This window comes from Cricetulus griseus, chromosome 5, assembly GCF_003668045.3.
Source record: "Cricetulus griseus strain 17A/GY chromosome 5, alternate assembly CriGri-PICRH-1.0, whole genome shotgun sequence".
NCBI lineage: Eukaryota > Metazoa > Chordata > Mammalia > Rodentia > Cricetidae > Cricetulus > Cricetulus griseus.
This window is the reverse complement of record NC_048598.1, coordinates 95,739,043-95,792,211: the sequence shown is the minus strand read 5'-3', so window position 1 is coordinate 95,792,211 and position 53,169 is coordinate 95,739,043. Positions and strand designations below refer to the sequence as shown.

General features: G+C 39.5%; 1 protein-coding gene across 1 annotated transcript; it reads right to left on the bottom strand.

The window, feature by feature from the left end:
* Positions 1–11,427: 11,427 nt before the first annotated feature.
* LOC100765579 (adhesion G protein-coupled receptor E4) lies at positions 11,428–45,533 on the bottom strand. Its single transcript, XM_035445843.1, has 15 exons — positions 45,485–45,533; positions 42,128–42,178; positions 41,273–41,395; positions 37,918–38,070; positions 31,736–31,776; positions 31,100–31,235; positions 30,017–30,118; positions 29,318–29,499; positions 25,097–25,264; positions 22,797–23,000; positions 18,408–18,643; positions 17,876–17,942; positions 16,742–16,833; positions 14,595–14,775; positions 11,428–11,562 (listed from the first exon to the last, which is right to left on the bottom strand). The coding sequence occupies exons 1-15, from the start codon at positions 45,531–45,533 to the stop codon at positions 11,428–11,430; spliced, it is 1,920 nt and encodes a 639-aa protein (XP_035301734.1).
* Between the last annotated feature and the right edge of the window lie 7,636 nt (positions 45,534–53,169).

Genomic DNA, 53,169 nt, shown 5'->3' with positions numbered 1-53,169 from the left:
AACTTAACAAAGAAACAAAGGATCTATAGACTATTCCATCCAAATACAAAAGAATATACCTTCTTCTCAGCACCACATGGAACCTTCTCTAAAATCGACCCCATACTGGGCAATAAAGCAAACCTCAACAGATTAAAAAAATTGGAATAACCCCCTGTATCTTATCATACCACCATGGCTTAAAATTAGAATTCAACAACAACATAAATTGCAGAAAACCCACAAACTCATGGAAATTGAACAATGCTCAATTGCATCAATCCTGGTTAAAGGAAGATATAAGGAAAGAAATCAAAGACTTCCTAGAATTCAATGAAAATTAAGGCACAACACAACCAAACCTATGTGACACTCTGAAAGCAGTTCTAAGAGGAAAGTTTATAGCCCTAAGCACTAGCCACACTAGAGAATTAACAGAACACCTGAAGGCTCTAGGGCAAAAAGAAATAAATTCACCCAGGAGGAGTAGACATCAGGAACTAATCAAATTCAGAGCTGAAATCAATAATGTAGAAACAACAAAAACAATACAAACAATCAAGGAAACAAAGAGTTGGTTCCTTGAGAAAATCAACAAGGTAGACAAACCTTTATCTAACCTAACCAAAAGACAGAGAGAAAACATGCAAATTAACAAAGTCTGAAATGAAAGGGGGGACATAACAACACATACTGGGAAAATCCAGAGAATCATCAGGTCATACTTTGAAAACCTGTACTCCACAAAATTGGAAAACTTAAAGGAAATGGATGATTTTCCAGATAGATATCACTTACCAAAATTAAATCAAGAAAAGATAAACAATTTAAATAGGCCTGTAACCCCTAACAAAATAGAAACATCCAAAAAAGTCTTCCAATCAAAAAAGGTCCAGGTCCAGATGGTTTCAGCATATAATTCTACCAGAAATTCAAACAAGATCCAATACCAATATTCTTAAATTATTTCACACAATAGAAGCAGAAGGATCACTGCCAAACTCTTTTTACTAGGTTACAATTACCTTGGTGCCCAAACTATACAAAGACACAACTAAGATACAGAACTACACACCAACCTCCCTCATGAACACTGATACAAAAATACTGGCAAATTGAACCCAAGAACACATCAGAAAAATTATACACCATGATCACATAGGCTTCATACCAGGGATGCAAGGATGGTTCAACAAAAGAAAATCCATCATTGTAATCCACCATATAAACAAACTGAAAAAGAAAAACCACATGATCATCTCACTAGATGCTGAAAAAGCCTTTGACAAAATTCAACACCCCTTCATGAGAGACTGGGGATAACAGGAACATACCTACATATAAAAGGCAATATATAGCAAACTGAGAGCCAACATCAAACTAAATGGAGAGGAAACTCAAGGCGATTCCCCCCAAATCAGGAAAAAGACAAGGTTGTCCACTTTCTCCATACCTCTTCAATATTGTACTTGAAGTTCTAGCTAGAGCAATAAGACAACAAAAGGAGATAAAGGGGATACAAAATGGAAAGTAGGGTGTCAAACTTTCACTATTTGCAGATGATAAGTTAATCCACATAAGTGACCCAAAAACTCTACCAGGGAACTCCTACAGCTGATAAACACCTTCAGCAAAGTGGCAGGATACAAGATTAACTCAAAAAAACTCAGTAGCTTTATTATATATAGAAAATAAATGTGCTGAAAAAGAAATCAGAAAACATCACCATTTACAATAGACAAAACAATATAAAATATCTTGGGGGTAACTCTAACCAAACAGGTGAAAGACCTGTATGACAAGAACTTTGAGTCATTTTTAAAAAGAAATTAAAGAAGATACCAGAAAATGGAAAGATCTTCCATGTCTTGGATAGGTAGGATCAACATAGTAAAAATGACAATCTTACCAATAGCAATCTACAGATTCAATGCAATCCCTATCAAAATTCCAGCACAATTCATCACAGACCTTGAAAGGACAATTCTCAACTTTATATGGAAAAGCTAAAGACCCAGGATAGACAAAACATCCCTGTACAATAAAGGAACTTCGGGAGGCCTTACTGTCTCTGACTTCAAGCTACACTATAGAGCTGTAGTAATGAAAACATCTTACTATTGGCACAAAAATAGACACATAGACAATGGAATGGAATTGAAGACTCTGATATTAACCCACACACCTATGAATACCTGATCTTTAACATAGTAGCTAAAGTTATACAATGGTAAAAAAGGAAGTATCTTCAACAAATGGTGCTGGCATAACTGGATGCTGGCATGTAGAAGACTGAAGATAGATCCATGCCTATCACCATGCACAAAACTTAAGTCCAAATGGATCAAAGACCTCAACATAAATCTTAGAAGAGAAAGTATGAAATATCCTTGAACGAATTGGTACAGGAGACTGCTTCCTGAACATAACACCAGTAGCAGAGACACTGATATCCACAAGGCAATTTATAAATGGGACCCCCTGAAAATGAGAAGCTTCTGTAAGGCAAAGGACAAAGTCTAGAAGACAAAACAGCTGCCCACATAATGGGAAAAGATATTCACCAACCCCACATCTGACAGAGGGCTGATCTCCAAAATATACAAAGAACTCAAGAAGTTAGTCTCCAAAACACCAAATACTTCAATTAAAACATGGGGTGCAGAACTAAATAGATAATTCTCAATAGAGGAATCTAAAATGGCTGAAAGACACATAAGAAATTGCTCAACATCCTTAACCATCAGGGAAATGCAAATCAAAACATCTCTGACATACCATCTTACTCCTATCAGAATGGCTAAAGTCAAAAACACCAATGACAGTTTATGCTGGAGAGGATGTGGAGAAAGGGGAACACTCCTTCACTGCTGGCAGGAGTGCCAACTTATACAGCCACTTTGGAAATCAGTATGGAGATTCCTCAGGAAAATGGGAATCAGTCTACCTTAAGATCCTGCAATTCCACTCTTAGGCATATACCCAAATGATATACACTCATACAATAAGGACATCTGTTCAGCCTTGTTCATAGCAGCATTATTTTTAATAGCTAGAACCTGGACGCAATCTAGATGCCCCTCAACTGAAGAGTGGATAGAGAAAATGTGGTACATTTACACAATTGAGTACTACTTGGGGGGGCAATGGAAGCTTGAAATTTGCAGGCAAATTGATGGCAAAAGAAGGGACCATCCTGAGTGAAGTAACCCACTCACAAAAAGACAAACATGGTATGTTGACATGGAACAGGATTTCCAGCCTACAATCCTATCACCAGAGAGTTGGGGAATCAGAGAGGACCCTTAGAGAGACATTCATGCTACCCCAGAGAAGGGGAATAGGACAGGATCTCCTGAGCAAACTGGGAGCATGGGGGCAGGGAGAGGGAGCTGGGAGAAAGAGAGGAGGGAGAAGAAGAAGGGAGAGGTGGACAAGGGGGAGCAGGAAGATGTAGTCAGGGGAAGAATACAGGAAAGCAGGATAAGAGATATCATAATAGAGGGAGCCATTACAGTTTTGAAGAGAAATCTGACACTAGGGAGATTTCCAGAGATCTACAAGGATGACACCAACTGGAGATCTAAGCAATGGTGGAGAGGATACCTTAAATGCCCTTCCCTGACAATTTGATTGATGACTATCTTATATGCCATCTTAGAGCCTTCATCCAGTGGCTGATGGAAGCAGAGGCAGACATCCACAGCTAAACACTTGAGCTGAACTCCTGGAACCCAGTTGCATAGAGAGAGAGGAGTGATGAGCAAAGTGGTCAAACCAGGCTGGTGAAACCCACAGAAACAGCTGACCTGAACAAGGTGGAATTCATGGACCCCAGACTGATGGCTGAGAGGCCATAATGGGACTTATCCAGACCGCTTGAATGTGGGTGCCAGTGTGGAGGCCTTCGACACTCTATGGGACCCCTGGTAGTAGATCAGTATTTATCCCTGGAGCACGAATGGACTTTGGTAGCCCATCCCACATGGAGGGATGCTCTCTCAGCCTGGATACATGGGGGACAGCCTAGACACTGCCTGGGATGATATGTCAAAATTTGGGTATCTCCCATGGAGGTCCTCAACCTCCCTGGGGAGTGGAGGGGGATAGGGTGTGGGTTTGGGGGCTTGGCTGTGGAGGAGGGGAGGGAGAGGGAGCTGGGATTGATGTGTGAAGCAAGCTTGCTACTAATTTAATTAAAATAAAAAAGGCAGCACTCCATACTTTGTTCTGCATCTCCTGCAGCTATCATGCAGCAGAATAAGTCATGTTACTCAAAACAACCCAAATCAGTGTTGTGTTTTCTTCTCGGACCCATAGTGGCTCCCTCTGATATGGTCCAAGTTGAAAACTCTTAACATAGAGGTAAGCTGATTAAGGCACAGGATGTTCTAAAGGAGGTGAAACCTTCCATTCCACAGGAAATACCTTAAGTTTTGGAAGTAAAGTACTCAAAGGCTACAGGAAATTTCTGAGACTGACTATCTTATATACACTAGAACTCTCCATCTCCCATCTCCAAGTGAATACAAGCAGGGAGGACAACTGAGAGACACTCTAAGACAAGAGAAGCTGCTTTTAAGAAGAAAAGATAAACCAAGATTCCTCTGACATGTAACCTGTGAGGTCTCCTGCAAGTTGCGTTCTAAGTTGCCAGGTTTTGTCAATCACACCCATATTTATTTTTATTTTATTCTTTTATTAGTTCAAATTAGGAACAAGCTTGCTTCACATGTCAATCCCTTCTCCCTTTCCCTCCCCTCCCCCCAACATCTCACCTGCACCTAGCCATCCCCCCTCCACTCCTTAGGCAGGGTAAGGCCCTCAAAGGGGCTCCCAAAGTCTACCACATCATCCTGTGCCAGGCCATGTGATCCCCATGGAATCACACCCATATTTGACACAGGCTTGTTTCTGAGTCACGTCTTAGTCACATCTTTTAGTGCTGTGGCAAATGACCGTTTCCAAAGGAAGTGGTAAAATAATGAGTTGAAATTTGAGTGAATGGTTCCAGAGGGCAGTAGAGTCAATGAACTTCATGATAGGGAGTTCATGCATTATTTCAGCTGGCACAGTGCTGGAGCCATTGCTGAGACCTGCCTTCTGACCCCAAAGCATGAGGGAGACAGACAGATACAGAGAGACAGAGAGATAAGTGTGAATGGTGTAGTCTTTTGAAATGCAAAGACCACACCTACTAACACACCTCCTCTACCAGTGTACCACCTTCTAAATTCAAATAATTTCATCAGCTGCAGAAGGAGCATTCGGATATATGAGCCTATGGAGGGTATTCTCATTCAAACCACCATAAGTCCCATACTCTCCTATAAGTAATCATTCCTGTGAGTGACCTCAGTAAAACTCATTGGTTTAACATCTTAGATTTTGGTGGTTTTATTTTGGTCTGCTGTTAGTTCCCTATCTGGAGTGAGTAGGCATTTGTTACTGTCCATCTAGGATCAGTGTCACATAATACCTGTCTTTGAACACATGGAGATAAAATAATGACTGAACTGGGAAGATATGCTCACTGGTGTCCAAATGCTATAGGTATATCAAACCACTTTCTTATTGCATTTAAAACCCACTCTCCAAGAGATAAATTATGCCTAGTATCATTAAATATCCCCAAAACATGTAGCTGGCTAGGTTCTAGGTACTAGGGGAGAATACAATAACATCACTTTGTTACATGGACATAACAATAATGTTCTTGTTAAGTTGTTATCTTTATACCCAAAGATTAGTATAGTTCTTAACCATCATTAGAGATGACCCAGTAAGAACTGCTAACACAAAATGCTGGCAAAGATAGGGAGGGAATTCACAATCAGCACTGTTAGCAGGGATCTGTATTCATATAGTTATTGAGAGTCTCCACAAGCTGAAAGTGCAGTTATCTTGTCACAGAACAAGTGATTTCCTTCTCTTGGGAGACAGAACGGTCTACTTCCCTCCTCACAAGGTAGCAATACCAAAGCAAATTAAGAATTCATCCAAGTTTACCATGGGAACCAGTGAGTTTATTGGGTGAATGTTGTTTACAAATACGTAGGTGACCTCAGAACAACAGCATTGGAGAGACTTCACACAGGATGGATGGTTGCTTCCCCATACTTGCATCAATGAAGCTCATGCAGACTATATACTATGGCACCTCTAGAGACACCAATGTCAGAGTATTAGGGCAGAACTGCAAATAGATGCTTGGAAATTATGACTTGTTTCTCATGTGAGTGTCCAGTGACATGCCCCAACCCTCCTCTCTGAGAATCAACAAGCCTGTAAACAGTGGTGGCTGATCTTATGAATATGACAGCTGTTTCCCCCAGAGGATTGTGTCCTACAATAGCAAAGTCATATTTATTGAGGTGCTATTCACTTCAGCCAAATTGTGGAGTCTGCCCCAGTGTCCTCCAAAGAATAAAGAAAATGTAGTTTATATAACCCCTGGCCTATTTTTCTATTTTGAAATAGCATAAAAACCTATTATTTGCAGGAACCTAGATGGAATTCAAAGAAAATAATGTTGCAGTAATTAAGTGAGATGCATCAAGAGAAATATTAGAATTTTCTATTGCGTTGAAAATTAAAAGGAAGAGGAATTATTATGTACAGGAAAAGTGATTAAGTACAGTGGGTCCGGTGAGGCTAAGGGAAGGGAGTTGTATGTGGTCAAAGCTGCATGCATGTGTGGTATGTATACATGCATGAAAATTTCCCAGTGAAATGCATTCACATGGAGAGTTGCATTATCAATCACAGAAGAATTATTTTCAAAAGGTAAATTCACATGGAAGAATGGTGACATGAACCTAGTCCACGTGTGGCCACATGGGGGTGACAATGGTCCTTGGTTACGGAGCAGGAACTCAAGTTGTGAGCGCTCTCAGTGAGTCAGTTCTGCCGATTTCCAACTTCCTCCTATAATAAATCGATATTTAGAAATTAACAGAAATTTACACCTCAGAAACTAAAATTCTAGATGATGTCGGGTGACAAGCTAAGACTCCTGGTAAGATCTAAAGCTTAGAAAACACACCCAGTGGCTGACTGTAGACTCCCGCATCACTTCCACATCTGTGATATTTATCTTACTTTATCTTTGCACATGACAGGAGGTTTACTGCGGTCCCTCACACCTTCCTAGGTATTATCAGACATGTCATTATTTAATCTTTGTGATGGGATTGATATTATCTTTGTTTTACAGACAGGGCTCTGAAGTAAAGAGACATTAAATGCCTTGCCCAGACCACATATTCTAGAAGTGGGTATTTGAACTTATGTGTTTTGACTCCACTTAAATATAACAATGGCAGGCCATTTAGATGTCACAGAAAACCTACTAGCATTATAAGGGTTTATATGGACTTTTTATGCTGAAACATGACATCTAAATATGGATTTCTGACTAGTGTTTAGATCATTTTTATGTAGTTAGTTTGAAAATTGATATTAAAATATGTAGCAGTGACAGTAGATTACAATAGAGCCCAATGTTCTCGTGGATATCATTCTGATTATTATTCAATTACATTTTTATGATGAATTGATCAAAGTTCTGACAGACTAAGGAGTGTGATAGTCTGAATGAGTATGGCCCCCGTGTGTTCATATAGTTGAGTTCTTGGGCCCAAGCTGGCAGAAGTATTTGGGAAGGCTTAGGAAGTGTGAACTCATTAAAGGAGGCACTTCCCTGGAGGAAGGACTATGAGGTTTCAAAAGCCCATGGCAGTCTCAGTGTCTCACTTTCCCTACCTTGTGCTTGTGGATCAGAATGTAATTTCTCAGATTCTTCTCCAGTGCTATGCCTGCCTGCCTGCTTGCCTGTGGCCACGCTCAACTCCATGATGAGAATGGACTTCCCTTCTGAAACTGCAAGCTTTTAATAAACGCTTTCTTCTATAAGTTACCTTGGTCATAATGTCTTATCACAACAATAGAAAATTAACTAGGACACCTAGTAACCATAGGATCACAAATGTTATCTCAGCGTATTCACCATTAAACATCACAGAGACACCTGTCTGAGCATGCTCAGTGTTCCATATTCACTATAACTGAGATACAGAATCTACAGAAATACTTACTGTCAGATAAATAATAAAAATATGGCTTACACACACATGGAGTATTATAGAGCCACAAAAATTCTCCCATATTTTTTTAAAAAAAGGGAGAGGCTGGAGAGATGGTTCAGCAGTTAAGCAAAAGATGCTCTCCAGAGAACTCGTTTTATTTCTTATATATACCACATGGTGTTTCATAACTGCCTGTAACTCCAGTTCCAATGCATCTGATGCCCTCTTCTGACCTTTGTGGATACCAGATACGTAGACAAAACCACCAATTTACATAAAATAAATTAATGATTTTTTTTTCTTTTTTGAGTCAGGGTTTCCCTAAGTCCTGGATGTTCTATAACTCGCTCTGCAGAATAGACTGGCCTTGAACTCATAGAGATCCACCTGCCTCTGCCTCCCAACTCCTGGGATTAAAGGAACGCACCACCACTGCCTGGTGATTTGTTTAGTAAAATAAAACATGGGTGAGATGGAAGACATTAATTTCAGTGAAATGTACTATATATGCAGAGATTAACACAAGATAAAGAAAAATGTGTATTTGAATGTGGGATGCCAGTTAACAATTAATATAGAATAGGAACAGCTGGAGCAAGAGACACATTATTAAATAAATGTAGTATTTGACTTAAAAATGTTACCTGAATGACCACAGTGAACATTACCTTTATTAACAATTGATCTGCTTATTAGGAAGAAAACAAAGTGAAAGTTGGGGAAGTAACTGAGGAGTAACTAGAGAGAGGAAGAGTTTGTTTTGGTTCATGGTTCAGAGCATAGTGCATTACAGGATGAAAGGGATGGCGGAGGACCAGTTCCATGTACGGCAGTGGGAAGTGATTCTCACATCTGGGAAGGTCAGGAACCAGGAAAAGGGGATTGTTCACTCACAGATACTTCTCTTTTTCTATTTTAACTCAAGCTAATACCCCATCCCAAAAGAAGCTGTCACCTATGTGCAGTGCTACCCAATTATATTTCTTTAGATACCCTCATGCACAGAATAACCAGATAGAAATCATTTGGGTGATCTTAAGTCCAGGTAAGTTGACAATGATTATTAACCAGAAAATGAGAAAGGAAATAAAGGCATGGAGAGGTGAGAAGAGAAGGAAGGGTAAGGAAGGCAAGAAAAAGGAGGGTAGGGAAAGGAAGGGCAGAGGAGAGGAGGGCAGGGAAAGTACAGTCTCCTTGCAGAACAGTGCATGTTTCTCTGACCTGTCTGTCCTTATGGATCTCACTAGCCTTTTGAATCAATTTTGGCACCTTTTACAGACTTTCTTTAATAGAGGAATGAAACACACCCATTGTTTTTATTTTTATTTTTGAATGCTGCATATTTTCCTTCCCCTTCAAGGGAACCATTATATTTACTTGTCTTTTGTGCATGCTGAATTGATTGTGCGTGCGTGCGTGCGTGCGTGCGTGCGTGCGTGCGTGTGTGTGTGTGTGTGTGTGTGTTTGTGTGGTCATGTGTGTGAGCACAACTGACCACATCTCTGTCTTCCACATGGAGGTCAGTGAACAGCCTCAGGTGTCACTTGTGGCCTCCTACCTTGTTTGAAACAGATTCTCTTGTTTGCTGCTGTGTCTATCAAATAGTGCCCCTGCATGTCTGGACATACTCTTGTCTCTATCTCCCATCTTGATACATTAGCACTGGGACTAAAGATTGAGTTACAACATCAGCTTTACATGGACTCTTGAGATGTGAGTACAATCTCCAGTTTGTGCATAACAAGTGCTTCGTTTACTCACTAAGCCATCTTCCCAGCCCTCTCCCCTCAAATAGATCATCATCCATATTAACAGATCCATGGGCACAGCATCCAACCATGGCCACAATGATGACAGGTGAGGTCAGCAACATGATTCTCAGCACTCAAGAGTCTGTGGCTTCTCAATAAACTCCTCAGTCTAATAAGGTTCTCTGAATATACAAAATGGCAATGGATAATTTTATCATGCACCACCTTGATGTCATATATATATATATATATATATATATATATATATGTGTGTGTGTGTGTGTGTGTGTGTGTGTGTGTGTGTGTGTGTGTGTACATATGTATATATACATGGAGATTCATTGTGTTACTTTGAAATATGGGAAAAACTTTATGGGAAATATATGGTACAAGCATAAGGCAAGCAAGAGAAGGTGGTAAAAACTGATAAATAACTACACAGCAAGAGGCAGAGTGATTAAATTTCAAGTGTGTGCATTTAAACACTCAAGTGTTTGTGTAGGTACATGTGGACATGGATATACACACAAATGGAGGCCACAGGACATCTTCAACAGTCATTTTTTTAGATTCCATTTATTTTTGACAGGATCTGTAACTGTCAAGGGCTCACCTATTCATCTAGATCAGATGCTCAGAAAGCTCAAGGGATCCTTTGTTTCTATCTGCTCAGTGCTGAGAATACAGACATGCACATCAGGCCTTGCTTTTTTCCTGTAGGTGCCAGAGATAGAAACTTGTCCTCATGTTTTCAGGGAAAACACTACACTGAATGTACTGCCTCCCAAACCTCCAATTGCACAGTTCTTAGTGACTTTGAGTACGGTAGAGAGGTGGGTCTGAGTGTGACTCTTCCTGCACAGCAAGTTAGCACAAAATAAGAACTCAATTCTACGGCTCATAAGAGAACCAATGATCCAGAAACAAGAACCATCTTTAGAAGTGTCCCATTTTTATAGGCTAGATTTCTCAGAGGATCATAGTACTTGGGAAAATCTTGATTCACAGAGTCTGTAGACAAACTCACACATCACAGGGACTGAGATGGTCATATAAGAAACCAACATATAGGGAGTCATGTGAATTCATTTCTCATTTGGAGTGAAGGGCATAGCAGAAGGTGGTCTGGACCTCAGAAAGGAGAAGGGAGATGAGTTTTATGTGTCTTTTCTCAAGGTTGGAAAGTGCAAAGGCAAAGGGTAACAAATCTCTCAATTCTCAACTGCACTACGAAACTCAATGGTATCACTGATCTTACCAGAGACTGCGGCATCCTGTGCTGTTTACAGATTTTTCATTAGTAATGCCTAATGAGCACAAACTTGTGTCTTATGTGAATATTCATGATAGTGAACAGAAAAAATGATAGAAGAGAATGAGAGAGGGATGATGAATAGAGGAAGGAATATTGAAGTTTAAAGAGATGTGAGTGGGGTAGAGAGAGAAGACAAGCTCAAGAAAAGAATTAATGAAGGAGGAAGGCTAGAAGAAATTAGAGAATGAAGGAAAGAATTTGGGTGCCAAATTTAGAAACTGTGACTGTATACTGTAGGCCATATTTTAAATTTCTGTCTTCGAGGAACAGAGAGGAAATTTGTTCGCATGAGAAATCATATCAGGCCATATCGACTCTTGGGAGTTGAGCTTACCATTTTGGTGTGGGTGGTGGAATAAGACATCTCAGTGCTTTCAATTTCAGCACTTTTCTGCATCTTATGAAACCACTTTTTATATTCCATTCGCACCTGAAAGTTCAAAAGAATAATTAGAAGTATGGTTCGTACCCAGAACTTGGTTCAAGAAAATGGAATCTATCTAATATGGGATACAAAAGACACAAATAGCAAATCATGTTCTCATTCTCTATCACTCTTTATATATATATATATATATATATATATATATATATATATATATGCATATATATATATTTGACTATATCTGAGCTTATGAATTTTGTTTAAATTCAGTTTCTTCCATTATAAAAAAAGTAATCTATGTTAAATACCAAAAGGACTTGATGATGTTGCTAGTGGTGATAGTGATGCTGATGATTATAATGAAAATGGTGGTGATTAGTGTAATTGTGTAATTGTGATACTACTGAATGTGATGGTAGTGATGGTGATAATGAAGATAAGGATAGTCGTGATGCTGATAATGATAACCATGATAATGCTGATGATAAGAAAGATAATGCTAATGATCAGAATAGTCCCATTAGGATTGATAAAGATTAATATGATGATTATGTGATACAGTCACAGTGACCAAAGTGGTAGTGATGATGATGATGATGATGATGATATTAGTGATACTGATGATGGTAGTATATATGATGGTGATCATCATAATAACTATGGTGGTGTTAATGATGACTGGTGACAATGGTGGTGAGAATGGCGTGATACATACGATGATTATGATAACTATGGTGGTGGTAATAAGTATGACAAAGGACGTATTAATGACAGTAGTGACAAGAGTCTCAATGTTGATGGTAGCGATAATGGCGGTGGTGATGGTGGTGAGAATGATAACAATAATGAAGAAGAAGGTTATGATAATATAGTGATGATAAGATGACTGTGATGATGAATGTGACAGTGATGATACTGAGAAGGACAGTGATAGGATGATGATGGTGGTGGTGGTGAAGATGAAAAGGCAGAGGAAGACGAGAGTGATGATGGTGGCCAAAATTTACCGAACGATAGATGTAAGTGAGTCGCTTAATAAGCAACATTAACTTTCACATGAACTCAATAGAAAAATATCCATTTTTAATCTCTAATTCGGGTGATACAATCTAAATCCTACGACAGTAATATTTAGCAGTATACGTGAAAGGGCACCATACAATTCCATAATCTGCCTTTAAAAAATCATTGTCGTATTAAAAATATAACTTGAGAACCTGCATAAGACCAAACTAGACTCCCTTAATATAGGTGACAATGGTGCGACTGGGACAATATATGAGGCCACTAGCAGTGGCTCCAAGATCTAACACTGATGCACAAACTGACTTACTGGAACCTATTCTATATGGAGAAATACCTTGTTCAGCCTAGTCACAGGGGTGTGTGTGTGGGGGGGTGGAGAGGTGCCTTGGTCCTGCCTCAATGAGATGATGGGACAGATTAATAGACTTCCTAGGAGAGACCTTACAGTCTCTGTGGAGCAGATGGGAGGTAGAGGGGGGAATGGGGGAGAGGAGGGAGGGGGAACTTGGATTGGAATGTAAAAATAAATTAATAAAAAATTAAAATAAAAAACATAGTGAGTCCTTTATAATTAGCAAGCCTGCCAAGAGCAGACTAGCCCTTCAGAAAAAAAATCTCTTGGAAGAGAATCAGGGCAAGGTAAGGATTTTCAAAGTTAAAAGGCTGTAATCATATCACACCAGTTGCAGGCCAAGGGGCTGTTTTACAACAGAAAAGAAAGAAGAGCCCCTTGATCTGTAAAACATCACACAACATTGTATCTCCAAGGAAAACTTTTATTTACCCATGATCCTCTCCCAGCAGGGAAGAAGGAACCATTTGATCTGTAAAATACTTTATAAGAATCTTTTGGGGGCTGGAGAGATGGCTCAGAGGTTAAGAGCACCGACTGCTCTTCCAGAGGTCCCGAGTTCAATTCCAGCAACCACATGGTGGCTCACAACCATCCGTTATGATATCTGGTGCCCTCTGCTGGTGTGCAGATATACATGGAAGCAGAATGTTGTATATATAATAAATAGATAAAATCTTTTTAAAAAAGACCTTTTTTCAGAAGGGAGAAACTTTTAAGAACAAGACTCCAGAGGGGAGGAGATCATGGTCAAAGTAACTTAACCTTTCCTAAGCCATTTCACTGTGAGGGAGGAGTACCAAACACAGAGGAGGCACAAAGTGATGGGAGAAGAACTAATGAACTACTATAATGATAGTCCATTTGTATTAGCACTTTAACTGTTGGTATTTATATCCAACAGCAAAGAAACGAACAACAAAAAGTTCACCAAGGATTGTTGTAAATAGAAATTAAAGTATAATTATAGTGACATTCACAATAAACAACTTGTGCTACTGGATTATATTGTACTGAATTACAGAATCCTAACCCTTCAAAGTAAGACTTTGTAACACTTCCAGATGATAAAGTAGACTCAGAGAGAACAGGAATCCTCCTGAGGTCACAAAACAAACTACTAAATGGAAGAACCGAGGGTGAGGTGGATTGTGCCAAATGTCCTAGTGTCATTCTATATAATACTAATCACAACCCATCACCTCCCTGGTGAATTCAAATTTGATCATGAAGTTTGCTTTGTGTAATCCAAAGAGTGCAGAAATGATGACACCTGTAACAACTATGTATAAGCTTTAAGATCTAAAGTGTGGTTTACATATAATCTCCTCATTTTATACAAGACAAATAATATCCCACACTATGTCCATAATGCTAGGCTAAATCACTGTCAAGTGAAGACTTTTACATTTCACCAAGACTAATTCAACCAAGGGACAATTATATACCATGTACAAGAAAGAAATCTTAAGTTTTTAAGCCACTGAGTTTGAAAACTTGGTAAGAAAGTGCTATTTTTTTTAAATGCAGAATAGTCGATCTCGTCTTGACATTCCTTTAAGACACATGCTTAAATGCCAACTAAATACAAGATACAACGTGTGAAATATCTAGGCAAAAATTAAAACTATTTTAAATAATGAGCAACTGGTCTAATAGAATTTTGCTGCTAGGTTGGTAAGAAATGAGACAGCCTTACCTGGCGATTAAGCAGACAGTGTACCACAAATATCAAAACCCCCTGCAGGACATTGATGATGGTAAATAGATAGGCAATGATCAATCTAACTGTCTTCCCGAATTCAAAGACCATAAATAAGCCAATGCCCCAAGAACATCCCAATACAAATAGCTGAACAATGGCTTTAAATGTCATGACCCTAGAAGAAAACAATGACAAGAAAGTTAAATACTGCTCATCAGGCTTTCACTACATGTTAAGTTGGCATTGGTGGAAACCATATTTTTATGTGTTATGTTAGTATTTTGGAAATATTTTTGCTTATTAAAAAATGTATCTCTCCTGTCTGCAAGATGCACTGGAGTAATGGTGGTGCAGAACTTGTGGGAGTGACCAACAAATGACTAGTCCAACTTGAGGGCCATACCACAAGAGTGAGCCCACACTTGACATTCCATGGATGGCCAGGAATCAGAGGCAGGATAGCCCAGAGACCCCTGATAGAAACAAATATGAGTGGCAAAAACAATAGTAAATGAAGTGATTCCTAATGGTATTCTGCTATTCTCATAAATTGCTGCCTAGCCCAATTGTCATCATTGGGGCATTATGCAGCAACTGATGAGAGCAGATACAGAGGCCCACAGCCAAACACTAAGTGGAGCCAGGAAAACCCTGCACAAATGGGGGAGGGAGAACTGTAGGAGCCAGAAGCATAGAAGATACCATGAGAACATGGCCCACAGAATCAACTGTGCGGAGCTCATAGGGGCTCTTAGAGATTCAAGCAACAAACACAGACCCTGTATGGGTCTGAGCTAGGTTCTCTGTATATGCCTTACGGTTGTATAGCTTGGTGTTCTTTCAGGAGTCCCCAAAGTGGGAGTGAATTGTCTCTAACCCTTTCACTTGCTCTTGGGACCCTTTCCCTCCTAATGGGCTGTCTTATCCAGCTTTGATATGAGGGTTTGTGCCTAGTCTTATTGTAGCTTGTTAAGCCATGTTCAGTGTAAGACACTGGAAGGCCTGCTCTTTTATTTTGGAAGAGAAATGGATCTGGGGAGAAGGGATGTGGGGAGGGACTGGAAGGAGTGGCAGGAGGGGAAACTTCAGTCAGGACGTAATGTATGAAAAAATAAAAGAAAAAAATCTATAGTAGCTCACACTTGAGGAATTTGGTGCTATTTAAGATGTTGAAACTGTTAGTGTCTATGGGGGCTTTTGATTTAGACTGCATTGATTTTTCATTATGAGATGGCTGTGAGCCTGAGGACAAGGAGTAGAATGTAATGGTTTAAAAGTGAAGTGTTTGGGTTTCAATTTAATTAGGGGTGCAGTGTGATACATCAATTGTCTAGTGAGTAGGGAATAAAATCACCTAAATGGCCTGCTTCTGTACACACCAGTGAAGGACTATTTCAATTAAGGTTGACCTCTAGGAATATCTTGATTACAGAAATTGAGGAAGGAATTCGTGCCCAGTGTGGGCAGTAGCATTTGACTGCACTGGGATGGTGCTCTGTCCAGAAAGGGATCTGTATATGTGAATGCATTCAGTACCATCTTCTTTCGATTTGAGGATGAAGTAGTGCCAGGTACTTCAAGATCTACTTGCCTTGACCTTCCTATGACCGTGAGGTAAAATAGATACTGTCTACCTTAATATGAATTGGCCAAAATTTAAACAATAAAAATGTCTTAGAATACAATTGAAGGAGTACACTAGTTTGTCTGAAATGTAGAATTTTCTTATTCTTCTATTCATTGTCCATGATTATGACCAGGGGGTGGGCATGTAGAATTTTTCTACATTTTTCTACATTGAAAAATGTTTTGGTGTTTTGTTTTTTGGTTTTTTTGAGACAGGGTTTCTCTGTGTAGCTTTGGAGCCTATCCTGGCACTCGCTCTGGAGACCAGGCTGGCCTCGAACTCACAGAGATCAGCCTGCCTCTGCCTCCCTAGTGCTGGGATTAAAGGCATGCGCCACCAACACACGGCTGTTCTGGTGTTTTGCAGGTTGGTCTGGGTATGGAAGCCAGGGCTTCATACATACTAACCAAGAATTCTATCTAGGAACCAGAGCCAGACCCATTACCATATATTCCATCAAGGTTTCTCTCCTAGAAAATGTTGCATTGGGAAGAATGGATTCTGTAATTCATACTTGGTATCCTGAAGAGTAGAAACTTCTTTATTGAGGGAAGAAAGCTTGCTTCTCAAAATCCACATAGTCTGAAAGTAGAACACCAGGTTTATCTGTGGGAATGGCATGAGAAAATGCATTAGAGTTTTCCTTTAGGATCTTTTCTTCCTATAATACAACTTTGGTTGGATCTGAGATTCATTCTCCAAACAATTCAGGCTCCATAAGGATTCCATGGACATTCTCTGACTTATTGTGCACAGCAAATAATATATGTCTAGTTGCCCTAATTTCTTGTTTAGTTTCCTGTATAATTTTTGTTCAAATTAGGACATTTTGAAAGTAGAAAAGCTACTATTACTGACCTAGGCAAAAAGTATTAATACGTTTCTCGAAAATAGAAAAACATCTTGTACAGAGCAGATGGATATTCCCTCAATATGTTCTGAATGCACAAAACAACTAATGAATCTAGAACTTTAAAAACAATCCATGGTGGGCTGCTATGTTATATATTTTAAATTGTAATAGAGTAACCTGAAATAATGTAAGAGATGATGGATGGGGAGAGGTACTGGGGAATGCTGTTTTCTCTGTATGACGCGCTTAGTGTACTCATGAACTCACAGCCATTGTGGTTATGCACACAAGACCCACACAAGATCAAGAGAGTAAAAATTCCAGCACGGGAGAAGAAGGAACTCTTGAGGTTCACCCCAACTAAGGAATTAGTGATCTTGATAGCTATAATAGGAAAAAGGGACTCAATATTCCTTTTTGTATGTAGCCATTGACATGCTAGGCTCCACACCCATGCACATACAGGCTATATTAGTTTGACTTAGTTGCATATGTTAGAAAAAAGAGGAGGATGTACAGTTGGAAGGAGAATTGGAGTGAAGAAATAGGGGGTAAATTGAACCATAGTTCCTTGCATACTTCAGTAAAATTCTCAACAACATACTTGAAAAATCAGCTAAAGGAAGATGAGCAAACGAGGGGCAGCTGAATGATGACAATATATTCAGGAACAAGTACCTTTCAGACTGAGCTCTGGTTCCACATCTTCACCTTAGTTCCACTTTAACAGAAAACAAGTGCATTCTATTTTTGGCCAACTGAGTGTAGACACATCCACCAATAATAGTCACCTACCAGGATAATGGCTGCCACTGGCCCCAAGAAGCTCCAGATGAATGCTCTATGAAGGCTGAGCCAGCAGCTGTGGATAGGAGATAAGAATTAGCTGTGTCTCTCACAATAGGAGTTGAACACAAGCCCCCAGTGTATGATCTAAGACTGTGCAGAACCATTATTTCCAAGCTGGATTTCAGCTTCTTATCTGACACAAGATAGGTGCACAGAGCATCAGCTTTCCCAAGCCTAAAGTAGGAAGTGATCAAATATTGGGAAAGATTAAATGACTGGAGAAGCAATGGGGAATTTAAAACTCAGTAGCTATGGATGAACAACTTTTCATATTATAACTAAAATAAATGTTAACTCAGCCAAAAACAGCAAAACAAGAAACTGAGAACCAACACTGTTGGGATTTGCCAAAGACAGTAATATGCAGTCAGGTTGGTTTGAAGACCAATATAAAAAACAGAAGGTTAGTTGTCCAATGAAAAATTTGATGTTGAAGTTACATTTATACATTTCCACCTTGCACATACACTATGCTTACTGGGTATGTGTTCCATAATTTTCATGGCCGGTTATCGCAGACACGGTGACAATAAAAGCAGGGATTCCGTAGCCTACAGGATACATGAACCTCTTCTTAAATCTTCCTGAGCTGCTGTAGTTGGCCACTTTGAGATTCCTCACAGTGAGAAAAAGGTGTAGTCCTTCCAGAAACATCCACATGAAGGAAGCCAAGTAGAGGTAGTGCAACATTCCGGCAATGAGGGAGCATAGTATCTAGGTGGGAGAAAAGAGAGTGGGGGTAGAGGCAGGGTAGAGAGTGGGGGTAGAGGCAGGGTAGAGAGTGGGGGTAGAGGCAGGGTAGAGAGTGGGGGTAGAGGCAGGGTAGAGAGTGGTAGGTAGAGAGTGGGGGTAGAGTAGAGAGTGGGTAGATGCAGGGTAGAGAGTGGGGGTAGATGCAGGGTAGAGAGTGGGGGTAGATTCAGGGTAGAGAGTGGGGGTAGAGGCAGGGTAGAGAGTGGGGGTAGAGGCAGGGTAGAGAGTGTGGGGTAGATGCAGGGTAGAGAGTGGGGGTAGAGGCAGGGTAGAGAGTGGGGGTAGAGGCAGGGTGTACCTTATTCGATTCTTAGTACCAACTACTCACTGTTTGTTGGCCTGGGATCTCAACAGAATTCTGTAACAACTTTCTGAGAGAAAATGGACATTGAGGGAGCCCCTTCTTGTCATTGAAATTTACTTGCCACATTAATCAATAACCAGGTCATAAAATGTCAAAGAGTGGATACTCTCAGAGCACACTCAAATTGTTAATGCTCAAGGGTTTACAGATCCATACTCCATTGTCCTTGAACTCCAAAAGGACCTGTATGACATGTGCTCTCTGCTGCCCCCTGGAGGTTTTCAGGGGAATCTACCTGCAATTGTTTATGCTAGGCACTTTATTTTTATTTATTTTTATTATTTTATTTATTTCCCATTTTCTAATTAAATTAGAAACAAGATTGTTTTACATGTTAATCCCAGTTCCCTCTCTCTCCCCTCCTCCCCCCACCACTAACACCCTACCGATCCCATACCCTTTCTGCTCCCCAGGGAAGGTGAGGCCTTCCATGGGGGATCTTTAGAGTCTGTCATATCCTTTGGGATAGGGCCTAGGCCCTCCCCTGTGTGTCTAGGCTGAGAGTATCTCTCTATGTGGAATGGGCTCCGAAAGTCCATTCCTATGCTAGGGATAAGTACTGATCCACTACAAGAGGCCCCATAGATTTCTGAGGCCTCCTCACTGACACCCACATTCAGGGGGTCGGAATCAGTCCCATGCTGGTTTCCAAGCTATCAGTTTGGGGCCATGAGCTCCCTCTTGTTCAGGTCAACTGTTTCTGTGGGTTTTGCCAGCCTGGTCTTGACCCCTTTGCTCATCACTCCTCCCTCTCTGCAACTGGGTTCCAGTTCAGTTCAGTGTTTGGCTGTGGGTGTCTGCTTTTACTTCCATCAGCTGTTGGATGAAGGCTCTAGAATGACATATAAGTCAGTCATCAATCTCATTATCAGGGGAGGGCATTTAAAGTAGCCTCTCCACTGTTGCTTAGATTGTTCATTGGTGTCATCCTTGTGGATAGTTGCTAAGCACATTTTTGAAAACAGCCATTTGTGACTTCCTTTCCATCTTGCTTTTGTGTTCCTTCCTAGCTGAATGTGTCTCATATAAAAAACAAAAATAAAATATGTTCTTTAACTCTTTGTTGTGGTATCTGTGTTTAGAGAAAATGATGATGAGCACCCAGAGAACAATATTCACTGTTTATTAGTACTGTATAATATGATAAATGTTCTCTCAAGGTGAGATTTCATTACTTTCAGCATATGGACACCCAAACTTACACATCAAAATACGATGATAATACAAATAAATATTAGGATATTGAGTTTTTAAATATATGTCTTCTTGTGGTCACAAACACTTTGCAGCTGGTACTATAACATTATTTCCCTGGTCACTCTACGAAATCAGATCCTAATATCAAAAATTGGCAAATATCATTTACAAAAGGAAACATAGCCTCCTTTTAGGGGAGAATATTAACAAAATGTATAAAGGTAGTAAATTAAAATAACACATAAGAAACAAAACATTTCTTTAATAAGGATATTTCATATTTACCATGAAAGTGGAGACAGAGTTTTTACTTATTTTGTTTCATTTTTATCTAATATTTTGCTTTCTGTGTTTTCCTAATATTTGTGTATATTTGTTTTGGGGGTTGGTTGTTTTTGCAGAGTCTTAAACATGTGAGGTAACTTCTCTATCAGTTTGCATCGTACCCACCCTTCAGAAACAGCTAAGGGTAGATTTAAAGTATTCTGGACACACAAGATGATAGTCTTTAGATAGAATGCATATGTTAATTAGCTTGATCTATTCATTCAGTGATGCAAAGCACCGTACTGAAGACCAAATTTTTTTCTAATAGATAAATATTCCTAGCTTCCTCTAGCAGCTAAAAATCAAAACTCAAAGGGCCACTTTTGGGAAGACTTCCTTTGTTTTTTTTTAATTTAAATTCTTTAATTACTACTCATATTTATATATATGAGTAATATATATATATATATATATATATATATATATATATATCCCCATGCCCTCACCCTCCCATCCTCCCATGTTCCCCACCAACCTCCCCAACCCACCCCCCCAAATCCTCCCCAAGGATAGTAAAGCCCTCCACTGGGGACCTTCAAAGTCTGATAAGACTTCCTTTGTTACATCAGCCTGTGACAGAAGAGCAGAGACATTTAGAAGGAAACCCTTGTCCTTCTTTACAAAAATCACTCACAACATCAAAAACGAAGTATTGATGAGTCCTAAGCCCAGTGTAGCAATCCCTTCTTGACAAGCCCACCACTTTTCTGTATTTTTATTTATTTATTTTGAGCTAGAGTCTCACTATGTTGCCAGAGCTGGCCTCTGACTCACAATCCTCTTAAAGCTTCCCAAGTGACTGACTACAGAAACAATGCATTATTATTGTAATGGATGCCTACTAACTGAACACAGTCCTCTGGCATGTTATAACACTTCAATATGTGTACACAGCATGGGATGATCAAGTTAGTGTCATTGACATATTTATCATCCAGACATATACCGTTTCTTTGTGCTGGTGCTAGAAATATTAAAATGCATTGTTGCTGGCTAATTTGAAGAATTCACTTAATTATTGCCAGTTTTCTGCTATATTATTGGGACCCATCCTTATCATCATTATATTTGAGGTTAACTCATCAACAAGTTCAAACCCATGACCCATAACTACCATAAAGCGCATATTTCATGTTATAAAATATTCTAAAAAATACATTGTGTACACAATCAGTATGGACAAATTTGTCCACAAAAATGATTCAATATTATTTCGCTGCATTATCAATGTGAGAAGTCACTTCAACAAGTCCAAACAGCAACAAGGATAAAAAGATAAAAATCACCTTCAAAGCATAGTATCAAATTGACTGTCAATCACTTCAAGCCTCTAATCATACTCCTGATTCTGGAGTCTGGTAGGTAGGGAAAGAACTTCCCAGCCAAAAACAACATCACCCAGCATGCCCTGTAGTTTGATGGGACCAAGTGGCAGGACTCTAACAATTAAAGTATGAAAAGTAGTTGTATGCACTCCTGGTTTGATTCATATGAACTTCCCTCTTACAGTATATTGTATTTTTACCATTTCCATTGGCCCTAAAGGTGACTTTTAAGCTATGTATAGATGTTAACAGAGGTATCTTTAGCATGTTGGTGAAAAATGGGCATACCTCAAATGTATGTGTTTACCTCTATTAACAGATATTCTGAAACTTAGTTGTGGCTTGGGCGATGACTCAGTAAGTAAGAGCACTTGCTTTGCAAACATGAGGACATGAGTTCTAATTCCAAACAACCACATAAAAGTTGGACATGTCTGTGCGTGCCTGGTGCCTACAACCCCAGCACTATGGGGTTGGGGAGGCAGGTATATCTGAAAAGCTCTCTTGTCATCCACCCTAGCCAAAATGGCAAGCTCTTGATTCAATGAGAGACCATGCCTCAAGTCAGTAAGGAGGACACAGTAGACACCTGAAACCTTTCTCTGGCTGCTACATTCATAACCATAACTGCTCACACCCGTACAGTCCTGTCCATGCACTACACATAGATAACTCACACACCAAGAACATCGTCAGGTAACATTACTGTTAGGAATGTTCTCAGTTCCAAAATGGCCAAATACACAAACTCCTCCAATTCTACACAGAAAAGGAGCTGAAAATTTCATCCTGCATTTCTTCCTAACATCTCTGCAGATAAACCTCTCCCTCTTCAAACTTTCTCAGGACAAGATGACTATGATTGATTAGGACAATGAAGTAACTTGATTCGGTCACCAACCTTAGGCTCAGTTCTGTTGATGCCTGTGAGGAAGAGGAGATCGGCCAGGAAGAGGCAAATGGAGAGCTGCAGGTGGAGTGTAGTGCTGATGTTCTGGATGGGCCGGCACAAGAGAAAGGTGACAGCCGCCAGGAATAGGCACAAGAGAGAAAGACTCAGTCCCACATAGGTGATCACAGAGAGTGCAGAAAGCACAGAGTCCTCCTATAAGCCACAGAAGAATATTTCAGCGTCTCCATGTCTATACAACAGTTATCATGCACATTAACACTAGGAAGCCTGGGAGCTTGCCATGGCTTGTTATCTGTTGTACCACCAATGTTGAGATTAGTGCTTAGCACACAGTATTCAGTTGATAAATATTAACTAAATGAAACATGCATGTGAAAGTACACAGCATGATGGGCATTGAATAGTAAAATATTAATAAACGGGCTAAAGTGAAATGGGGGAGTGAAAATTTAAATTACAGACTAAAAATCACAAGTCTTAAACATTCTACAAGGCTGACTTGCTGACTGAAACCTGCGACGGGGGAAAGTTGGAGCATTGCAGGATGTCAATAACATTATTATAGTTGTCATTAGCCCTGTGGTATCATCTACTACCACCTGTGTGTTACCTAGTATCCTTATGTATATTCTGTAGATCCTTTTGAAATGCACAAGGAGACTCCTAACTTCCATTAACCCAAAGGCTCAAAATGTCATCAGCATCGAGGCTGTGCCAGCTTTCCCAACTTCCTGTGGTCCACCAATTTGATGTCCCACAATTGTGTTTGAATTGACTTTATCCATTATTTTATTTGTTCTCTTACTATAAAAACATGGTATTTGGAGTAATCAGGACCTGTTTCACTGGGTCATTGTCATTGATATTTATTCCTTAAATAAATATTTTTTATTTCTTATGAAAAGGCAGCTTTGGTGATTTTGTTATTTGATGTGGAGAGGAAGACATTAGGTGAGTTTCCTTCAATTTAAATAACCTGAGACATAGTTGACCTCTGGAAATTCGAGGGAGCCATGATGAATCTTTGATAATAGCCAGTTGACTTAGTTTGGTTCAACCAGGGAAAATTTCGGTATAACTATTTTGGAAGTGCAGTAATGCGTCCAATTCCAGATCCCCTTGGCCCTACCACTTTGGGGTCTGCCAACCTCACTTCCCAACATTTGAAGGTTTTCCTTGATATGTTGTGCTTACTCCAGACACACAGAAGACTCAGAATTTCCTCAGCTTTGCTTAACCCATCTACCTGATGTTTCCACCACTGTGTTTTTAAAAATGACTTGAGTCATGATTTTGTTTTTCTATTACTATAAAATCTTCAGGAAATGGTACCACTGGACACAGCTGAAATAAAATTACTGAAGAAATATCCTTCAGTTATAATAACTCTGAATTGTGTGTTCTGAACTGATTTGAAGCATTTTCCAGGAGTGCTATAAGCCCTCTATACCCAAAGTGGTAATTAACTCATAAATACTGTTTGCATTGCCACCCATACTGTTCCCATTTTATCTCCACAATCCACTACCATTATTTCTTGAGAGTTTGTTTAAAAATTCTATCAGGGGAGTCAAGCTACCCATGCACTTTGTGGGGGTTCAAAAGGAAAATGTCCCCATCAGTTTGTGTATTTCAACATTGCTTCTCCAGTTGGTGGTGCACTTTGGGGAGGTTACAGAGCCTGTAGGAGGTACAATGTCTCCAAAAAGTATATGTCTCTCTAGGAAGGTATTGAGGGTTTATAACTGTGCCCCATTCATTCCCCCTACCTTTTTTCTTTCTCTGCTTCCTGTCTGTGGACAAAATATGATTGCTCATCTTCCTACTTCTGCTGTGATGCCACACATTTTGTGCCATGATGGATGCCATGCCTTGGAATCGGACAGCAAAATGTACCTTATTCTTTAAATTGACTTCAGTCACAGTATTTTACACAGTATTTTAGTAAAGTAACTAACATTTGAGAAAAAACATGGCTCTCCTCTTTCATGGATGGTCACCATCTTAGACCAAGCATGTAGCTTCAAGAGGGATGTACATGGAAGAGTCAGGTGGAGAAGCAAGGAAGACATATTCTTAGCCAGTCAGTTCAGTTCATTAAACCCTGGGCAATCAATCTTTCAACAGGACATCAGTGAGATAACAGAGGTGGCAACAAAACCACACTCATTTTTTTTCATGGGTGTTTCTTGGTATCATCTCTCAACAAACCTACAGTCAATTAACTTTTATAGACATATATTAAAGTGAAAATCACTTTCATAGTTGAGACCTGCAAGACTTGATACCTCGAGGGATAGAGCCATGAGCACAGCAAAGCTGGACAGGTGGAAACACTTGCAGGTGGTGTAGGAGTCATTGGTGTGCATGTGAGAGCAGCCCTTAGTGGACCAGCTGCCCCCTTCCTCTGATCCTTCCCAATGGACACAGATATGCTCTGCTCTTGGGTCAATGGGCTGCAAAGACAACAGTAGGAAGGGACATTTCTTTAAAATAATTCCAACTTTTGTTTATCTTTAATTAAGATATGTGACAATGGCTTGCATGTGCAATTTAATAATTTCCGTTCTAATTTTCCCTCTAATCTTTCTCAGTCCTTACGTTTCCTGATCCCCCTGTCTTTGCTACACTTCTACATTGTAACTTATTTTCTTAGATTAACACAACACACAATGGATTAAGAAAACACATGGGGGGATATTTCACATCCTCTCATCTCATGTAAGTTTTGTTTCATCATTTATTCTGTCTCTCTGTGCATATCTCAGTGCCCTGTGCATTGACTTAGAACTGACTTACCATTTTCTTGTCATTGATGAAATGAATGATGGGTAGTTGTGAGAGATCAGTGCTTGAAGAGAGATGTCAAGTGTCTTTTTACAGTCCACCTTTCTGCTCCAGGAAAAGGCCAGTCCCTCTTTCCCACCTCTGACTCTCAGTATGCTCAACAGTTTCCATGGCCCTATTGTCTAGTTAGGTTTTGATAATAGTTTCCCTTTGTGTAAGTATACAGGTGACTTACCACTTCATTCCCAGCTTTAAGGAGGGGCCATTCGCAGAGAAAAATATACATGTTTAAGTTGCAGGGTGTACCCATAGAAGTATGCAGTATAAAAGGAATACTAGAGCTGTACTGGCTGATTTTGCATGTTAACTTGACACAGCTGGAATCATCACAGAGTAAAGATCTTCAGTTGAGGAAATTCCTCCAAGATACTCAGCTGTAATGCATTTTATCAATTAGTGATCAATGGGGGAGGGCCCATCCTATAATGGGTAGTGCCATTCCTGGGGTGGTAGTCCTGGGTTCTGTAAGAAAGCCAGCCAAACAAGCCATATGGATGCAAACCAGTAAGTGTCACTCATCCACGGCCTCTGAATCAACTCCTGTCCCCAGGATCTTGTCCTGTTTGAGTTCCTATCCTGACTTCCTTCAATGATGAGGAGTCCTGTGGAAGTGTAAGTCAAATTTTGCCATACCAATTGAAACCCCAAGATAAGAACTAAGCTAATAAGCATATCCATCACCCCCCAATTTAACTTTAGTGATGATCTTGGAGATACATTCTACTTGAAATATATGTATGCAACAGAAGCAATTAAAGAAAAAGAGACCAGGAATATGAGAGAGAGAAATGGTGGAATATATGAGAGAGTGTTGGAGGGAGGAAAGAGGAGGGAAATGAGGTAGTTATATTTTAATGGAAAAATGGCAAAGAATATGTATTACACCAATTTCTTCTGGGTGGAAGCATTCCTTCCTTGAGATTCAGGAAGTGTTCAATTCAGCTATGCTCGCCACTATACCACCAATGCCCGCTAAGTGTGCAATTCAGAAGTCTCGAGCAATTCCTGATTCACAAAGTCCCATTCTTCCTTAAAGTTATAAAAGCTGTGAGAACAGCTGAGGAAAGGAAACTCTAATCTTTAGAGCTGCCAACAAGACAAGTAAAGATCTCATGGCTTCCAGGTTCCTTGAGTCCTCACCCATGCTGGGCTGGTCCTTCTGGCAAGGAACCTGTCTTTTAGATATATGTGCTCCTTTGAGTAGCCACTCACCCTTACCTAACAATTTCATTGCTTCACTAAATTGGAATTTGGTGGCATGGTTACTTTGCTCTATTGTGGGTTCCATATCTGGGGTGAATAGATATTTATACTTCTCTCTCCAGGAAATGTGTCCCACAACAGAAAGACAAAAATACATTAACTTGGGGGGAGAATGTAATCTTCATACATTATATAAATGTATGAAATGTCATTTAACCTATTATTATGTATAACTAATTTCTATTAATAAAAACTTTTAATCATCTCAATATTCACTCATAGTCTTGCTGTGACACATTAAGTCTCCAAAATGTTATAACTTAAAGTTTGATTTTGTAGCCATATTTCACAAAACTCACCTCCTAGTAGGCTCTATTATACAGAAACTGTTTAGATTTCCAGTGTGAGTGAGATTATAAAGGGTTTATTGGACTTAACCTTCAGGTTGAGGCACTGAAAGGCAAGATTATTTTCTTTTCTGTTTTTTATTACTATTTTTGCTTTTAGAATTATCTCATAATCATAACATTTCCCCTGTGTTGATTACATCTTTAATTTACTAAAATCCAAGCACTTGGGACATATATATTAGGGTTTTTCTTGGTTGTATTATTTAAGGTCTGAGGACCCACCCTAAATCCATTTCATTTGAGGTCAGAAGACACCCTCCTAAATTTTAGCTACACCTTCTTATTGGAGCCCACATAAAAAGGACATGGAAGAAGGAAGGTACTGTCTTTTTACCCTCACTCTCTCTGGAAAGTTCACCTGTCCTGATGCTGATGCATAACTTCACTGGTGTTGGAATATAACTTCTTCAGGACCACAACATAGACTGAAGACTAGCAGCTCTCTAGGACATCCCTTGGACTTCATCACCAAACGGGGATTGCTCAGACATCTGGTCTCATGGCCTGAACACTAATTGAACAACTACTGAATCCTTAGACTTTCTGTCATCCTGTCATTCATTTCTGTTCTTTTTGTTTTGTTTTGAGACAGGGTTTCTCTATGTAGCTTTGGAGCCTATCCTGGCATGTGCTCTGGAGACCAGGATAGCCTCGAACTCATAGAGATCCACCTGCCTCTGCCTCCAGAGTGCTGGGATTAAAGGCATGTGCCACCAATGCCTGGCCCATTTCTGTTCTTTTTAAAGAACTCTGACTACTATGTCCTCTTTCCCTTTCCTCCCTTCAAACATTCCCACGTATGCTTGCTTGCTCTCTTTCAAATTCCTGGCCTTCTTTTTTCATTAATCATTGTTACATCATATATATATATATATAATATATAATATATATATATATATATTTTCCTAAACACAACCTGCTCAGTCTATGTAATGTTACTTGTATGGTTATCTTCAGACCTGACCATTTGACATTGTATAACCCAAAGCAAAATGACATTTTATTATATTTTCATATTTTATTTACATACCCTGCCATGAATGGATGTGAGTATCCTCCCACCCAAGTCTTGACTATGGTGACTAATGTTACTGGAATTATTGAAATGCAGTCTCTTTCCAAAACCTTGGTTTTCCTTCTTTGGATGTACGCAATAGGAAGATTGATGAATTCCATTACAGTTTCTTTCTCATTTTTGATAGGTTCTATATTGTTTTCCTTAATGTCTATATATTCCCAACTACGTTGTGCAATGATACCCTATTTTCTACATTCCCATAATACACACACTTGAAATTTTAAAAATTGTGTAACTTATATTGAATGTCCTCTATATTCTATATATGTGTGAAGTGTATTCTTATTAGTTGTCCCCTGACCCTCTTTAATCTCCCTCACAGCCCCACTGATCCTAGCTTTCCATAATTCTTTTTCCAATATTAATGTCTTTTATGACATTAATAATGTCTTTTGCTTTGTTTCAATTGCCACTGAATTTAAATGGGACCATCTGTGTGACCAAAGGCTTTGAAGTACCCATTTGAACCTAAGGGTAAGTGAAAACATTGTCTTCTTTGATCAAATCCTTTCACAGTTGAAGATGGTGGCCTGTGTCCCCCTTTCTGAACCATGGTTGATTGATTGTTGATATGAAAATACAGATAATAACAGTAATGAAGTTATAAAGGATTGAAGTTTCTAAACTTTTTGTAATTTCTCTTATTTTTCAATGATCACAGTTAGATCTCATCCCTTCTAGAAATTTGATTAGACCATCTGCCTCTTCAGACATTTCACAGAAGGGACGCTATCTCAGCACTGAAGAGAAGTTACTGCTCTTACAGAGGACCCAAATTCCATACCCAGCATCCACATTGTGCTGCATAACTGTCTGGAAGTCTAGATATAAGATATCTGATACTCTTTTTGTCTTCTGTGGGCACTATTTGCTCTTGTGCACAGATGTCCATGCAGGCAGAACACTCATGTGCATGCAATAAATCTAAACTTTAAAATTGTTTTTAAAGATCATTTTGAGGGTAGGCTCACCTGAGTATTTTGTAAAGTTAGGAGTACAGGTTCAGAGAGGACTGGTTTGACTTCTGAATGAATGGCGCCACTCACAATAAGAGAGTTCAACTTTACTTCCTGAATCCCTTCCTTATTAAAAAAGGATCCATTTAGATACTTCCCAAGGGACTGATATGCAATAAGAGCAACTGCAGTCTCATCTGAGGAAAAAAATGGAAATCATACTTGAGATTTGATACACAAATGTCTTACATGTGGGCTGTGAAGTAAACTTCATGTTTTTAGTAAAATGGGCATCCATTAAATTGCACATATGCAGTGTTATGCATGGAATTTCATATATATACACACACACACATATATATATATATATTAAACACACACACAGAGAGACAGGGAGAGAGGGAGAGGGGGAGAGGACACTCGGACACTATGTGCTGGCTAGTATTATGTCAACTTGACACAAGCCACAGTAATTGAAAAGAAGGGAGCCTCCATAAGAGGTTAGTGAAAATGCCTCCATAAGAGGTTAGTGTCTGCTGCAAATTATGCTGTCCTTGTAAGAGTCCCTTAACTTTGTCTCTGGATGTGTCTAATCAGTAGTCAATGAAGATCTTTTCTACCCACTGTTAGAGTCCCTCTACCTTGGAAACTGTGAGTATACGGCCCTTGACCCAGTCACTTAGAAGGAGAAAATGCTAATCTTATACATATCACCTCCACTCTTGTTTCCTTTGAGAGCACTATCACAGTCGATCTTCATCGTGTTATTTCCAGCTTCCAGAAGAATCATACTGTTGCACCTCTTGGTTTCATACACTGAAAGTAATGACAAAGTGAGTTCTTCCACACTTATAGCAATAGTGATGATGATGATGATATTTTCTGGGGATTTCCTATATTCGGAAGTCTGATTTTATATACTTTTCACCAATATGGGAAAGTTGGAATTACTAGGAGGATTCATCTACTAGTCATTAATCCTTTGATTGTGAAATGTTTCCTGATAAGGCCTACATGCTGAAGGCTTTGTCCTCAGTTGGTAGTTATTGAGAGGTGATTGACTGGATATTGAGATTTAACTTAATCAGGTCCTTTATTTGACAGAAAAATAGGGGCTAGAGGAATACATAAATACTAGCACATATAATAAGCTGTATTGCAAAGAGGATTGAACATTCTTCCCCTTCTGAGCATTTTTTTTTTAAAAAACATGCACTATACATACCTGGGACAAGTAGGGGTTGTGTAAACACCCTACAATATATCATGGGCCTCATTACTTAGGGCTTTGAGGGTTCTTTTTGGGGCCTCCAGCATCATCAGTTTATTTATATATAACTGGATTCACAGATTAATGGTATTTTTGTAAAGTTCTAGATACTAGTGGTTAGGTTGGAGAAGATAAGCCACTGTGAGTTTGCATTTGAAATGTACAGCTTGTCCCTTGTTCTTTCTGCTTTCTGCTCAGCATTCTGTAGATCCATGATTTCTGTCTCAGTGCATATGGATCCATTGGCTTTGACAATGAAAATCTGTGACCTAACCACATCTAAGCCCTGTCAGGTAACCCTTTCATGACAGAAGTGGATTTGCTCAGGTATTCTGTCATAGTTATGAAATGTTATTAGTTCGTCCTTAATTCTCCCATGTGTGTGGAGAATGCTACTCTTGTGGTAGTTTCATAAACTGAGCCTTCCATTCCAGGAAATAACAGATTCTATTCTTTATAGGCTGTGAATATATCCAGGACCCAATTCTTTTTATTGTGCTATAATAAGTCAATTTGATATTTCTTACCTATACCCAGTGAAGAATTTTCACCCTTTGTTGGCGCAGCTGAGTTTTCATTCAATACATGGAGTTCCACTTGGTGAAGTACTCTGGTAGCTTTTTTTGCAAAGTTCTTTTTGGATTCATGTCCACTCCAATATCCCTTTCAAAAAATATAGCTAATTATATGGATTCTTATCAAAACTTAAGGAAGAAGGAATGTGGCTAAGTTTTTCTTAGAAGCTAACAACATTAACCTTTGTGCTATGGGATGAGTGATAAATTTTTGACACTTGATACAAGTCTTCGATTGAAAGCTGAAGTACTATTAATCCACCCCAAAGTTTCTTAATTTCCATCTACATCCTATTGCAGTTAATTCTCAGTGGTAGAAGGCCATCTTGGACTTGTCAGAAGACTGAGGCATGTCACAGTCTCATATCTTTCATGAATTAGTTTTAGGTATCACACCTCCCCCATATCATGACAACAAAATTTACTATGTAGATATTTCCAGCTTTACTTGGGACAGAGGACAAAATAGACTGTGGACGAGAAATACTCTATATGATTAACCATAATGAGTGAGTGCAGTGCTTAAGCAAGACAGTGACACAGCGAAACAGACTGGATGATTTCCAAACCAGACATTGCACCACTCACCCAAATATCTGCTTGTGTTCCTGTTTCCTTCCCTTTGTTCACTGAAAACGAAAATTCACATTTAAATAAATATGGGAAATGCCACATCGTGTTCACATTCTTTTTCCAATCACCCTCAAGTTGGGATTTTTCCTGGTTGTTCTGCAGCCCATCCATGTTTTTATTGTTTTTGTTGCTGTTTATTTGGTTGGCTTTAGCATTTTTTTTAAAGAGAGGAAGACCATATAGTTGAATGGGTTAGGAGGGGAAAGGATTTAAGAGAAGTTGTAGGAGTAGAGAGAACATGATAAAATGTATTTTCAAAATAAATTCTCAAAAATAAATAAAAGCATTTTTAAAAGTTGAATTTTAAGTTATTTCTTCCTTCATAATATATAAGTAAACCGTCTTTGTTCATGTTCCATGCTGTCTTCCTTTCACATTGTTTCCTAACTCTCACCAAATCCTTTATTGTTCTCAAGCCCTTGCTACTACTGTGATATATTTTTATGTTTGGCCTTAGACATACTTTCACTATATTAGGATTTTAGAAGGGAAATAGTACCGTTACTGTGTAGCTATCTCCTCTGAATTGAAACATTCTCTTCTGGGGAGGGCTGATTAAAACTCAGTAAGTAAACAAACTTCAAAAGCCTCAAGGAAGTTTATGAAACTTAAAAGATTCACAACCCCCCCATCCCTTGGCTATTTAAGGAGTAGTAATTGATGAGGAGAGAAGATTTTCCAGTTAGATATGATGAACTACTTTTAAAAATGTGTTAAGGGAGCTCAATGTCTGTAGTGAGCTGCAATCCCTGCTGTGTGGGCTTGTAGATATAGCTCTTATTCATAACCACTCAACAATACTGTTGTAAGTAACTCTAGTAAACTCACTGGCTCAGTAAGTTAGATGTAGTAGAATCATTTTTTTTTATTTATCAATGGTGTTCAATATGGGGTGAATAGATAACTTGTTCATATCATCCAAGAAAAGTCATATGGCACCAACAAAACCAGAGACTATTTGGAAAGCAACATCCATGTGGCACCTGTGTTGGATTATAGGTGATGTAATAGTGTCTGGTGTTTCTGAGGATAGATGTCTGCAGAGGCAATCCCAACATGGCTACCTTTCCTCATATAGTAAGGCATGTTGTGCCTTCTTGCTGTAGTGGTGGTAGCCTGCTCCCTGTGATGGAAAGTAGGATAAACAACTGAGGGTAAGCTGTTTGAGAGTGGAGTGTCCGTGGAAGGAATCACAGTGTGGCCGTCTTCTACTTGGTATGTGGTGGCAGGCATCATTGATGATTGGAGTCCTTGAAGCCATTGTAGGAATACCCACCAATCTGCTGATGGAGTAGAAAATACATTATAATTCTTGAAATTAGCATATGTGCGAGGAGCCAAAAGTGAGCTATGGCATCCATTGCTTGGCCTTTGTTGTGTGTATAAAAACATGCAACTGAGTTCAGGTTTCTTCCCAGAAAGAGCTTGGCAGATAGGAGAGGAATCACATTGAGAAAGATATTACATTGGTCTCTTGATTCGGCATGGAAAGCAGAAAAGGGAGAATATAAGACGCAGGCATTGGCTGGCTTTTCCTAGACCAGGCTGGATTGAAAAGTAAGAGAATGTAAATTCAATCTGTGGTAAAGAATCCTTCCTGGGATCCAGAAGTTTGGACTTATGGAAAGCGTAAAGTGATGAGTGGAAGATAGCAAGATAAAATGACCGAAGGAAGTATCAGGTCGCACTTCCAACAGAAAGGAAAGGAAATACACAATTTAAAGTCAGATGCCACTTATTAATAGCTGGGTATGACAAACAATTATAATCATCTGACATGGATTAAGAAGTCTTTTAAACAAACAAACAAGTAGACATTTTTATAACCTTGCTAATGAAGCTGTGGAACAGATTGGTGGGTATGATCAATCTGAGTGCTTTGAAAGCTAAAATTGTGTTATTATTATTTCATATCAATCCTTGAGACAAAGAATGCATCATCTAAAAGCCCCCAAAATGTCTCTAATAGACTGTCTTATAAAAGCTGTTGGTGACATCTGTTCATTACCAGATAAGATCTCCTTAACACTATTGATTGAAACACACTAGAAGAAGGACAGTCATTACTGAGGAAACTGAGCAATAGAGAAGTGCCATTTGATGTCCATTTAATTGGCTCTTATAGGACTGTGTTCACAGATTGCAGATCGTGGTTGAACTAGCAGGTGGCTTGGGCTGGACACGGGCCTATAATGGCTTTGCTGAATCCTGTAAGCTGAATCATCTATGAGGTAAAGAGGTTTTCGAGAATGTGAATGGTTTTTTATTTATTCTTCTCTCATATGTTACATCCTGACCACAGTTCCCTGTCCCTGTACTCTTCCCAGTACCCCTGTACCCCATTGTTCACCATTTCCCTTCAGAAAAGAGCAGGTCTCCTATTTACCGGAACTTATAAATTGGGTTCTAAAGTTGTTAAAGTAACCAAGAGTGGAAGAGAGAAGAGAAAAGCAGTCAGAGAGATGTGTTAAGGTCACCGGATGACAAATGTGGCAGGTTTGGTATTAAGCTGGAGTTCCTAAGGAAGAAATTACCAGAAAGCTAACTGTTGTTCTAGTGAGCTTCTAGATGCCTTGAAAACCCATGTGGCAGTTCAAAGAAGGAAAGATTAAGCTTGATTTGTGGCAGGTTTCTTTCCCACTGTGTATAGTATAAAATGCACAGTGAGTGAAAAAATGTTTACCCAGGCTGGGGCTGTTTGACAAGCTAGGTGTAGCCCATGGCTCAAAGCATGTTGAACCGAGAAGACATTGCACCCGCTGACTGAGTGGAGCTGAACACCTCAAGGCAGCTGAGTCAAGATATACAGCAGTGCAGCAGTTGACTGATGAGGACCAGGCACTCATAGAAAATGTCTATGAGTAATGGAGGACAACAGAGAGTTATGTGTTCTTCCATGCAGCAGCACTGATGTTGTCCTTTTTGTGAAATAACTTATAGAAGTGATGAAATCACTTCATATTGTGCTTTCTTGTTAGTGGTTATTTTTTAGTGAGCAACTGGTACTTACTTGGAGTTAATGGTGGTGGACGTCTGAGGTCCTGTGCACCCTCATTAAAAAAAAAAGTTTCATTATGTGACACTAACCCTTGAGTGTCTTACAAGTTTGTGAAGCATGTGAAGAATGAACAGAGCTATTGTGTGTAGGAAGTGTCCCTCCAGAAGACATGACAGTAAGGGAAAATCCTCGTGTCAGAGATGGCCTGACTCCCTATGAATTGTTGAAGGCACACAGCCCCACAAACAATAAGCACTATTATCAATACTTGAGTGTTGCATGACAGAACTTTATGGCAAAACCCTATTGCTAAAGACACCAAAATCGTTGGCTGAAGAACACAGATAAATAAGTTTGTGGCATATTGGATGTCCTCCCCCCCTTATAGACTGGCTTTCAAAAGTGGTGGAAAGGACTATGTGAACTGTGGCCGTGGAAATGTCATCAACAGTTTTATTTGATTTTAAATCCTGTATGCTATTCCACTACATGCTAGACAAGATATGCCCACTGGTGCAGTCATGGCATGGGTGTTATGAGTGTAACTGACAGCTTCCTAGTTGGAATTAAGGTCTCCTTCACAACTTCCATCTGGTACTATAAGCCACTCATAGAAGTCAAAGGCCCCAAAGAGTTCTGTTTAATAAATGTATAATTTCAGCAAATTGTCTTCCTAACATTAGTCATTGAGAGAAACCTCTTTATTGTAGGTAGAAATATAATGCAGAGACTCGTAATTGTGTCATATCCACAGAGTAAGTCATCTTGCTGTGGCACGGTTCCCTGATTCTCAGACATGGAGGAAGCAGCAAAGATAATCAATACATCGTGTCCACAGCCTAGGCTTAGAGGACATTGTGGAAGAGCTGGCAGAAAGAGTGTGAGAGCTGGAGAAAGGAGGAGCAGAGCATTTATGGCTATTTCCTCACAACTTAATTGTTCCATTTTTGAAGAGAGCTTGCTAAAACTCAGGAGTAAACAATTCCAGTCTCAGGAAGCACACAAAACTTAGAAGATTCACAAGGCTCTTACCATGGGCTGCATAGGCAGTAGTAATGTCTAGAGAGAAGACACTCTCCAGTCATCCTAGTGCTTAAAGCTCAGGAAAGATCTCTCTAGGGACAGAGCTTTTGTGAGTTGTCATCCATGCTAGAATGGGATTTTTAGTGCCATCACTGCCCTTTTATGATCCCTTATTCAGAGGATAACTTCGGTAAATTTATCCATTCACCAAGCTACATTGGGTGATGTCATTTTTCTCACCTGCCATTGGCACCCTATCTCAGACAAACAGATGTTTGCTCATTTCCACAGTGAAAGTCACACTATAAAGAATCTGTCAGTTCAACAATTCAGTCAAAAGTATCCTTTGAGTAACTGCTCAAAACTAAGCAGAGTATAAAGAGACCTGGGTAGATGCTAGTGAAAAACCAAACATGCTAATTTATTTTATTTCTAGCCTGGAAGGAAAACCTTATAAAAACAATTTAAAAGTCCAGGTGTGTTGAAGCATGCTTGAGTTTCAATACTTGGGTGGTGGTTGAGGAGAGTCATAAGTTCTAAGGAATACTGGGTTACCTATCAATAGCATTGCTAAACACAAAGACATTAAACACAAAGCAACCATGAAATCATCTTGTCAGCACCCATGTCAGTACAGTAATAGTTACTGCCTCAATTCAGGGTCCGAATAGAATTGTACCTTTGAGAATCACCTTGATTGAATCCAAGAGACAGGTGTAGATAGCTCAGCTAACCCATGCCTAGACCTCTAATCATACAAAGTGTTCAAAAGTAGGATTATTTCTTGTTTTATTCTATAACTTCTGGGATAATTTGTTATTTCCAATGTGTAGGTAGCATAGTTGACTCTGTTGTTATTCCTATTTATAGATGACTCATTTTAGTTTCTACTCTGTCCTAAATTCAATTGCTAATGAGAAGATATCAGCTCTAAGAAGGGGAAGTCTGCCGAGCTTTGGTGCTGCACGCCTTTAATCCCAGCACTAGGGAGGCAGAGGCAGGCGGATCTCTGTGAGTTCGAGGCCAGCCTGGGCTCCAGAGCAAGTGCCAGGATAGGCTCCAAAGCTACACAGAGAAACCCTGCCTTGAAAAACCAAAAAAAAAAAAAAAAAAAAAAGGTGGGGGAGAGAAGTACACATAATGTCTCAACCTTAACCAAGAAGCTATATGCAATTGATACCTGCCAGCAAAGGGAAGGTCAGTTTTCTGTTTTCTCCAGTGGAGTGTCAATGAATATATCAGCCACATTCTATTGCAAGATCCATATCTAGATATAGTTGGACAACACAAAACAGACTACATGATCTATGTGTGTGTATGTGTGTGTGTGTGTGTGTGTGTGTGTGTGTGTGTGTGTGTGTGTGTGTGTGTGTGAAGGGGGAGGGAGGAGATGGAGATTTGTTTCATTTTTATGTTGTTTATGTAGTGGTATTTTTGTCTTTGTGTTTGTTCTGTTTTATTATTGTTTTTGGATGGAGAAGGGGTGGAGGGGGTGAGGATACCTGAAGTTAGGTAAGTAGGAAAGAGAGGAGGATGTGAGAGGAGTTGGGGAATGGAAAGCATCGAGATTTATTGTGTGAAAAATGTAATAAAAATTTTTACTTTGTATACTAAATTCAATTTGTAAATGGAAGTACTATCTCCTCATGCAGCATCATTTAAAGCATGATATTCTCTGTGACCTGAGCAGTAAAATATATTGTAAATCTTGAGAAGCCGATTTGTCATTGCTGTAGAAAGGAGTTGCACATGAAGGTAGGCTTGGGAGTATTAGCATGAACTCAAGGGGTTTACTGTGAATACAGATTGGCATGTGAACTGAATTTGGTATTAGTGCAAGATAAAGAAGCTGTGAAGTTCTGCAGAAACTCAGAGTTGCCCATTTGTAGAACATGGGAAGAGACCTGCATTATAGACAAATTTGGAAGGTTCTGATTTAGAAATGGTTATTTGATCCCATTGGCATTGCACTGCTAAAGATCAAATATAGCAAAAGGATGAGGAATGAAGATACAAAAATAATTTTAGTATTCCAGTCAATGGTGGCATAGCTGTCACAAGCTCTACCCACTCACCTCCCTTTGCATGATAGAAAAAAATGTATGTATAGACTTACCATAACATTCAGGATTTTCAATATCAACAATGCCAGCTACCCAGTTGAAGATACGATAATTTACTACACAGCTGCATATGTAAGTCCCGATTTTATTTTTACAATATGACACATCCTTACACACTGGTATCCCCAATTGACACTCATCAATATCTGCAAATGAAGAAAAGTACTCACTTTTATTTTCATAGAGCTGTATCTCTTTCTCTTGCCTGTAGCATCTCTACTGTTAGATTTCACTTGTAAATTTACCATACAATATCCTTTATTCTTTGTTAGGATAAATCAGTAAGACAAAGATGACAGTTCTCCTTGAATTGAGTTGTAAACTTAACACAATTCTTCTTCAGAAACTGTTTACTTATTATGTTTCCAAACATATAACAAAAGCAATTTAGGAAAGGAATGGCTTATTTTGACTCATAAGTGTGAGAAACAGTCCTTGATAGCAGGAAGACACAGCTACAGGTATGTGAGGTAGTTGGTCACATTACATAAGAAACCAGGCTGCAGATAGAAATGAATACTGGCACTAAGCTGTTTTTTTTTTCCCTTTGTTGCCTTTTTTTATTTAATCTGGAATTCAAGTCTATGGAGTTCCGTCATTTGCATTCAGGTAAATAGCATTGATTGTATAGGTTTCAGAAAATATATAGTGTATAACTTTTCTGGAAGAAGCACACCACTGAGCAAAGACTCTCAGGATTTATAGCCTTGGCTCACTTCTTGTTCATTTGCTCTGTTTCCTATTTGTGGATGAAATGTGAATTCTCAGGTTCTGGATACTGTTAGATCCAAAGGAAACTCTAATTTCCCAAACTCCAAAAGGAAATCTAGTGATCTCAACCTAGACTATAGGAGGCAGTTAGATAAAAACTAGCATTCCTTGGGAAATTGTGAAACTGGTTGCCATCTACTGAAATAAGTCATTTACCTTACCTCTGGCAAAAGGGACAGATGACTGACTACTTCTGGCACCTTTGAGCATATCAAAACTCATTCTGTCCTCTAGGCCCCCTCAATATCACGAATGACTGTTACATTCCAAAGTTCATGCTAGCATCCTAATCCTTCTCACCTCTTCCCCTACCCTAAACTCCATCTAGCTATAGGCTATGCCTCCTCCCTCCACTTACACACTCCTTACAACCCTGCCCTCCCTCTTTTGTTCCTATTTTCTTACTATGTTTTTTTTTTGCTCCTACATCTTTCACTATGTTTTCTTTGTTCTCCACCCCCTGCTATTCTCTCTCCAGTCCTGGCCATATCCAGTCTTCTGGCCATGTTAAATCTATTTCTGTCTCTGCTCTGGACTCTTTCCAGATGTCTCCGGCTATTATCTATCTCATATCAACAATAAAACTTCCCTCTTAGCCTTACAATGAAGCAGTCATGTTGTCTGTTTATACAGATGCCTGATGCTATGTCTATCCCCACCACTGTAGAATCCTTTTCTAAAACCATAAACCAAAGCAAACTGTTTCTTTTATAAGTTACTTTTGGTCATGGTGTTTATCACATTAACCAAATGTATCTAATATGAGAATAAAGAAAGGATAAATGAGGTCATTATGAGAAATTGTTAAAAGTGATGTTGAAAGAGAATACTGCTTACAGCATTCCTGACATCATGTTCATCTGTCTCAAGAGATAGGTGGGAGGAGGGAGGGGCATCAATATTTATATATTAAGGAATACATTTGGCTTAAAGACTGGAATTATCTTTCTAGCAGGGATACACTTAATAAAATAAGGTGTGGGCCAAGCAAAGCTTAAGGAATTCACAGAGGAAGTAGGTATTATGTAATGACCCATACAGGAACAAAACTGATGTGTATAAAATGTTAACTCTGTCTTCTTCTTCTACCTTAAGGAATACTGTTGGCTTTTTTCTTTATAAACTAACTCTCTTGCTCCACCTGCCCATATGTCACAGATCCAATTCACTGTTCCAGGACACAAGAACTTAGAAATCACAGCAGGTTCTCCCAGGATTCTGATTTCTTCCCATAATAACACAACCAGTCCTTCTGAACATCCATTTTTCACTGCTGGCAGAGCATAGTTGAAGTTTAGGTGAGGGGAGTGTACAGTGATTAGTTTTAATTGCCAAACTGATGCAATTTAGAGCTAGAGTTGTGATTATCAGTTTTAGTTGTCAACATGACAGAAGGTAGAATGGCTGGGAAAGAAGTCTCAGTGAGAGAAATACTGTAGATTCTGTTGGCTTGGGGGCATACCTGTGAAGGATTCCTTTTATTGAGGTGTGAAGACCTCCCACCCTGAATGTGAAGAGAACCACTTCTTAAGCTGGGCCCAAGACTGAGTGAAAAGATGATAGCTGCCTCATATCTGGTATGGACTCCTTCATTCTGTCTCTGTTCATGACTGTGGCTGGGAATAGCTGTTTAACGTTCCTCCCACCTTGATTTTTCTACAGTGACGGACTATAATCTGATACAGTGAGCTAAGACAAACTATTGCTCCTCAAAGTTGCTTATTTCAGGGTACATTTTCACAAGAGAAATGAAACTAATAAAGAGGCCTACAGATCAAAGATTCCTTGAGCCAAAGAGCCACATGGCCCCTGTCTGTCCAAAGAGTATAATATAAATGAACTTGGTTAATACCTTTACTTTGTCAATGAGTCTTCTAAAGATCTCTGAAATCTGCATGACCTATCAATGTTTGGTTAAGGTGCATAAGAATTTTTAACAACAAGTAAACTAACACTTTGTGCTTTTTAGGTTTTTTTTTTTTTTTTTTTTTTTTTTGTCAACATAGGTCAACAAAGGGGTTTTTGAAAGCAGGACCTCAATTGAAAAAGGGGCTTCCATAGATTGTTCTATTGTTGTGAAGTGACATTATGACAAAAGCAATCTATAAAAGAAAGTATTTGATTGGAGGCTTATCATGACATGAAACATGGCAGCAGATGGGCACACATGGTACTGGAACAGTAGCTGGGAGATTACATCTCATTTGATCCATAGGCAGGAGACCAAGAGAGAGCTCACTGGGAGTGTCATGAGCTTTCAAAACCTCAAAGCCCACCTCCAGTGACACACCACTTTCAACAAGCCACACCTCCTAATCCTTCCCAGTTACACCAACTGAGAACCAAGCAGCTAAATATACAAGCCCATGGGGACCATTCAAATTACCACACTGAGTAAGCCACGAAGAACAATACAATAAGCAGCACTCCTCCACGGTTTCTGCCTCACGTTCTATCTCCAGTTTCTCACCCCGAGTTCCTGAATTCCCTCTGTAACGGAAAGGAACCCTTTCCTCCTCAGGTTGCCTTGAGAGTTAATCACAACAACAGAAAACAAATGAAGACAGACTTCTTTACCTTCACATTTCACATGTGGCTCAATAATTATTCTACTATCCGGTCCTGTCCAGAATCCGTCTTTGCAAATGCAGTGGGTGCTGTTATAACAGTCAGCATTTTCACTGCATTGAGGGCAGGATGCTGCAGAGAACACAGAATACATTTACGCATTGTCTCATGTCCTTTCTCTTTTGTAGCTATCCCACTTCTTCGTATAGATGACCTGGATGCCTCCCCACATCCATATTCTTACATAAATAACTATTTTCCTAGCTTTCAGATTTCAGTTAGGGGACCTTATATTTCCTTTCCTGGGAGCTTTCTTTAGTTATCAAGTCTTCATTGCTGACGAGACGATAAGTTAGTAATTCATTCCCATCAGGAGTGGCTCTGTACATCAATGACTGACAGGAATGGGTCTACAAAAGATTCAGCTTCAAGAGCTGTGGAGATGCCTTATTTGCTAATTTAAATATGCTTTGAAGGAATATTGATGTGTAAGTATGATGACCGGAGTTCAAAACATGTATCACAATGCCAGTAATGACACAAGTTTAGGTGGAGAACATAGGGTAGCATCTTTCAGTTATGCAACTTGGAGCCAGCTCCTCATCTAGAGAACCAATTATCATGTGTGGATTTCGTTTTCTTCATAACTATGGCATCTTATCATAGTGATATCATGAACATCAAATGAAATTATATGTGTAATTGCTCAGCTAAGTGATGGAAACAATGATAGTGAAGATGAAGATGTTAGATGTATGACAATGGTGCTTAATATAAGTCATAAAATGTTCCACACTTAACAGTGAATTCACTTAGAAGTGAAGTGAACTCTTTTCCCCAGGCTTTATCCATGAACAGACTCACCTGAAACATTCTGCAGTTGTACCACTGACCAGACCATCAGGACACGAAGAGCTGAAATGGAAAGAGGAGGGAATATTCTCATTGGCTTGCTTTGGGGCTCTAGCTCTGCTTAGGAGTGTTATGGCCTCTGTCTGCCCTACAGAGAAGACTCTTATACTCGTGCACATTAGCTCACTACAGTGGTCATAGTGAATTGTGATGAGCATGAAAATACTGAAGAGAGAAAAGTGCATCCTATTGTAGCTGTGAACCCATCAGTGAATTCAGATGTTTCGTCAAGACTAGCACACAGATACCATACCCACAGTCTTCGTTCTATATTTAGGGGTCCCTCCTTCCAGTGCAGGCATTGTATATGAATCTAAAGATAGTCACCATATGAAGAAAAGCACAAGGCAAAATGAATTCATATGTTGGATGACTTTTCTGGTTGTGTCTGTTTTTTATTGTTCTCAGAAAGAGAAATGCACTGCCTGATTTTTGCCAACTCAATACAAACATGGCATATTTTGGAAGAGGGAATCTTTACTGAAGTGGTTTTTTTATGTGGTTGTTTTCTTGATTAGTAATTGATGTGGGAGGGCCCAAAGTACTGGGGGCAGTACCAGCCCTGGGCAGGTGGTCCAGGGTTGATAAGAAAGCTGGTTGACCAAGCCATGGGAAGCAAGTCAATAGGCAGCATTCCTCTTTGGTCTCTTCATCATTTAATTCTTTGTGTTCTTATCTTGAATTCTCTGTATAACAATTGTAATTGTAAGCTACCATAAATCTTTTCTTCCCTAAGTTATTTATTTATTTTTTTACCACAGCATCATAAAGCAAAAGAGGACAAGAATCTAATAGCAATTCAAAGGAAAGACTCTACTTATGTCTACCTTGGTGATCCAATTAGTTTAACTGAGGTTACTTCCAGGAACTGAGGTCTTACTTCCAATGGCATGGTCAACTGAGGGACAGGTGTACTGCCAAAGAGTTTCTTTCCCAACACAGCAACCATGACTGCTTATTTGGCTTTTGGGAGACAGGCAACAAATGTGCCCATCTCCAAAAGGAATGCCAGTGAATCTAATGTTATGAAAGTATTCTATGAGTCTCCACATGTGCTCTGATTTAAATGTTCCAGACATGTATGTCATGAAAAAGTACATAGTCCCTCGAGAAGGTGAAGCTGATTTCATTGCTATATTTTATATAATATAAGAGGGTAGAGACATTAGCCTTCTACCATGTAATCATGTGTAATTAGAAAAATATATATTGGTGTAAAGATTATTTAAAATGCTGTTCGTTTTGTATCTTTTGAGACTCTGATCTAGTACGTTTCAGGAGTGTGGTACATCTTTACTCACATTGAACATATTCCTTATGCTCAAGTGATACACAAGGCTGGTGGGGATAGTGTTTACAGGGGGCATTTAAGCTGCAGGGATGCTGATGTTCTCAGGAAGATGAGTGGAAAGTAGAAAAGCAGACTGTGTGTTGGACCTCATACCCTCTAGCTGATACAAAAAGCCTCCCATACCATTTCACAGATGTCATGAGAGATAAGTCTCCTCCTTCCTTGGATCAGACATTTCTAGATAACAGATCCCCCCCCCAATGGAGAATGGCTAAAGCCAGAAGCTTTCCACTATGCACTAAGCACAAGCTGTTCCTCATGCCCCTTATCCAGGGGTTATCATCAGAACCTTTCCTTCACCTGCACAAGCAAAAATACAAAAGCTACACCTCTAAGTCTAACTGAAGTGTCCTGCCCCTGGGCCTAATTCCCTGGACACAGCAGTTTTCTTCTCCCTACTCTCATGTAGGGAACCTTAAAATAATTTTGTGCTCTCTGACATGGGTGAAACCCATTTCACATTATTGCTCATTAGGATCCGTAACAAACCCTTTGCCTGAAGTTTGATTGTTCTCTGTCTCTCTCAAACTCTACTTCTCCTCCTTCCCCAAATCCTACCAAGGAGGACCCTGAAGATCCAAGGAGAGTGGCATATTGGGACTGAATAGCCGTGTTTTACAGATATCTGATTCTACTGACATGTTTTTGAACAGACATTTGTACTGTTCAAGGAAAACAAAGAGTCAAAAGGAAAGTTAGGGTTAAGACTGTGATGTTGGAAACTCTGAAGAAGATAAATGAGAGGGATTGTTGCTAAGTATGAGATAAACAAGGTGACAAGATAAGAACAAGTAGAGTGCTCTGGGAAACTCTTGTGGAATCCCCCCTGCCTCACCAACCTTTCTGAGTAACATATTCAGGGCACTGTGGCAATCTAATCTATGTTTGCATCTAATTACAACATATTAAATTCTGGATAAGTACAACTTCTAAAATGTTTCCAGCTATTCTAAGAAGACCACTCCAGCCAACCTTGCAGAGAAGGAGCTAAACCTTGGGTAAACAAGAGAACTCACAACTATTCTTGGTAGCTCTGAGAGGTAACAATTCATGTTCAGTCAAGACAATAGTTCATTGAAATTACAAGCCAATCACCTAAGTGTGAAAATAAAGAGAAGATGGATTATTCAGTGGATAGTTTAATTGATGAAGAGCTATGGCAAGATTGGGAGATAGCTGATAAAGCAAAATGCAATGGATAATGTGATGGCTGATCATGGTTATCAAATGGGGAAAGGGAACCTTAGTTGAAGAATTATCTCTATTACATTGACCTGAGGCCATGAATGCAAGACATGTTTTGATTGTTAATTTGCACTGCACAGCAAGGAGGAGATGCACATTCATCTCCAGGTAGTTTGCCTCCATCATCATAGGGCACTTAATGCTGATTTTAATATTCATAGTCACCTTCCTGATCTTTTATGACCCTTCCTATAAGACAGAAAAACCAAACCTGGGCAATGACAGAGAAGGAAGTGAATCAAATTGAGTAGACAAAGGAGATATGAATAAAATACAAAACTATTTTTTAATCTGTGCTGCACAATTAATCATTTTTAACCTCATTTTTATATGTCAGGTCCAAGAACATTTTGCACAGTTTTGGGCACTGAACATTAATGATGATGATTGATGATGATGATGATGATGATGATGATGATGATGAAAATTTTATGGCTTTATATTCATGTAAATCTGTGAGCTTATGTGATAGTTTGCTTTTCTATTGAAAATGTCAGCTTTTGCTTTTGTTTGGTTTTGTTTTGTTCACTGGGTGTTTTCATTTTCTCTGGTACCTATAGGCACTGCCTGAGGAATCTCAAAAGAAGAAATGCAGCACAGAGAGTTAATAGCAGTCACATGACACTGTTGCTGGAGAAACTAACAATTATGGTAAGTAAGAAATGCTACAATAGCAAAGCCACAAGGAGATGAGAGAAACCTTTTCCCTTTACCTGTGGCATGCAGCAGGCACCTGAGTCCCATATCTCCAGTTGCCACCATCAAAGATCTCAGAATCTATCCAACAGGAGTAGGCGAGAGCTCCTGGAATGAATGAATCTATGAACAATCATCTCTTGGTGGTCGGAAAAGTTAGAAGACAGATAAACAATTCACATCAAACCCTTTGTCTTTTGCCTCTTTACACCAGGATCTACACCTGACAACCTATCTTGAGGAAAATACATGTCAAAGATGACCAGAGTAGTACTGACTGGAGCAGGCATGCTTACTCCTTAACCAACAGCCAAGAATCAGCATTCAGTGTAGTTCAGTTCTGCTGGGATTTAAAACCCAGCTAACACATTGATGAGTCCGTAGTAAGGTTTTACTCATACTCACTGTTGTTATTGCTTTTCAAGATTTCAGTAACAGTTACATTCATTTTGTGGTGGGCAATGCTACATTTACATATGATACTGCATGGTGAAATAATGTGAAACAAAGAGCATTTATTGCTTCACAGGTACATCATTTTCTATGATTCTACTTAAGGTCTATTTTTATAGCTGTGAGTATACTATATTATAGTTAATTGTAGTCACCATATCATTCAATAAGACCCTACAACTTCGTTTTTAAAGTCTGCAATTTGAGATTTTTTTAATATCATCTCATTTCTGGATTTGCACCACCTCAGCCTTCATAGTCAGCATCCTAGTTTTTAATTATAATTTTCACATTTTCTTTAATTCAAAAAGCATACAGTCTGGACCTGAGGACATGACACACTGTGCAAGAGGGCTTTCTGTGCAAGCATGAGGAGCTGAGTTGGAATTACTAACATCTATGTGAAAATATGGAGACAGCTACCCATGCCTGCAACCCCAGCAGTGGAGGGTGGAGAAAGTTGGATCTTTCTGGCCAGTCACTCTAGACAAAATGGCAAGTTTACAGTTTGGCAAGTTATCCTATTACGAAGGAATAAAGTAGAGAATGAGAAAAGTCAACTGACAACCTCTTCTGCTTTTTGTGGGGGCATACATAAGTATATATATATTTGTGCACTCAAAAGAATGTAACACACACACACACACACATGCACACGCTGGCACACAGACACAAGTGAAAGGAAAGAATGAAAGAAAATAATAAACAACAGGGTCCCATAAACTCCCACAGCAGTGCACTCTTTTTGATATTTTGGGGAGCTCTTTGCAGTTCATCACTGCTGGATGAAGGAGAGTCACTTTTCTTCAGGAATGTTGTCACTGGTAGATTGTCTATGCTTCAGTAGATGGCTTTATGTGCCATATAGGTAGGTGTACATGTGTGTGCAATTAAACTTAGGTTCCCCTGGTTGTCTACTTATGCTCTTTAGTGCTGTTAGAATTGGAGAGGTCACAATGAACAGAAGAGTATAGAGGCAGCATCTAAGGCAATGAAAGGGCAACTGAAGAGAGTTAGAGGCAGAAAGCAGAGGCAACAATGACAATGAACACTGTGAAGAGATAAGTGGCAGCAGTCCTTAGCCACTAGATGAGCTTCAGAGACTTGCCAAACTCTGGATGTCCAGAGATCCTAGACTTGAGGGCTTTAACACTAGCTCCTGTTAATATTGTCAGAAAGTCTGCACCATAACACCAAAACATCAGCAGGTGTTGTGTGACTCAAAGATGCGGTCTGCTTCTATCTGTTGCTATAGTTCATGGGCATTGGAAGCTGTGGGCTGGCTATTAGTGATGTTGTGTTCAAGCCACTGGTGGGGTTAAAGTTCAGAAGAGTAATCCACCATCTAAGTGCCTAGGGCCATACTGCACTGCAATGGAAAAAAGGAAGCATCTTCAACAAATGGTGCTGGCAAAACTGGATGCTGTCATGTCGAAGACTGCAGATAGATCCATATCTATCACCATGCACAAAATTTAAGTCCAAATGGAGCAAAGACCTCAACATAAATCCACCCACACTGAACCTATTAGAAGACAAAGTGGGAAGTACCCTTGAATGAATTGGTACAGGAGACTGCTTCCTGAACATAACACCAGTAGCACAGACACTGAGATCAACAATTAATAAATGAGACCTCCTGAAACAGAGAAGCTTCTGTAAGGCAAAGGGCACAGTCAACAAGACAAAACAACAGCCCACAGAATGGGAAAAAAGATATTCACTAACCCCACATCTGAAGAGGGCTGATCTCCAAAATTTACAAAGATCTCAAGAAGCTAGTTTCCAAAACACCAAATAATCCAATTACAAAATAGGGTACAGAATAAATAGATAGTTCTCAATAGAGGAATCTAAAATGGATGAAAGACATGTAAGAAATTACTCAACATCCTTAGCCATCAGGGAAATGCAAATCAAAACAACTCTGAGATACCATCTTACTCCTGTCAGAATGGCTAAATTCAAAAACACCAATGACAGTTTATGCCAGAAAGGATGTGGAGAAAGGGGAACACTCCTCCACTTCTGGTGGGGGTGCTAACTCCTACAGCCACTTTGGAAATCAGTATGGCGATTCCTCAGGAGAATGGGAATTAGTCTACCACAAGATCAGCAATTCCACTCCTAGGCATATACCCAAAAGAAGCACATTCATACAACAAGGACATCTGTTCAACTATGTTCATTGCAGCATTATTTATAATAGTCAGAACCTGGAAGCCACCTAGATGCCCCTCAACTGAAGAATAGATAAAGAAAATGTGGCACATTTACAAAATGGAGTACTACTCAGAGGGGAAAAATGGAATCTTGAAATCCACAGGCAAGTCAAGGAACTAAAAGAAACCATTCTGAGCAATATAACCCAGTCACAAAAAGGCAAACATGTTATGTATTCACTTATATATGGATTTGAGACATAGAGAAAAGTATTAGTAGCCTACAATCCACACTGCCAGAGAAGCTAAGAGAGACATACAGGTCCCCTGGAGAAGAGGAAAGGGACAAGACCTCCTGAGCAAATTGGGAGCATGGGTGGAGGAGAGAGGGAACTAGGAGAATGAGAAGGGGAGAAGAGGAGGGATGAGGAAAACATGATGGAGGTTGAGTTGGGAGAAGAACAGAAGAGAGCAAGATAAGAGATTATATAATAGAGGGAGACATTATAGGTTTAAAGAGAAATCAGACACTACAGAAATATCTGGAGAGATACAAAGACGACACCAACAAACAATGTAAGCAACAGAGAGACTACCTTAAATGTCCTCTCCTGATAATGAGATTGATGACTAACTTATGTGCCATCCTAGAGCCTTCATCCAGCAGCTAATGGAAGTAGATGCAGACACCACAGCTAAACAATGAACTGAACTGAAATCCAGTTGCAGAGAGAGAGGAGCAATGAGCAAAGTGGTCCATATCAAGCTGGTGAAACCCACAGAAACAGCTGACCTGAAGAAGGGGGAGCTCTTGATCCCCAGACTGATAGCTGGGAAACCAGCATAGGACTGATCTAGACCCCATGAATGTGGGTGTCAGTTAGGAGGCCTCGGAAATCTATGGGGCCTCTTATAGTAGATCAATATTTATCCCTAGCATAGGAAAGGAGTTTGGGAGCCCATTCCACACAGAGGGATACTCTCTCAGCCTAGACACGTGGGGGAGGGCTTAGGCCCTATCCCAAAGGATATGACAGACACTGAAGATCTCCCATGGTTCATGGTCCTGTTTGGGCGCTACTGTTTGCAAGGTGTTGGTGGCACACACCTTTAATCCCAGAACTCAGGAGGCAGAGGCAGAGGCAGGCAGATCTCAAGTTCGAGGCCAGCCTGGTCTTCAAAGAGAGTTCCAGGACAGTCTCCAAACCTACAGAAAAACCCTGTCTCAATAAACCAAAAGAAAAACAAAACAAAACAAAAACCAAAAAAAAAAAAAAAAACCCACCAAAATAGATTCCTCCATGGAAGGCCTCACCCTCTCTGGGGAGAAGACGGGGTATGGGATAGGTAGGGTATTAGTTCAGGGCAGTGGAGGAGAAGAGGGAGAGGGAACTGGAATTGATATATAAAACAATCTTGTTTCTAATTTACATTAAAAATGGAAGAAAGATTGGTTGACAGCATAATTCTACCACACTTTTAAAAAAAGAGCTTCGAGCATGCCTTCTTACCACTAGAAAAAGAGGAACAAGGACAGGGAGGAGAAGGAGGAGGAGAAGAGTAGGATAAGAAGAGAAAGAGAGAAAAAGGAAACAGAAGGTACATTCCCAAAACTCAATATAGGGATCCAGTTTCACTCCAATGTTAATACTAACCAGGAAAAGACACAATGAAAAAGAAAAACTAGAGATCAATATTGTTGGTGAACATAGACTCAAAGTACAACTTAAAATGCTTGCTAATGAAAAAATATCCCCATTACAAAGTCTACTTCATCCCTGATATGCAGGGATCAGTAAACTCAAGCAAGTCAAAGCAAATGGAATTGGAGATAAAAGTCATAGTAATTATCTCAAAAGATCTAGAAAAAAAGCATTTGAAAAAATTCAGTATGCCTTCTGGATAAATGTCCTAGAGAGTGTAGGACTAGAGGGAATATACTTCAATATATCAAAAGCTATTTATGAGAAACCAACAGTTAATATCATCCTAAGTGAAGAAAAGCTTGAAACAATCACACCAAAGTCAGGAATGAGATGGAGTGACTATCCCCATTACTTTACAATATTGTGCTTGAAGTACTAGCTGGTGCAGGAGGGCAAGAGAAGGAATTGAAAGGTTATAAATTGAGAAAGAGATCATGCTTTCTCTGTTTGCAGATGAGATAATAGTATACATGGGAGATCCTAAAAATTTCACCAGAAAACATCTATAAACAATAAACAGATTTGGCAATGTAGCAGCATAGAGAATCAACTTGCACAATCAATCTATACACCACAAACAAACATAGAGAAGGAGAGCATGGACACACTCCTAGCCACAATAACCTCAAAGAAAATAAAACACTTAAGAACAAACTTAATAAAGAACAAAAAGACCTCTACAATGAAAATTTTAAACCTTTGGGGGGAAAAAAGTCATAAGAAAGATACGAGAAAATGTGAAGATATCCCATGCTTATATGTTTATAGGATTAACAACATTTAAAAAAGACCATTTTACAAAAGCGATTTACAGATTCAATTCAATCCCAATTAAAAAAAAAACCCACTTCATTCTCTATAGCTTTACCAAAACCTACCCTAAAATTCATATGGAATCACAAAAGATCCACTATAGCCAAAATAATCCTGAAGAAAAAGAATAATCAATCTTAGAGGAATTATCTTCCAGATCTTAAGTCATAGTAATTATAATAATGGTACTAGCTCCAAGAATCATTATGTAGACCAATGGGGGGGAAAAAAAACAAACAAGGATTCAAACATAAGGACAACTAACTTCATCTTCATCCTCTTAATGATTGACAAACATGAAAGAAAGAAAGAAAGAATCTTCAACTGGTTCTGGGAAACTGAATATCCACATGCAAAATAAATAATTTATTGCCTTTTATGAAAACTAATTCCAAATGAATTAAGGGCCTAAATATGAATCATTACATGGCTAAAAGAAAACATAGGTAACATCCAACATGATATACATGCAGGAAAGGGACTTTCTGTATAGGACTCTATTTTCCCCAAGAATTAAGGCCAGCAATTGCCATGTGCTAAAGGGCCTAGACCCTCAACCAGCCCCCTGCTTTGGCAGCCATGACAGGCAGCAGAAAAGACCGTCAAGATGTAGGCCCCTGACTCAGCAACATGTGCTGAGCTCCCACCACCACCACCTTGCCTAACCTTGCCCTAATAACTGGGAAGAAACTGCCAGATACCCTCCATGTGGTAAGGAACCAGTCAGAACTTAGCGGGTGGGCTTCGGATGTGCTTTACAGATAACAGTGGAATGCAGTAGGTAGCAATGGCCCTTGGACGGCCTCCAGGCATAGCAACCTTTCTGCAGCTGCAGCTGACCAATCAACTCAGGACAGTTCCCCCATCCCAGAATTGCACCAATCCTGAGACTGTTACTATGCAACAAGCAGATCCCCAGACAGCCCCTTCCTCTACCCCCAATATATGCCCTCCCCCACTGCTGCTCAGGGTTCCTTCTACTCTACCTGCTGTGTTGGACAGATGGAGCACCTGAGTTAACTTGTAAATTAAAAAGACTCTTTGTTTTTGTATCATATCTGGGGATCTGGTCTCATGTTGATTTGGGGACACATAGAACTCAAAAGCTGCATAGCTAGAGAAACATTCACCTGAGTAAAGAAGAAGCCCACAGTTTTGGAGGACGTCTGTGCCAGCTATTCACCTAGTATAGGATTAATATCCAGAGTATATAAAGAATTCAACACACAAGAAACAACCAACCAAAAAGAAAAGACCCACTCAAAAACTGAGCCGGGAACCTGAACAGAGAGTTCTTTAAAGTAGGGGGAAATGGCTAGGAAGTGCCTTTTAAAAATATTCATTGTCCTCAACAATTAGAAAAATGCAAATCTGAGCAACTGTGACATTTCCTATTACTGCAGTCAGAATGCAAATAATAACAAAGGAGCAGACATAATATACTGTAGGGGACTTGGGGAAAAAATGGAACCCTCATTCACTGTTAGTGGGATTTTGTGTTAGATTAAAGATTTGTCTTGCTGTGCAAAGCACCATGACCATAATGCAAATTGGGGAGGAAGGGGTTTATTAGGCTTACACCTCAGCATTGTTATTCATTACTGAAGGAAGTTAAAACAGGAACTCAAAGAGGGTGGGATCCCAAAGGCAGGAGCTAATGCAGAGGCCATGGAGGGAAGGGGGTTCACTGCTTACTGGATTGCTTCCCATGATTTGCACAGCCTGTCTTTTTAAAGAACCCAGGACCACCAGCCCAGGGCTGGCACCATCCACCTCCCCCAATGGTCACTAATTGAGAAAATGCCTTACAGCTGGATCTCATGGAGGCATTTCCTCAGCTGAGGCCCATTTCTCTCTGATGATTCTAGCTTCTGTCAAGTTGACACACACAACCAGCCAATGTCTATTCTAAATTGTTAGAAACGTTAAGGAAATCAGTATCAAGAACTCTCAAAAGTCTAAAAAATATCTCTACCTTACAACCCAGCTATTCCACGTTTTTCCAAAGGACTTGACATCTGACTACAAAAATACTTGCTCAGCTCTGTTCATTGCTTCTTTATCCACAATTTTATCCTCTATTTCCTAGTTGGAAATAGAAATAAGCTAAATGTCTTAACAAATTGATAAAAAAAATGTGGTACACTCATACTATGGAATACTATTCAGATATAAAGAGAAATGAAATAATGGAGTTTGTATGTAAATGAATGGAACTAGAAAATATCATAGTGAGTGAAATAACCCACACCTAAAAAGAGAAGTCTCCCATGTTCACTATCATTGAAGGCTCCTATCTCCAAATCTTCAGAGTACACACCCTGGAGTAATCGCAGAAATCAAGAAATCAAAAGCGACTATTACTAGAGAGTGATAAAGAAGGGAGTAGCAGGGCGCAGATCACCTTACTAGAAAATTGGCAAAATGGGGGTTGGTTTCTAATTGGGGGGAGAATGGTTATTAAAACAGAGCATTGCTTTTAGAGCATAAAACCCTCTCTCATGAGTGAGGTCACTTGCACTTTATAATAGCCTAAGTGACTTCTATGTTATCTCAGGGCCAGGCCAA

What these genes read in the sequence shown, in the direction of transcription:
- LOC100765579 (XM_035445843.1), bottom strand. Translation starts at nt 45,533, where the DNA reads ATGGTGGCAACTGGAGATATGGGACTCAGGTGCCTGCTGCATGCCACA. An exon ending in ACAACTGCAGAATGTTTCAG is followed by an intron (nt 41,396 to 42,127) that starts GTGAGTCTGTTC and finishes TGTTCTCTGCAG; the next exon opens with CATCCTGCCCTCAATGCAGT. An exon ending in CAGTGGCAGCCATTATCCTG is followed by an intron (nt 16,834 to 17,875) that starts GTAGGTGACTAT and finishes CCATTCCCACAG; the next exon opens with ATAAACCTGGTGTTCTACTT.